At 33.6% G+C, this 72089-nt stretch overlaps 5 protein-coding genes across 10 annotated transcripts; 3 read left to right on the top strand and 2 right to left on the bottom strand.

Moving 5' to 3' along the window:
• The first annotated feature begins 27726 nt into the window (after positions 1 to 27726).
• LOC114195494 (E3 ubiquitin-protein ligase RGLG2-like) lies at positions 27727 to 31493 on the top strand. 4 transcript variants are annotated; one of them, XM_028086010.1, is made up of 12 exons: positions 27727 to 27920; positions 27996 to 28365; positions 28548 to 28632; positions 28723 to 28863; positions 28949 to 29062; positions 29323 to 29420; positions 29554 to 29630; positions 29717 to 29822; positions 29904 to 30031; positions 30120 to 30252; positions 31081 to 31137; positions 31235 to 31493. In XM_028086010.1, the coding sequence occupies exons 2-12, from the start codon at positions 28120 to 28122 to the stop codon at positions 31313 to 31315; spliced, it is 1266 nt and encodes a 421-aa protein (XP_027941811.1). In that variant the 5' UTR covers positions 27727 to 27920; positions 27996 to 28119; the 3' UTR covers positions 31316 to 31493. The 4 variants fall into 4 exon arrangements, with proteins under 4 accessions (XP_027941811.1, XP_027941803.1, XP_027941789.1 ...); XM_028086002.1 differs by having other exon boundaries at positions 30117 to 30252; positions 31235 to 31492; XM_028085988.1 differs by having other exon boundaries at positions 27730 to 27920; positions 30114 to 30252; positions 31235 to 31445.
• Positions 31494 to 37662: 6169 nt separating this feature from the next.
• On the top strand, positions 37663 to 42211 carry LOC114185827. Of its 3 annotated transcripts, none has more exons than XM_028073772.1 (3): positions 37663 to 37781; positions 37861 to 37972; positions 41079 to 42211. In XM_028073772.1, exons 2-3 carry the CDS (start codon positions 37873 to 37875, stop codon positions 41984 to 41986), a joined length of 1008 nt encoding a protein of 335 aa, XP_027929573.1. In that variant the 5' UTR covers positions 37663 to 37781; positions 37861 to 37872; the 3' UTR covers positions 41987 to 42211. The 3 variants fall into 3 exon arrangements, with proteins under 3 accessions (XP_027929573.1, XP_027929580.1, XP_027929564.1); XM_028073779.1 differs by having other exon boundaries at positions 37666 to 37758; XM_028073763.1 differs by having other exon boundaries at positions 37772 to 37972.
• Positions 42212 to 48846: 6635 nt separating this feature from the next.
• On the top strand, positions 48847 to 52119 carry LOC114185820 (pentatricopeptide repeat-containing protein At4g20740). The gene has a single exon (XM_028073752.1). The coding sequence runs from the start codon at positions 48979 to 48981 to the stop codon at positions 51115 to 51117; it is 2139 nt and encodes a 712-aa protein (XP_027929553.1). The 5' UTR covers positions 48847 to 48978; the 3' UTR covers positions 51118 to 52119.
• Positions 52120 to 53237: 1118 nt separating this feature from the next.
• LOC114177659 lies at positions 53238 to 55864 on the bottom strand. Its single transcript, XM_028063099.1, has 2 exons — positions 55543 to 55864; positions 53238 to 53680 (listed from the first exon to the last, which is right to left on the bottom strand). Exons 1-2 carry the CDS (start codon positions 55804 to 55806, stop codon positions 53525 to 53527), a joined length of 420 nt encoding a protein of 139 aa, XP_027918900.1. The 5' UTR covers positions 55807 to 55864; the 3' UTR covers positions 53238 to 53524.
• Positions 55865 to 56714: 850 nt separating this feature from the next.
• LOC114191504 (glycosyltransferase-like KOBITO 1) lies at positions 56715 to 64309 on the bottom strand. Its single transcript, XM_028080703.1, has 11 exons — positions 63816 to 64309; positions 62851 to 63000; positions 62677 to 62729; positions 62190 to 62298; positions 61940 to 62074; positions 61765 to 61809; positions 60929 to 61116; positions 60705 to 60846; positions 59866 to 59912; positions 59672 to 59759; positions 56715 to 57348 (listed from the first exon to the last, which is right to left on the bottom strand). The coding sequence occupies exons 1-11, from the start codon at positions 64179 to 64181 to the stop codon at positions 57067 to 57069; spliced, it is 1605 nt and encodes a 534-aa protein (XP_027936504.1). The 5' UTR covers positions 64182 to 64309; the 3' UTR covers positions 56715 to 57066.
• Positions 64310 to 72089: the final 7780 nt, after the last annotated feature.

Raw genomic sequence — 72089 nt, 5'->3', positions numbered from 1 at the left:
TCTCAGGATTGAATCCTTTGAATGAAAAAGATGTTTGTTTGGTTATTAATAGACTACTCGATCAAGGTTTGGTTAGCTTCTTGAATCAGGGCCTACACTCAATGATGCAATGAACGTTTTAGGAGAAACAAATCTCGGACAAAAATTGGTGACTATTTATTATTGTACCACTCTTTAGCCTATTCAATTCAATTATCCTCAAGAGACAACTATGAGGTTAAACCACCCATCAATACTTATGACAACGTAAGGTTGTCTCTAGTGTTTTTCTCAATTTTTTTATATTGATATTTTAACTATTAAATTTTGACAACTTTTTCTTACAATATGAGGTGTCATCTTCTAAGTGGTTTTTGAATTTTGAGAATGAGAAAAAAGAAAAAATAGAAAAACACTTTAAAAGATGACACCTAAAATTGTAAAAGAAAGTGGTCAAAAATTTAGTAGTTAAAAAATCATTTTTCATTTTTTTTATCCCAACATGGAAACATGATCTTTCAACTCATATTCCTCTTCACATATTACCTACATATTTTACCTTATATATTCTAACAACAATCTATGTAACCAAAACTTTATGTTCCATTTTATTCTCTGCAAAAACTTATTAAATCACAATTATAATATCATAACTTTTAACCCATTAACCCGTAATGGAAAAAGTTAAAGATGGATAAAAAAGGTTTTATCTCTTTGAATGAAAAAACTTTGTTAACAGAAACTGAGAATTGAACTTAAATTTTGTGCTTTTTAATTCATAATATATGTTTAAAAATCAAAATCGTAATTTATCTTGTTTTGAGTAAAACGATATAAATGATAAAACAATTTATGTTTAAGCCAACCATAATGTACGGTTATTTAATTTTCTGAGTTTTACAAGAGCACATATATTTAAATTAAATACTTTATATGCAAATTCATTTTGACATGAAATTTTATAATGTTTGTATATGATTTAATTTTGTGTAAGCATTATCATTAATTGTTGATAATAAGTAAATAAGATTGTTTAAGGTTGTTCAAGTCTCTTGTATGGATCGTCTGTGACAAGACAAGTATATGATAATATTAGTGAATGTTTAGATTCGTAACAATTTAGTAAACTTTAAAGTATGAATAAAAGAGTTTAAAAGACACAAAAACCAATAAAACGTATAACTGTAAAAGTTGAACTGCACGTGAACGCTGATTTCACCTCAACTTTTTTGGAGCAACCACTGCATATGTTAGACACAACCAACTATATTCATAACCATTTTTTTTGGTTGAACTAATAGTCATAATTGTTGTATCCCATTCCATATATTAAAGACAAAGGTACATGAAAACGATCACTAAGTTTATAAAATGTGTATTACTTTTGAATATTTATTCTGCACATTATGTTTTAACAATGATTATTCTACACATTTTATTTTATGTTTTGGATCTTTATTGTCTAAATATTTAGTTGTTACATTTTTAAGCCTTGGTTGTTTAGGAATTTAACTAAATAGACGTTGTTGTATAATCAAAATATTTGTTTCTCACTGACTGTCTATTACATATGAGAATGCTAAACGTCAGTAACATACTTCTTTTGAGATATAAAAATTTCATCATCATGCTAAATGACCTTAATGCCAAGAAAATATGACATTAGGCCCAAATCTGTCATCTCAAAACAATTAACCATGGTCTCCCTAAATTCTGCAGTCATCTTTGGATTATTGCCAGTAAAATTAGATCATCAACATAGAGGCACACAATAAGAATATTGTCAGGGTCAACTAATTTGATATACAAAGTATGTTCAAACGAGCATCTCTGAAAACCATTATGCACAAAGTAAGAATCAATCTTCTTATACCACGCCCTGGGTGCATGCTTCAAGCCATACAATGCCTTCTTCAATCTGTAGACTTTATCTTCTTTTCTTTCAACTTCATATCTTGCAGGCTGCTCAACATATACTTCTTCTTCCAAAGTGCCATTCAGAAAAGCAAATTTAACATCCATTTGATGAATTTTCCAATTATTTTGAGCTGATAGAGAGATAAGCATACAAATTGTATCTAATCTCGCTACAGGAGTAAATACCTCAAAATAATCAATACATGGCTTTTGTTTGTAACCTTTTGCTACCAACCTTGCCTTGAAATGATCAATTTCTCCACTGGACTTGTACTTAGTTTTGTACACCCACTTTACTCCAATTGGCCTTTTGTCTGCTGGTAAGTCTGTCAGCTCCCATGTTTGATTCTTCTTAATGGCATGAATTTCTTCATCCACTGCTTTTCTCCAATGTTGATTATTTGAAGCTTCTTCCAATGTTACAGACTCACAATATGCAAATAAGGCAAAATTGATAATTTCTTCATTAGATAGGTCATTATCATTACCCACAACATAATCCTCCAATCTGACTGGTAGTCTTTGTTCCTCTATGGGCTTTGGAAGACCAATCCCACATTCCTTCTTTATCAAAGGTCACATCTCTGCTAATAATGACCTTCTTTGTCACTGGATTGTAAAGCTTGTACGCCTTTGAGTTAGTGTTGTAACCAATGAAGATGCACTTCTCTCCTTGGTCATCAAGCTTTTTCTGAGTTGATCTGGTACATGGGCATATGCTATACACCCAAAAACTCTAAGATGTCAGATTAAGGTCTTCCTTCCACTCCAAGCTTCTTTTAGTGTTTTATCATAAACACTCTTTGTTGGACACCTATTCAAAATATACATAGTAGTAGAAACTGCTTCTGCTCAGAATTCTCTAGGCATTTGTTTCGCCTTTAGCATGCATCTCACCATATCCATGATTGTTCTATTCTTCCTTTCTGCTACTCCATTTTGTTGAGGAGTGTATCTGGTTGTCATTTGATGCTAAATTCCATGGTGGTCAAAGAAATTTGCACAAGCAAGGTATTCTTGGCCTCTATCTGTCCTCAATGCTTTCATCTTGTAGCCACTTTGTTTCTCCACAAATGCCTTAAATGACTTAAAGGCATCACAAGCTTCTAATTTTTGTTTCAATAAATACACCCAAGCTTTTATGCTAAAGTCATCAATAAAAGTAATGAAATACCTACTACCGCCATGTGTTGGTATCTCAACCATGCATAAATCTGAATGCAGAATCTTCAATGGCTTTCTTGCTCTCCAGGACTTTCCAGTTGGAAAAGATTCTCTGTGTTTCTTTCCAATTTCACAAGTCTCACATATACCTTTAGGAATGTTTATAATAGGCAAACCATATACATACTCTTTTTTAGATAAAAAATTTAATCCAGAAAAGTGATAATGTCCAAAGCGCATGTGCCACAACCAATCATCATTTTGTATAATGGAAATCAAGCAAGGAATTTTATCATGTTGAACTTTCAAAGGGAATAGGCAATTAAGAGTCATTTTTACCTTGGTAGTGAATCTCCTATTTTTGTCAATCAATGTATAGTAGCCATCATGAATCCGCATGTTGTAGCCTTTCTTGATAATTGTCCCATGCTCAACAGGTTATGATGAAGACCAGGAGCATAGAAAACATCAGAGATGAAATTTTGAGAACCGTCCTTCAATCTGATTGCAACTCGGCCTTTTCCCAAAATCAGAATGTTTAAGTTATTTCCGAATTTCACGGTAGATTTTAACGTTTCATCTAGTGAGAAAAATAACTCCTTTTTCCCACACATGTGGTTGCTGCAGCCAATATCTAGGTACCAAATATCTCCATCTCCTAAAAAATTATTTGTTAGGAGAAGTAAGGTTTGTGGATTATCAGAACTCTCACCAATATGCTAATATTGATTTTCTGGTATATTTGCATGTTGTTTGAATCTACAATTTGTAGCTCTGTGCCCGAACTTTCCACAGTGGTAGCAATTGAAATTTGTCCTCTCCTGATAGTTGAAGTTGCCTCTTCCTCTTCCATGGTTGGTAGATCTAACATTGTGTCCACCTCTTCCTTGATTAGGTGGCTTGAAATTGTTGTCTCTCCATTGTTGATTGAAATTACAACGACCTCTTCCTTTGAAGCTACCACAACCTCTACCTCTAAAATTTATATTTCCATCTTCACGACCTCTACCTTTTACTTCGACTGGATTCTACTATGTTGGTAAAATTCACCTGACTTTTCAAGGCTTCTTCATTTGCTTTTTCAGTTTTCTCCAAGATTCTGCTCACATGGCTTTCAATGCTACCTTGCAATTCTGCAACCATCATGATGTTTGTGTCGTGGGACTCAATTATTGTAGTCACCAGATGATCAAATTTCATCGATTTTGTGAGTAGAATTTTCTCTACCACCTTGCTTTCATGGATGTCTTCTCCATACACCCTCATCTTATTGAATGGATTTGTTACCCATGAAAAATATTGTTCCATGGTTTCTGAACTGGACATCTCATATCTTTCATATTCTCGACGCATGGATTGCAATTTGGATTTCTGAGCTTTCTCTACTCCTTTGTATGACAACTTCAAAATGTCCCACGCTTCTTTGGTTGTTTTGGCATTTGCTATTTATCCAAAAATTGAATAATCTACACCTTGGTGAATTTGTGATAGCGCCAACTGGTCCTTCCTTTGAGTTGCATCATCAGCTCCTTGTTGTATGCCCAATTCAATAAAGCTCCAAATATTGTGAGCTTTCAAATGGGTGGACATCAATAATGTCCAAAAATTGTAATCTAGTTTCCCATCTAATTTGGGACTGAACCAGACAATATTGTAGTTTTTTACCATTTTTCTTTATCAAATAAACTCTTAAAATTTTGATAAAGTGAGAACTCTCTTGTTCCTAACACACTTAATATTTTTTTTAAAAAAAATTCACTGACTCTCTCACAAACTCACAAAACCAATGTTGGATCTAACCAGCTTTGATACCAATTTGATATTAGTGGGACATAATTTTATCAAAAGAAAAAACACTCACACACGTACAGCGGAAATGAGAGAGGAAGATAGAGTTTCTACTCAATATATTTCAATCTAAAAATTGATACATTACTCCCGGTACAAGATTAGCCTTTTATAGGCTTTACAAAACATTATAATATTAATTTTTAGACAACCCACTCAAGAAGAAATTGTTAGTAAATAGCCTTTCAACTTGTGGCTCTAATTGAACGGTGCCTACAATTTTGTGTGGTGCCTACAATTAGCTTTACCAGTGTAGCTGCCTTCATGCTTTCCAATAAAGTTACACAACTTTCTCATCAGGTAAGTTTTGGTCCAATCAAACATTTTCTATCTGGTCAAAGTTTTCAACATCTGCAGCTTGATTTAATTACTGAAAATAGCTCTATCTATAGAGCAAATCAATAACAACTAATTCATCCTTCGAAAACGTATATTCTCTTTTCCTTTTTCTTGATCTAATTGCAACAAATTGGTATCTAGAGCTTTTATCTTGAGGGATCTTTGAGTTGAGGGAAATCATAATGGAAGCAGACAACACACCGCACATAATATCAACACCTATTTTTGATGGTGAAGATTATGACCTATGGGCTACAAGGATGGCTATCCATCTGGAAGAACTAGATCTTTGGGAGCCCATAGAAGAAGACTATGCAATTGTTCTACTGCCTGACAATCCTATGGTAGTTCAACTAAAGACTCATAAAGAGAAGAAGATAAAAAAAAAGCCAAGGCCAAAACATGTATGTTCTCTTTAGTTTCAAAAATCATATTTATGAGAATTATGAATTTGAAATCTGCAAAGGACATTTGGGACTACCTTAAATCAGAGTATCAAGGTAGTGATCAAAGCATGTTGTAAATAACTGACAAATCACGAACAAAAGGGTACTTCCTAAGGCATGTAAAATAATTGCCCTTAAGGACTTATTCACGGTGTGTTGCGTAAGTCCCCCAGGATACAACAAGAACTTCTCGGATCTTCCGAGGATCACAAAACTAGCAAGAAAGTACTCTTGAAAGAGTATTTAACCCAGATAATAGAAGATAGAAGGAAGAAATATTAGAGAGAAGAGAGCTTGAAGAATGAAGGAAAAGAGTGAGAGATGATGTGTATTTTGGAGAGCACCAAAGCCACCTATTTATAAGTGTGAAGGAGTGAATGGAATGGGCTGAAATCCCATATTGCTCACCAATGTTCAAAAATAATTTTGCAACGTACATGGGTAGTCATGAATCATAATCATTGAAATAATCATGGAATCAAAGCGGAAGCATAATATCATTGCACCACAAGCGAAACTACAACAGCGAAAAAATAAATACTGGAGCCAATGTTCAAATCTTTTTGCAATAACCACTAGTATTATAACAATCTCCCACATATTGCAAAAGATAAGGAAAAAAGAAAGAAGAAAATCTTGGGTCTCATATAAGATGTAATGCGTCGGAGCTAGTATAGCAAGCTATATGAACCAGTTCTAGACAGATAAACTTAACACACAGTGTAGTTGATATAGCAAGCTATATGAACCAAATACACTTGATGTGTGTTAGTGGTTTATCAATCACAATACACCTCCACAATCCTTGTTGTTAACGTTGTGTTGCGCTTACTAGGTCATGTGTGTGCCCGGTATTCATGAGTGCTCTAGAGATCATGCTAAGATCTCATACAAGTGGCCCCACTTGACACTCATATAAATGATTTCATAAAGTGTATGCTGCAAATCATACATCACTCGTAAGGGATATGAAAATCATTAAAACTTTGTTTAAACTAAAACTCTTACACCACAGAATTTTAATTTACAAAGTTTAACCTCTCAATAATGCAGCCTTAGCACTTTCATACACACCATAGGAATGGACATAATTGATTTAAAATCAATTTAGTGTTATCAAAACTAACAAGTGACTTGTTTTTACCCATATGAACCTTATTCATGGGATCTCCAATCACAAAGGTTGGGTTGTCATCACTTGTTTGTTTGCAAGTGGCTTAAGTCACATTCCCCTCGATGTTTCTAAAATCATATTCCTTCCCAAGGGTTTTGTCAGAGAGTTTGCTAGATTCCGTTCAGACTTCACATAATCAATGGAAATAGTTCCACTCTTTAGCAGCTACTTAACCAGATTATGTCTCAATTGTATATGTCTATTCTTTCCATTATAGTTTTTGTTTTTAGCTATAGCTATTATCGGTTGGCAATCACAATGTATAGATACAGATGGGGTTGGTTTCATTCCTAAAGGAATGTTTGCTAAGAAGTTTTTCAACCACTCAGCCTCACTACCAGCCATTTCGAGAGCAACAAACCCAAATTCCATTGTTGATCTTGCAATAATTGTTTGCCTGGCTGATCTCCACATAATCGCACCACCCCCCAAGTGTGAATACATAACCCCTAGTGGATTTTGTCTCATCTGAATCAGAGATCCAGTTAGCATCATTGTTGTAACATTCCTAAGGAATATTACTTAATTAAATAAATAAGTAAATAGTTGAAATTCAAAACTCACAATATTATTATTCCTAAACGCGGGAAAATTTAAAATAATATCTAAGGTGCCAATATTTAAATGAAATTAAAACATAATGTCATTACATTTTCAAAATTTCAATAAAATAAATTTCAATAAAAATTTCAAAATTTCAATATCTAGTCCAAGCTAGCCTTCACTCCGTCGTCTGTGCATCCACAACATCACCTATATTATCATCTGCTCCCGTGTAATGAATCACACAATCATCGCCAATCACAAACAGAAAGGGTGAGCTTATAAAATAAAAATAACATACAATATATCATAATAGAAGCAATACACCCATTTTATTCATCCTAGTTAGTTCTTGGCCAAGACCTTATCCCCAAGGCTTTTCAACCTTCACAACACACAAATAGTTAGCCTCGGATTCAGGGTTTATGATGCTCACACGAACCTGCCCGCTCGTGGTTCTGCCTCTACGAACCTCCCTGCTCATAGTCATACTCTACGAACCTCCCCACTCGTAGTCCTGCTCTACGGACCTACCCGTCCGTAGTCCAACACATGTGATCCACCAGCTACGTACCTTCTCGCTCATATCATCACATGTTCACCACCATCCATGAACCTACCCGTTCATGACACAACATCTCCCGATCCAAGTATAGCATCATTGCATTAAACAACACACACACAGGCCATTGACAGCAGCATTATCGCCTGGCGCAGCCTAAATGACGCCAAGCGAAATCTGCTCACACTGCTTGGCAGAACACCTTTGTCGCCAGGCGCTAGGTCAATTCAGCCCCCTCTGTTGAACGTCTTCCGCCTGGCGGATCACACCTTGCCGCCAGGCGCTGCACAGTGCAGGGACTCCTCATGTTGATTGTATCGCCTGCTGCTCACCCCTGTGTTGCTAGGCACTGTACCAGTAGCGAAATTCAACTGGTTTTTTAGCACCCCAAATTGATTGGACTTATGATAGAATGTACACCCAAGTGTCTAGATATATCCCCTTCGATCTAGGAGAAATTCATAGCAGTACGCTACTCCTCTATGATTCAAGAACCCATGCTTCAAAATTTCCAATTCCTCTATCCAAGGTCTCTAGTTTACGAAGTGCATTCAGTCAAGTTTGTGACAGTGCCTACCAATCCAGTAAGTTTAAAATTCACACATCCTAATACTACTGGTCTGGAATAATATCAAAACCTGCTCCCAATATACTTAACTCACACTATACAAACCATGAGTGTTGTCCCACCTAATATTGCATAATCACTTATCATCCATCTATTCATATAAGTCACGAATGACACCTAAACCTAATAAATCATGATCACCATATATCCAATAACACATATGTAAAGAACTATGCTTCCAAAACCTGCCTCATACCAATTAGAACCATAATTTCTCCTATTTAATATACCATTCCCACTGCAACACCAAAATTACACATTTAATCAATGTTCCCTCATGTATTCTTCATTACCCGTGCTAAACCATCCAAACTTAGGTATCCTATTTTCATCAGCATAAATTCTTATAATTACCCCATGCACTCACTCACGCATCTCGTCTAGTCGCAAGCTAAAACGGCCGAAATCACGCTACCGCCTAGCAGCATATGATGCACCGCTGGGCAGCGTATCAGGTTTTGGGAATTTCCAAGATTCCTTCCCTATGCGAAACTCCCAATCCTCCACTACATTGTTTCATCATCCGATCACACCGAATTCACAAGCAACCCAGGTTGTATAAAACATAATACATTTCAACAATTTCTCCCAGATATACATTAAATTCAGGGTCCTAATACTTCTCTTCCAAGCCAACTCATAAGTCAATGATCACTCACTTACCATTGCTCTTACAAATTCATCAAACACGAATAAAACAAGCAAGGACAAATCCCCTTACCTGGAATCCTTGCTTCAATTGGGATTTGATGTGTGTCTCTAACCCAAAACTCTCTTAACTTTTGCTTTCCCTCCAACAATGGCTTCTACTCCCTATTCTCTCTGCAGCCAACACGATTTTCTATTGGAAAACCTCTGCCCAATGACTCACACGAATTGCAGTGCCTCTCCCTTTGCAAATTCCTTCTCTCTCTAATTTACTACCACTCTAATTACCCTTTACTCCACCCAAAACGAAAATTAAAATAAAAATGATGATTAAAGGTTATTCAATGAGTATTAACCTAATGTTTTCCAGCCCCCTAGGTTGCCTCTCTTGGCTGCTAGGGTTCCTAAACCGTTTCATATCCATGCCAAAAGAAAATTTGACAAAAAGGAAGTTTAGTTTTGTTCTTAGCAAGGTTTGAACCCACAATCACTCAATTACAAAGCCAATGCACAACCAATTCAACCAATACATGTTTCGTGATAATTCTTATAATTTTAGGATTACATTATGACGACTCACATTCAAATATATCATTAAAAAAATGCACAAATCAAAATAACATACAATTGGCATACATAAGACTTAAACCCAAGTCCTCTCACACAATCAAAGTACTCTCAACCATTTGAGCTAGTATTATTCCACGTTATAGCACTCCGCATTAAATGCCTTAAAGGCTCCTACCACACGCATTTATTAATTAATTATTTCTTTTTCTCGGGTCTTACAATTGTACCCTTCTAGTACAACGAGAAATCCACTATATTAAATGGCATAATCCATTGAACCTCTTAAGTACCTCATAAGCCTTCCCAAGTGCATCCCAATGCTCTTGATTAGGACATTGAGTGTATCTACTCAGTCTACCTACTGCATAAGCAATATCAGGTCTTGAAAATCTCATTAAGTGTAGTAAGCTCCCAATTATCTAGGCATATTGAGGTTGAGAAACAGATTCTCCTATATTTTTCATTAATTTAGAGTTAGCATCGTAAGGGGTACTCACTAGTTTAAAGTCATAATATCCAAACTTCCTAAGAATTTTCTCAATGTATTGTTCCTAGGATAGTAATATACTATCTCCCTTCCTTATGATTTTAACACCTAAAATCACATTGGCTTCACCCATGTCTTTCATTTCAAACTTAGATCCTAGAAACAATTTAGTTCTAGAGACTATATCAATGCATGTACCAAAAATTAACATGTCATCCACATACAAACATATAATGACACATTTACCATTTTAGATTTAGAGTACACACATTTATCAACATCATAAGGTGAAAAAGCATCACAAAGTAAGACACTATCTAACTTTTCATGTCATTGTTTTGGTGCTTGTTTTAACCCATACAAAGATTTTAAAAGTTTGCACATCTTATTTTCTTGACCAAGGACAACACACCCTTCAGGTTGAGTCATATAAATTTCCTCCTCTAATTCATCATTCAGAAACACCGTCTTAACATCCATCTGGTGTATGACTAGCTTATGGGTAGCTACTAGTGCTAACAAAACACGAATAGAGGAAATCCTAGTCGCAAGGGCAAAGGTATCAAAGTAATCTATGTAGGGTTTTTGAGTAAAACCTTTAACTACTAATCTTGCCTTATATTTATCTATGGATCCATCAAGGTGATACTTTTTCTTAAAGATCCACTTACAACCAATGGATTTTCTCCTTTAGGCAAATCTACTGAGGTCCAAGTATTATTTTTCTCAATTGATTCAATTTCAGTCCTAATAGCCTTATCCCACTGTTTTGCATTAGGAGCACTAGTAGCCTCTAAAAAACTTGTTGGATCATTTTCAACTAGATAGGTATAAAAGTCATCTCCAAAAGAAATTTCCTTCCTCTTTCTTTTACTTCTCAAACCCTCACATATGGTATCACTATTATTATCTATAGGTTGTTCAACTGTATCATTAACCTTTAAAGGAAATATATGTTCAAAAAAATTAACATTTTTTTGTCTCCACAATAGTATTATGTTCAATCACTTCACTTTTAAGAACAAGAAACCTATAGGCAACATTATGTTCAGCATAACCCAAGAACATACAATCAGAGGTTTGGGAGCCTATTTTCCTTTTCTTAGGATCGGGTAACATTACTTTAGCTAGGCACCCCCACACTCTCAGATATTTAAGATTAGGTTGATACCCTCTCCATAACTCATAGGGAGTCTTACCCATTTTCTTATAAGGTATCCTATTTTGTAAAAAGCATGAAGTAAGAAGGGCTTCTCCCCAAAGGTTATCAGGTGCACTAGAACTAATAAGCATGACATTCATCATTTCCTTATGAGTTCTATTTCTCCTCTCAGCTACTCCATTAGACTTAGGTGAATATGGTGGGGTTACTTTATGGATAATACCTTCTTTCACACAAAAGTCATTAAACAACACACATTCACCACCTCTATTTGATCTAATCCTCTTAATTTTCTTATTCAATTGATTTTCTACTTCCGCTTTATAAGTTAAAAACACATCAAAAGCTTCATCCTTACGTTTGATTAAGTACACTTTGGTGTATCTAGAATAATCATCTATAAAGGTTACAAAATAATTTTTACCTCTTGACATGGTTTGTTTTAAATCAGCTAAATCAGTATCAATTAAACTTAACAATTCGGTTTAACGTTCTACAGGATAACAGGTTTTCTTAGTTATTTTGGATTCTACACATACATCACATTTACCACTTTGCTTATCATGCATATTAATTAATCATAGTCGTTGCAATTTCATAACATACGAGGAATTAACATGTCCTAATCTAGCATGCCACATATCATATGAGTCAATGATATAAGCAAAAGAACATGATTCATTTATAGTTTCTGAAATATTGAGTACAAAGAGACCTTGATCACAATATCCCTTCCCCATAAAAATATTATTTTTTGTCATTACAATCTTGTCAGATTCAAATGAAACTTTAACCCCCACTTTTCCCAGTAGTGCTACAAAGATTAGATTAACTTTGATAGAGGGCACATGTAGCACATCACTCAAGGCCAGAGTCTTCCCACTCTTCCCAGAGGCCTAGTAGCACCAGAGTCTACCACTCACTTGCTCACATTGGTCATCATATTTACTTGAGAAATGACCGTAATTATAGTATCTTCCCCTTGGGCTATATTTGTCCTAAGAGGATTGTCGTTTCTTGCTTTGCGCCTGATGGCCTGGCTTCCCACATACGAAGCAATTACCCTTTTTCTTAAAGATGAAGTTAGATCCATTGGGACGGGAATTTCGAAAGTAATTTTTCCATTTGTGATCAGGTTTGTTCTCGTACCATTGAAGCAAGTTTGTCTTCTACCACATTTGCCTTTACAGATAGTGCTTTGTCCCTTGTAGTAGCACACTCCTTCCAGTTGGTATCTTCAATTATGATGTGTGTAATGAGTTCTTGAAGCATCATTTGCTTGTGCATGTGTTTCAGTTGTTGTTTATAGTCAGTCCATGACGATGACAATTTCTCGATCAGAAGTTCTGAAACAAACTCATCAGGCAGAAGTATGTTTTCTGCTTTGATATCTTCAAGTAGCTTGTGATATTCCCTATGATGAATCTTTGTCGGACCACATCTTCGGTAGTATATTTCAGAATTAATGAATCCCAAATTTCTTTGACTTCCTTATATGAGTAGTACACATCGAACATATCATTAGACAAGGCACTAAGTAAGGTGTGTCGACATACCTTGTTTGCATGAGTCCAATCTTCAACTTGTTTGCCATTGGATTCATTAGGTTCTGAAGTTGGGAGAGCCATATGTAAGACTCACGAAATTTAATTAATTAAATAAAAATAATTAATTAATAAATGTGGGTAGTGGGAGCCTTTATGACATTAAATTTTGATTATTATGACATGGAAAAGTATTAGCTTAAGTGGTTGAGAGTACTTGATTGTGTGAGAGGACTTGGGTTCAAGTCCTATGTATGCCATTTATGTGTTATTTAACTGAAATGGTTGAATGGTTGTGCATTGATTTGACATGGCATGGTTATGGGTTTGAACCTTAGTAGAGACAAATGAAGCTTTCTTTTTTCCAAAATTTCTTTTGGCATGAATGTGAAACAATCAAGAAACCCTAGCTGCAAGGGGAGCAGATGGAAAGGCTGGAAAACATTTCATAATGGTTTATGAATGGCAATTAAAGTCATTTTAATGCCAATCTCGTTTTTTTTTGCCATAAACCATAATTAAGCCTTAATAAAATGCCAATTATGAATGAGAGAGACTAGTTTTGGGTCTACCATTGTTGAGCATTGTGAGGAGCGAGATTTTAGAGAAAAATAGTGAGTATTGAGTGAAGCAGAGGAACTGAAACAGGGAGGGGCCATTGTTGATCAACAAGAACCTTGGAATTCTCAAATTTTAGCAAGGAAACTAGGTTAGGGGAGCTGGAACCGTACCTTTAATTTCGTATTGTTTAAATTGCATGAAATGTATGATTAATTGGATGCATGTACTCTGCCCAATTGTGTATAATTCATGTTTTTGGATTTTTCCAGAAATCGCCTAGCGAGCGATGAACTACCGCTAGGCGACTCATCCCTTTATGCTTGTTTCTAGGATCCAAAGATGGAACCGCTTGGCGACCCGAGCTTATCAGTCAGGCGACACGTAACTAACCAATCCAATTTCTGGATTTTGTCTGAACTGCTTGGTGGTGATGAACTACCGTTAGGCGATGTAGGTTGTTTTGGCTCGAATCTTGGGTTTTCTACGTTCTGGGCGATTTTTGATCGGTGGAAAGGGTGTTTAGATCATTAACTAACTAAATGGAAGTGAATAATTGTGAAATCATGAGGTGATAAGGGGAAATTGGATGATTGTGGCATATTCTCAGTTTAGGGTTGAACATTTAGGTATTTTGGGTTTCGGAGGGAATTACGTGAGCAAAACTAATATAATTTAGTGTATTAATAGTACTCATAAGCGTACGATAAAAGTGTATTGGGTGGAAAACTTGAGAGTCTGGTATGAAATGGGGAAGTTGGAATTCTCGCAGGTGTAGGGCATAATTCTAGGTTTCCTAAACTTGATGCACCGCCTAGCACAAGCAAGGTGCTGCTAGGCGTCAACGCATAGCCAAGGAATTTTGCGTGGCTCTTGAGTACAATGGTGAGTTTGGGTCTCTGTGGAAGTAGAGTGTAATTAGGACACCAACATTGGGTCATTGGACAAAGACATGGGATAGGTCAATTCCGATTTAGTAGTATGAATCAATTAGGGGTTAATTGGGATTGAAAGAATCATGGAAATAACAACATTGCAGTAAGGGCATAAGTAAATTAAAGTCTTGCTAGATTGAAAGGCATAATACAATTAGGAACTTGAGTGTCAAAGAAGATGCACGAGTTGGGTTTTGAGGTGGGATATCATAAGTGAAAGAAGTGTTATAATACTAAGGTAAGGTATAATTGGTATGTTACATTTTAAGGGAGTAGAGATTGATGTTATGATTGGACACTGTGATAGGTCAGTTAAGTTGTGACTGTGGCCTAAGTTGAATAATATGGTTTGCACTTAATGGGTTCTAAGGAATTGGTATGGTCAAGAGAATGAATCTACCAATGAGTATGTTTATGATAGCAAGGCATAAGAAAGGTGAGTTCATGACCATAGAATGGAAATTATGTGACTGGTAATTATGCGATGCATCATGGAGGGGTTAAGAGGGATTGGAATCACATATGAAAGGCCCAAACCAGTACAACTCCATGTACTGGTGTAGCGTCTCGCGGTGGAGTCTGGACCGCCAGGTGATAGTTACACTTACAAGGGCTACTGGAACTCATGGCACCTGGCAGTGAGGGTGGTCCCGCCAGGCGATGTGTGCAGGACAATGGACTACAAGGCGCTTGGCACCTGACGGCACGTGTCCCCCGTCTAGCGGTCTGGAAGCGTATTTCACCCAGCGGCTCAGGAGCAACGCTAGGCAATATTGTAGAGGCAGAAACTATGTGTTGCTTGCTTTGGATGTGCGTGGTCTACAAGACTTTGGTGATATCTCGAAGGTTGGCTTGCTAGTGTTCCTTGAGTTGTGGCTTGGAACGTTTCTCTTGAGTTGTGGCTCGGGATAGGGGTTAAGCATGTGGCATTCCCCGAGTTGTGGCTCGAAATGGCATATCTTGAGTTGTCGCTCGGGATGACGGATAAACACGAGGAATTCTTGAGTTTTGGCTCGAGTTGGCGAGTGTTGTCGGTGTGAGTGTGCAAGTTGTGGCTCGCACAGCGAGTCCTTGGTATGAGACCATCAAGTTTGGTAGTCTTAAGACATTACAAATGATATTCGTATTGGGAACTCCACCTGGTGTTATGGAGTGTAGTCCGTAGCATGGTTTCCCGCACGTGCTATACCAGTTGTGGCTGGTAGGTGTGGTAACAAGACATCTCGAGGTACTCATCAGAAGACGTAGAACATGAGTAACATGGTGGTGGCCATGTGGTGTGGAATCAAAGGATAGGAATTCCCTTGGTGTACTTGTATGGTTTATATGATATATATATATATATATATATATATATATATATATATATATATATATATATATATATATATATATATATATATATATATATATATATATGTGTGTGTGTGTGTGTGTGTGTGTGTGTGTGTATGTTTATATAATTGTAAGCTCATCCTATTTGCTTGTGGTTGGCGATGATCGTGTATGCGGTACACAGGAGCAGATGTTGTTACAGGTTATTCTGGTAAGGCTTAGCAACAGAGCAGAGAAAACTCATGGGGCACAGTTTTATTTGAGTTTTTATCGTTTATAGTTTTGAAAAAAAAAAGTTGTAGACTATTATGAGACCGATTTAGTAATTTATAGAGCTTTAAGAATTTTGAATTTGGAGTTGACTTTATTATGTAATAAAGATTATAAATTCCCCGTGCTTTGGGAATTGATACATAATAAATGAGGTTAGTTTTTTTTTATCTCTATTTTATTTTATTAAAAATTCGTAATATCCGACTAAGATGTTACACCATAGCTATTTTGTACATGTCTAAAAGAGTAGACACACGTTCTTACCAGCGTTAGAAATTCTACCCAGAGAATACCTCAATTTTTGATACATCCGGAAATGGTTTCGCAAAGATGGTCTGAGTTCCGAAAATATTTTTAATTCTCTAGAGTAGTAGAGTTGTTGTTGTCAACCATAAGTCCTTAAGATTGTTGTAAATAACTGACAAGTCACGAACAAAAGGGTACTTCCTAAGGAGTGTAAAATCACTGCCCTTAAGGACTTATCCGTGGTATGTTGCGCAAGTCCCCCAGGATACAACAGGAACTTCTCGGATCTTCCGAGGATCTCAGAACTAGCAAGAAAGTACTCTTGAAAGAGTATTTAACCTAGATAATAGAAGATAGAAGGAAGAAATATGAGAGAGAAGAGAGCTTGAAGAATGAAGGAAAAGAGTGAGAGATAGTGTGTATTTTGTAGAGCACCAAAGCTACCTATTTATAGGTGTGAAGGAGTGAATGAAATAGGCTATAATCCCATATTTCTCACCAATGTTCAAAAACATATTTGCAACGTACATGGGTAGCCATGAATCATAATCATTGCAATAATCGTGGAATCAAAACGGAAGCATAATATCATTGCACCACAAGTGAAACTGCAGCAACGAAAAAAATAAATATTGGAGGCAACGTTCAAATCTTTTTGCAATAACCGCTAGTATTATAACAAACCAAAGGAACGAAGGCACTCAACTTGGATAGAGAATTTGAGATCCAAAGCATGAAAGAGCAAACGTTTCAAACTAGAATTAAAGTCACTAACTGTCTAATTGCAACACAGTTAATAACCTTTTATGTTTTTAAACCTTTATTATTTAGGAATTTAAATAAATAGATGTTGTTGTATAATCCCAATATTTGTTTCCTACTAACTGTCTATTACAATTAGTAGCCTCTAAATTTTGTATATAAAAACAATTGTATACACCTAATAAAAGCTAATGAGAATACCTTTTACCTACATTTTATTCCCTTTCTCTGCTAGTTTCCTACTTTTATCTTTCTGTAGTCCATTTGTCCCAACATAGTGGTATCAAGAGCAAGGTTCCTTGAAGGGGATTGGACAAGAATTGTGTAGTGCATACCAGGTACTTGTGGTTTAAAATGTTACAATACGATTATGGCTGCAGGAGGCATGATGACAACAACTCTTCCTATCTTTGATGGAAAGGGGTACAGTGACTGGTGCGTGAAGATGGAAGTCAATTTGGGTTTCTAATAAGTAGACGAGATAGTTAAAATTGGGTTCAAAGAACCGTCAAAGAAAGTGGAATGTTGTTAAAAGAAGAAGTTGGACTACAAAGCAAGAATGTTGTTACACCAATGACAGTCAATGTGTTTCAAAAGATCTCAAAGGCTAGCACGACCAAGGAAGCTTATAACATCTTAAGCGCTGGGTATGACAATTCTGGAAGAATTAAGAAGGCCAAGATCCAATCTTTGAAAAGACAATATAAGCTGCTTGCAATGACAGGGTAGGAGATGGTGGTTGAATACTTTAAAGGCTTCAGGTTCTTGTTAATGACATAAGGGCCTATAATGAGAGCGTTGAAGACAGCAGAATAGTGGAGAAAGTGTTGCGAACCTTAACCCCTAAATATGATCTCATACTAGTTGTTGTTGAGGAAAATAAAGATTTGGATAAGATGACGGGGGAAGAACTTTAGAATTGTTTGGAAGCCTATGAACAATGAATTCTCGAAAGAAAGAATGTCGATACAGTGACTAAACAAGCTTTGCAAGCCAGAACAACCAAAATAGATCAAGAGGCAGATGAATAAGAGGGTTTAGAGGAAGATTTAGAGGTGGCAGAGGCTTTGCCAGATCTAGAGATGTCTCAAATCATGACAACACCACTAAGTAGAAAAAATGTAACATCCTATGTAGATATTACTTAAATAAATAATTATAATTTAAATTAAAGTCAATCAATGATAAAGTTCCCAAAAGCACGGGAAATTTAAAAGTTTATTAAACACGCTTAACTACAAAATCCAAAATTTGACTTAACTAATACAAGTTCCAACGTCTAAAACTAGAATTAAAACTAATACATGATAAAAGAAATATTTTTCTTTAAATCCATCCCTTAGCTAACCCTTACTCTGGCCTTATGCGTCGACAACATCACCTGTAATATCATTTGTTCCTGTGTGACAAGTTACATGATCATTGCCAAACACAAATAGAAAGGATGAGCTCAATAAATAAAAAAATATATAAAATAAGGTAAATAACCTTCACCCAAAATAGCTTAACCTTTTTCTTATTTATAAAAACCTTTGTATCATGCCCACCTATCTCATAACCTATATAAGACGCATGTAACATCTTGACCAGATATTACTAATTTAAATAAAATAATAATAAATTTTCAATTAATAAAACTCTTTCCCAAAAACGTGGGATAATTTAAACTTTATTAAATGCATTGAAATTCAAAACTAGAGTTGTCAAAATGGGTAACCCGACCTGACCCGGCTTGACCCACCACGGGTTGATAACTTAGTGAACCAACCCAACCCGGCTCATTTATTAGCGAGCCAAAAAAATTCAAACCTGGTCCGGCCCATCACGACTTAGTGAGTTAAACGGGTTGGCTCACGGGTTCACTTAATTGAAAAAAAATACAATTTTTATTTTATTTTTTTTCAATAAAAACTAAATTATAATTCTAATTAAAATCTAAATAAAGTTTAATACAATCCAAATACAAAACAAAATCACAAAAATACAAATTATCTATGTGTTGGCTAAAAAAACAACCTAACATGACCCAAATGCAAAGCCCAACTTAATAAAAGACACTTATGTGATCCTTTATTTGCACCAACCCGACTCACCATGGGTTCAACCCGGGTGAGCCGGGTTTTAGGTGAGCCAGGTCAAAAATCAACCCGTATTAAAATTTGTAAAAAAATTTCAATCCAACCCGGCCCGAACTTGTGGTGAGCCGAGTTGACTCGTGAGTTTCAACCCATTTTGACAACTTTATTCAAAACCATAAATCCAACTCCATGTTTACAACTAATCAAAACTAATGTTTACAAAAATAGTAAAATATAGTACATAAAAGCTCCCCAAGCTAGCCCCTCTTCGACTCTATGTGACATCAGTTGCTCCTGAAATATCATCTACTCTCATGTAATGAATTCCACGATCATCGCCATATGCAAATAGAAAGGTTGAACTCATGTAATTACGCATAATTAAGCATATCATAAACTACAAATCATGGCCACCACCATGTACATCCAGATTCTACACACTCTAGTAATAACATTAAGATGACACTTGTTGTCGCAAGCCACAACTCGGGGTTTCACCTCTACAAGCCACAACTCGTAGACACACGTGTGGGACTATCTTATTACTAACCACCATCCATAACACCAGGTGGAGTTCCCAATAAGAATCACAACTCGCACACTCACACCGGTTACCAATATCACCAGCCCACAACCCGGGATTGCCACGTGTTTACCCTCCATTCTGAGCCACAACTCAAGGAATGTCATTCTGAACCACAACTCAAGGAATGTCTTCAGCAAGTCTCATACTCAAACTCATCACCACAAGTCGTGTAAAACTCTCAATCTCACTTAACCTGACCTATACAAGATCAGTACACACTCCCCGCTCGTAGTCCAACACGTGTGAAAACATGCTATGAACCTTTCTGCTCGTAGTCCAACACGTGTGAAAACCTGCTATGAACCTCTATGCGCATAATAGCCTCAAGTGCGAGCACAAAACATATGAACCTCTATGCTCGTATCCCCACACAGAAGTACATTGAATATGAACTTTTCCGTTTGTATTAATCACGCGTTTCCAAATCCATTGTGAACCCCTCAAAATCCCCCTGCCCCTACACTAGACCATCACAACAAACTATGTAAAACACGCCACAAAATCCCCTGCGTTTAGCGGTCCAATCCACATTGTCAGGCGCTACACCAATAAAGCGAATTTTACTTGTTTAGGCATTGTAGAACCAATTCTAACACACTAAGTCATTGCAAGCACATATCTAGAACACCAATTACGTATTTTTACAGTTCAACATGCCTCAATTTACATCACCATAAATCATATAAATTTACTCTGAATAATAACTCATACATTCACAATTTTGCACCCTTGAATTTAACCATACATACAATTATCATGCTCGTATTAAGATTCACAAATAACCATGATAAGAACCTCAATGCATATTTAGAAAGCTCAATATGACTCATTGGTGCAACTACAATTACCTACATATCAATTTTTATTTATATTTATATACATGCATTCACCAACAAAGCAATTTTCAATATGTGACTAAAACAAAGGAACATTCAAGTTCATGGAAAGCTCACAACAGAACCTAATCATGCTTCCAACTAATGCCACATTGAACTTACCTCCAAAATAGTACCTTCAACATTTCATTCATCCCAAAACATCAAACTAAATCAAGTTTAACATTGATTCATACTAATGATTCATGCATTAGGCTCACCACTGTATAATTCTACACATTCTATCATCATACTACATTCATGAGTCCAAATGAACCCCAACATAACCCAAATTCGCGCCCCACCTAGTCAACCACAAAATCCCAGACTTTCCTTGCACCTACGAGAACCCTAAAATCCCCAACCCAATCCAATCATGCAATTTCACCAAATTCACATTCAGTCATGCTTTTACAATTCATTTATATTCAATATTCGCACGTAAACATAAAATCATCATCGTTTGCACATTAAATCATATTTCAATTCATTCCCAATTGCCCTCATGGAACCCTTATGAACGTGCAATTGTAAAATCACCACATTAGCATCAACTTCAGCAAATTATCAGTAATTGATCATGAAATCACACAATATTATCGCACATAAGAATTCCAGGACAATAACATTGCCCTAGAATCCATAAAACTTAGAAAGTTGAACCACAAGGCTCATATTGCCTAGCGGCAATGAAGGGCCGCCATGTGATTTCTAGGTAGAACCCAGAAACTAGGTTTAAATGGCATGCGTGGCTTGGCGGTCAATGAATGTCGTTAGACAAGCACCTATGATCCAATTTCAACGAAAATTCAAAAAGAAACAAGCACCTATGATCCAATTACATAAAAAAATTACATTAAGCAGCAATTAACATACATGTGCAGCTCCTCTTACCTAGATTTCCTACTCCAAATACTCTCCTAGAGCCCTTCTTTATCCCAATTTGATTCAAGCCTTGCCTCTCTCACAAAGCACTCTTCCTAGTCCTCTAAGTACTCCTTGGGTCAGGTTTAGTGAACTTAAAACAATCTCCCATGCAGTTGTATCAACTCCCGAATTTCACCCTTCACCTCTATTTTCCAACTCTTAAAAATAATAACAAATTAAAAAACGAAAATAACGCTTAATAGGCATCAAGTGCCATTACTTGGAGGTTTCTCCTCCATAAGACATTGCCTCTACCTCTCTAGCTTCCCAGACAACTACGGCTTAAGAAAAAAAGATGTGAAAAGGAACTATCTCGCATTAAACCAGGTTCGAACTCAAACTAATTACACGGCATATACACAACTAACCAACCAATCCATGTTTCATGATAATTCATGTCCATCTATGAATATATTATCACACTTCACGGTCAAGCGCACATGCAAAACAATTAAATAATTAAATTAACACACTAATGACATACCATGGACTCGAACCCAAGTCCTCTCTACACCATACAATATGCTCAACCACTTGAACTATCACGATTCCTTATTAAGATTGGCCCATTTAAGTCCTTTAAATGTATCTCCAATTCCCAATTATTGATAATTAAATATTTATTTATATTTAAATTTCCTGGGTCTTACAAAGAAGGCCCCAAATATAGGGTTGGAAAACAATATACAGGAGGAAGGGAAAGAAAGAGTGTTGATCGCAAGAAAGTGCAGTGATATGTTTGTGATAAATTCAGACATTTACTCATTCAAATGTTGGTACAATGATTCCAATCAAATCAAGATGGGAAAGAAGAATGAGGAAGCCCATTTGGTCCATGAAGAAGAGAACTCGAATTTGGATTAAGTTTTGTTGATGGTAACCACTATAGAGGAGGTAAAAGGTGATCGAACATTGTTGATGGTAACCACTACAGGACAAGTCTTCCCTAAGTATCCTTTCTTCTTCCCATTGTTGATGTCATTGTTCTTTGATGATCAATTCATAATGGTCTCTTATTTCTTTATCTTTTTCTCTTTTTTCTTCCCCCTCTCTTTTTCTACTCTCTTTTTCTAATCTTTTTTTCCTTCTTTTCTTTTTCTCTTTCTTCTTTATCTTTTCTCTCTCTTTTGTTCTCTTCTCTCTCTTCTTTTTCTCTTTTCTTTCTCGTCTCTTTCTCTCTTTTCTTTTCCTTCTTTTTCTCTCTTTTCTTTCTCGTCTCTTTCTCTTCTTTTTCTCTCTTTGTCTTTACTTCACTTTCTATAAGTGCTTCCTTTTCATGTACTCTTTTTAGCTTCTGCTCTTGCCTTCTTTTCAATACATCTAATTTTTGCATTGTCCTTTCTTCCTCCTCTTTCAAGTATAAAATGTAGTTTTTGAGGTCTTCATTAGTCATGGGACTTCCATCACGATTAGTACATTGATGAGTTCCATGCCCATAGCCTTCACATTTGGAACATTTTAGTGCACTTGTCTTTGGCAATGATTTTCAATCAAGATTGTGCTTCCTTTTAGTACTAGCAATCTTGCCATTCAATTTTATAATTCTAGATTCCAAAGGCATTGACAACCTCCACCAAGGTCTCACAAACATTAGGTGTATCTAGGGATGTCAAAAAAATCCGTACCCGCGGGTATCCGCAGATAAAACCCGCAACGGGTAGAAAACGGATATTAAAAATGGATACCCACTGTAACATCCTTGGCCAGGGATGTTACACCCACTACCCGCGGTACGAGTATTTTTGATACCCACATGTTAACGGGGCGGGTACGGGTATCATAGTATCCGTACCCGTGGATACCCGTACCCGCTAAACTTTAATTCACAAAAGTACCCTTATATATATATATATATATATATATATATATATATTAGTAAAAAACATTCTGGCCTATTTTTCTAAGTTACACATCTTGTCTTCTGTCTTCATTCTTCAAACTTCCAATATTGGTATGTTGTCTTCTTCCAAGTACACCCCTTAACATTCTTCTCTTTCCTTTATTTGAAATTGGACATATACATCAAATCCTATATAGACAATGACGTTTATGGTATGATTGTTGTCAAATGATGAAATCAAAATAAGAATACTTGACACGTGACAATTGAGGTTTATTATTTGGACTTGTATGAACTTAAGTTTTTTGAACTTTATTTAAAAGTTATGACAGTGATGTATTTTATTTTATTTTGTTTTTTAAATAATTTTGTAAATACCCGCGGGTACCCGTGGATACCCGCGAATATGAAAAAAATAGGTGGGTACTCGCATAATGGATACCCAACGGATATGGGTACGACGGGTACGGGACAAATATTTATCCAGTGGGTAGGGTACGGGAGAGCTACTACTCGTACCCTACCTGCCCCGTTGACATCCTTAGGTGTATCTCTACGTGCCACTCTCTTGGTACTTTCAAATCCTCTAATCAAACGATCCTAGTTAGGAGTAGGATAATTTAAACCATATATTAAACCAGTTCCAGAAGGATGCCTCCACTGAAACATGTTACATTAATCTATATTGCTAGTTCCTACAAGAAAAGGTTATTAATAATAAAATATATTTAGGACCTCACCACTCTTCTAAGTGTTTCTCTCAAAATTCTACTTATGTATCACACTTTGTAGGCTTTTCTTGAAAGTACTATCTTACATTTTACCACTCAATTCCCTTTATGGTGTGTTTGGATGAGGTAATTCAAGAGGGTGATTCATTTATTTGGAGAATTTGAAATTCTTTGGAATGAAATGCTTTGTTTGGATAGAGAAATTAAAAAGCATTTAAAATGCATGAATTTTGTTGAAGTATTTCAATTAGACAAATTAGAAGAAATTCAAATACCCTAAAAAAATGTGGAATTTGAGATTCTTCTCACTCAACCTCACACTTTGAACTCAATCCCAAACGGACCCGACAAACTCGACAACCATGACAGGTTTGGCTGGCCAAACGATCAAGACAGATCGGACTGGCCAAACGATCCAAACAGATCAGACTAACCTGACGACACAAACAGGTCGAGCAGGCCCAATGACCAGACAGGTCGAGCAGGCTCGATGACCCAGATGGGTCAAGCGGGCCCGACGACCTATATGGGTCGAGCAGGCCCGACGACCCGGACGGGTCGAGGGAGCTCGATGACCCAGAAGAATTAGCCAGGCCCGACAACCCAAATGGGTCAAGCGGGCCTGACGACTCAAACAAATGGGGGTGGTCAAGCCCGACAACACGCACTGTCCAAGTAGGCTCGATGACCAAGATGTGTTGGGCTGGCCCAACAACCCTAACGGACCAGACTGGTCCTACGACATAAATGGGTCGAGCGGGTCCGATGACCCAAATAGGATTGATGACCCAGACGAGCCGGGTGGGCTCGAAGACAGAGACAGGCTGAATCGACCTGACAACCATTACGGGTTAGTGAATCTGATGGCCCAAGCAGGACGGGCGAGCCCGACAACCCACACGGGTTTGGCAGGCCAGATGACCTAGAAGTGTCAGACGGGCCTAACAATCCAGACGTGTCGGGGAGACCCAACGACCCGACCGACCTGTTGACCTGATAAGTCTGACCGACTCGTTTCCAAATTTATCATGAACTTAAAACATAATTAAACCTAAAATAAATATTGATAAAATGAATTTTTATCTCCCAAGAAATTCAATTATTTTATCCAAACAAGAAGTTGAAATGTAAGGTATTTGAATTTTTTTTATCCAAACAAGTTATTTAGAATATGAAGGGAATTTAATTGCAAGCAATTCAAATACAATACATTTCAATTTCTCAGCATTGTTGAAATGCTTCATCCAAACACAAGGTTAGTGTTCGGCAAAGAACTCCTTGAGCTTAACCAAAGAATGAACAAACAATGTGAAAATTGTTGCGAGATCTAAATCTTGACTCAAAAGATCAAAGAAAATACAAAACTCCAGACAAAACTTAAGAAATTTTAAAGACACAACACAATAAAATTAAAAAATAACAAGACTACCAAAAAGAGTTAAAGGAGACAATGTAGAGACTCTAAGAAAAGACTGATTGAATTCAATAGATAAAAAAAACCACAAATAAAATTGCAACAGAAATTTGTGTTGAACTCTTTTTTTTTTTTGCTTTTGGATCCTTACTTTTCTTTTTCCTTTTCTTTCAATATATACTTATTTCTTTTTTAATTGGATCCATTATTATTTCTTCTTCTTCTTTTTCAATTTTGCAGTTCAACACAAAAACAAATAAAACTAAACAAATTGCCCTTCAAACCCCAAACTCACATAAATCAATGTATTTACACTTGCAAACAATTAATTGTGACTACAATTAATAGAAAAACACAAAAAACAAATAATTTCCACGAATCAAATGTAGAAAAACACACTTTAAATGAAGAACGCGAAGGAAAAAAAACACACGAGAAATTAAAACTCAACAAAATTGGAAATTTAAACGAGAACCTTGCTCTAGATAATAGATGATAAAAATCCTATAGTGGAAAGAGTACGATCGTTTCTGAATTTGAATCTTCTAGAGGGACGACAAAAGTAAACCAAACAAGAACGCGGAATAAGAGAAGGATGGAGGACACCACAATCTAGTAGATTGATAAGTCAAGTGAAGATTCGCCACAAAGATGTTAATCTTTGATAAGAATCATAATTTTAATCCAAGAATCAAGAGAATCTTCTCTCAAATAATGCAAATGCATATAATATAACTCAAAAGTGTCTACATTAGTTTTTGGTACCTCTATATATAGGTACATAAGTTCAAGAAAACCTAGAAACACTAAAAGAAAGCAAAAAGTCCAAAAACATAAAAAAATAAACTAATTTCTCGAAGAAAGCCCAAAGCCCAAAAACATAGAAACATAAATTAATTTTTCTAAAAACTATTTTTCAAATGTGCTCATGATCTTCATGTTCTTTAAGTTTCCTCCTTCATGGAACATTATAAGCTTCAAGGAAACATGTTTTGATCTTTGACCTTGTCATAGATACTTTGAATTGCAAATGTTCTTCCTAAAGTTCTTATATATGTTTAGGAGATAATCCTCTATCATACCCTCCTTCTTAAAGAGAATTTGTCCACAAATTCGTATCACTTGAAATTTAGGAGATAGTCCTCTATCATAACTACTACCAAACCACATTTAATAAAGATACCCAACTACTACCAAAATACTATTAATGAACTTTTAGTCTTAAACGAAATTACACACTACTACTTAAACACAATTAATGTATTTGTCAATTAATTTCCCTAATAGACTGATACTAAACATGCATACCAATTATTAGGATAATGGGAAAAAAGTGGAAACAAGATTGTCTTTTTATTACAGTGAGAGACGCTTCCTTTTCAAATCCAATACTTATTTCTTGATGTTGATATGATTTTGCAAGATACCAAAGTGACTCAAGTTATATGTTACTGCCACCAAGTGTGATACGATACAAACTTCAAAGAAACTCTTGCATGCTTAACTTGGTCAATTTAGTTAAGGAACAGGTTGAAGAAATGAGATATGGTAATGTTTCATTAGTTTTAGCTTTTAAACTTTATTAATGTTTTAAATATTAAAAGTTTTAAATTTTATTCTTTGTTCCTTTAATAATGTTATATTCGGTTATAAATATTAAAATTTTAGAATATTTATTGTTTATCATTTTTCATTGTCTTATATAAAAAAATGAGATATTGTAATGTTTCATTATAAGTTCACTAAACAATAAAAGAAACAAATGAAATTAATGGGGTCTGAAACCCCAAGAAATATATTGAAATATTAATTGCTAAGGTTCAATTGGGCCACTTCCAATACAAGGAAACTGCCTTGCCGTTGCTTCTCCTTTAGTTCCACACAACCTTCGAAAAGGAAGAAAAAAAGGCCTCTCCTTTTGCTCCCTTGCACCACTTTTTTCAAGGTTTTAAATTCGAATCTTGGTTATTACTCATTTGCGTATACACCACTGAAGATTCTCGTCCAGTGTTATTCAACGCTCCGTCATCATATATCACTTTTTATTCACTCTTTATATCTCAATCATCATCCCCTTAAAATATATTTCTTAAAACGATATAATAGTGATTTAAACAAAAATTCTCCTCATCGTTTTTCCTCGGAGAAACCTGAAACGATTCCTTTTATTTGCGTATGCTCGTTAATATGTTGACTCAGGAGCACTTGAGGAATCTACGTTACTATCATCAAAATCGCATGTTCTTTCTTCTAAATAGTTTTATATGATTCCTCACCTTTGTCAAAAGATTTTTGGTTCTTTGCGCTTGAAGCCACCAGCAACTACGTTGTGTTACTTACACTGGTGGGGTAAGTTAGAAACAATCGTTTTCGTTTGTGTGAAGCTTCCCTTTGCTCGTTACTTATTGCATTGTACAAATCCAGAAGTTGCTTCGAAAATGGAAACTGCAACCTCGAGGACGATACACGCGTGCCGTTTTATATACCCTTTGCAACTGCTTTGTGTTCATTGCTTCATTTTTCATCGAGAAGTGTTTGTGAGTGTGAAATGGGTGGTCAAAGTTCTAAGGAGGATGGTTGGAGGCAGAGTTCATCGGTAGGGTCAAGTTTTTCGGCATCCTCTTGGAGTGCTTGCTTGGATCCGTTATCAGGTTATGGTTTTGATGATCCACAACCGTCTTATTCTTCTTTTGGCTGTGAAGCTTATGGTGGTGATAGATTGGTACGTTATGATAGTGCAAAGCTAGAGAGGACAAACTCAACAACTGTTGATTGTTACAATTCCATAGAACAGGTAACTTCATTTTTTTACTGTTTTATTTAGCCCTTAAGTGGTATTTCAGTTTGTTATATTCAATTCACAGAAGAGAAAGGTAAATGTTTAGTTAGTTTCATGAGTTTAGGACTACATGATATTCTCAAACTTCATGTTAATTGATGATGTTTTTGGTTTTTTATCATCTGCAATACTTTTAGGTTAGTGAGGCTCTTGCGCGTGCAGGGCTTGAGTCTTCTAATCTTATTGTTGGTATTGATTTCACCAAGAGTAATGAGTGGACAGGTAAGGCTTTGTTTATAGAATCGTTACTATAGTTGGAATTTATGCATCGTGTTGTAGTGTAATTTGATGATCTTGGTGTTGATATTTTAGGCAAGAAATCGTTCAATGGTCAGAGCTTGCATCACATTGGAAATCTTCTGAATCCTTATGAACAAGCAATATCAATTATTGGGAAAACCTTGGCTGCATTCGATGAGGATAACTTGATCCCCTGTTTTGGATTTGGAGATGGTATCTCTTAATACAACTTCACATTATGTATTCCATTATTTTTGAAGCTAAGATATGGTTAAGATTTTCTATGATATGATGGCAGCATCAACACATGATCAAGATGTCTTCAGTTTCTATCCTGATGAAAGATCTTGCATTGGATTTGAAGAGGTCTTAAATCGGTATAGGGAAATTGTTCCTCATCTTCGACTTGCAGGTATTTTATAACTAATTTTCTTGCTCTTAGGAACAGTTTTCATCATAAAACTATGTTCTTGGGTTTTTACCATCTAACCGTGTCTGTGGTTGGCTTTTTACCATAACTATGACTCTTGTACTATAGTTACAACCTTTTATTTGAATATATTAGGAAGATTTATCATTTCAGAAGTACGAGTTGAGTTGTTCATATAAAAAATACCACATTACTTACAACATAAACCAGTAGGATTCTTGGTAAAATACTGTTCATTTCAGGGCCTACTTCATTTGCACCAATAATTGAAATGGCCATGACAATGGTAGAGGAGAGTGGTGGCCAGTACCATGTTTTGGTGATAATCGCAGATGGCCAGGTAATCTTGACAGTATTTCTTTCACACGAAGCTATTTTTGAGTACAGAACTGAATATTTTATTACTTGCTTGAAGTTATAATGATTTTTCTGCGAAGGGCAAAGAATAAATGATCCACAAATGTTGAATACAGGTAACAAGAAATGTTGGGAGACATGGGAAACTAAGTCCACAGGAGCAGAAGACTGTGGATGCCATTGTTGCAGCAAGGTGATTGTGGTGTAGTTTTTTTCCTTGACAATGTTCCTTGGTTTTGAAACTTCTTGTGAATTACTTATATTTCTGCTTTGTCACAGTAAATTTCCTCTTTCAATTATATTGGTTGGAGTTGGAGATGGACCTTTTCACACGATGAAGGAATTTGATGACAATATCCCAGCTCGTGCCTTTGATAATTTTCAGGTAATTTATGCCAAATAACTTTGATTATACCAGTAGTAGAAGTTGATCCAACGAAGATTTCTTCTTCTTCTTCATCTATAGTTTGTGAATTTCACGGAGATTATGTCAGAGAACATCCCTCCTTCACGAAAAGAGGCTTCGTTTGCGCTTTCTTCATTGTTGGAAATTCCTTCTCAGTATAAGACAGCAATAGAGCTTAATCTACTTGGGTAATTATTTGGTTTCTCACTATTGACTTGAAATTCTGTTCATTTTCTGTGGAATGTTTTGTGACTTTTTACTCTTGAGCAGTAGTAGTATGCAGGCCAGTGCTCCTCAAAGGGTTGCTCTCCCACCTCCCACATACACTTCTCATACTGCAAGATTTGAGCCTCGTATCCACCCAATTGCTACAGCTCCTTCTGCTCCAAGTTTCACCTATGACAATCAGGTACCACTTTTCAAACAGAATAATGATATTTTCTGAGGATATCTCTTGCTATATCCCTATGTTAACTTGAGTTACATATTCCACATTCTAAGGACACTAGAAACAAGGTGAATCTAGAGATGTAAATCTCATCTTATAAATTAATTTTGTACGATGTTATTAGACTTTCAAAATCAGTGTTACCCGGATACGGAAACGGGTACGGATATGAACACGAATATACTACTAAATTGAAAAAATATAGGACACGAGACACGGCGTGTATATACATGTTAAGTTTGGAACTGCCAACTAACACATTGTCAACTAACACAAAAATGAATCTAATCTATCTATCTAATATCCAATATGTAAAAAGTAGTGATAATATAAGATTTGTTCCTTATTTTAATTGTCAAAATCATATGAAAGATAAAAAAAAATATCTTTCAAATTAGACATAGTGTGTCCTACAAATATTGTATGAGTGAGTGTCAGTGTTCGATACGTATCGAATACAGACACTTATGAGACGTGTCGGAGCATCTTCCAACGAGATTTGTTATATTAATTGTATCGACATGCAGTCAAATATACATTATATAAGTGAATGAATGTATGCCTTATTTTATTTTGTAAGATTGAATTAGATTTAGAAATTAACTATGTTTCTTGTTTGATGTTTGCTTTGGCTACCTTGTTATTAACACCTTTAAAATAAAAACTGAGTTAATATAAAAATGTTATTTTGTCATAAACTTGTTTGGAGTGATGTATATTTAATGTATAAATAAATTTTGTGTATTGTTTCATCATCTGTAATTGTGATTAATTTGGCCTTATATGCAGCTTTGTCCCATTTGTCTGAACAATGAGAAAGACATGGCCTTGGGATGTGGGCATCAGGTAAATAAATAGAGATATCTTCTCTGCATTTATTTGTTCAGAAAACATGAAATAAAATGAATTTTATTTGTCATATTTTGCTTTATTTTTTCTGCAGACATGTTGTGAATGTGGAGCAGATCTTCAGTCATGCCCCATGTGCAGGAGCCCCATTAACACCAGAATCAAGCTTTACTAATCATGCGTGGCTTGGGAATTCAGATTATATTTTTTAACAATTCTTTGGTTTTTTCTTCATCGGTTAAAATTCATAGAAGATTAGAACTTGATGTTGCATATGATTCCAGATATCTTAAATCGTTATTGTACATATGTCTATTTGATTAATTCTTTTTCCTTTTCATATCCTAATGCTTTTGACAGTTGGAATCTGGTGCTTTGGATCTAAACGTATGAGAAAGACTATTATAGTGAATTTAAAAACACGTAATCTCTCTCTACTCATTCAACCTTAATTTTACAATGAATACATGTACGTTTAGAATTTAATTTTTTTTTTTTTTGTGTCATTCATAAAAGGTATTTTTTAGGATTTTTTAAATAACAACCACCGCTAAAAAAATCATATTTCCTGTCAATTTTGTTTTTAAATTTTTTTTAAAAATACTTATAAATTTTGTTATGAAAAAAAAAATTGCAAGAAATTACTGCCAATTTTTTGTAAAATATTTTATATAAAACACTTTTCACAACTAATTTTATAAGAAATACTTACGTAATTTTGTAAAAAATAATTACTTATGAAAGAATTAACTGTCAATCAAGATTCTTAGAAAAACTAACAGAAAAAAAATATTTTCTTGCAAATTTGTTTAATAAATTTAGAAGAAAATTTCCATATAATATATGAAAATATTTAGTAGTAAACCTGTACTAAAAAGAGAAAATAGTTTTTTAAAGATAAAATCAAACTTAAAAAATGTTTTTCAACATTTTTAAATGTTTAGATTTTTTATATAAACAATTAAATTGTTCTTTAGATGTTTTTATAACAGAATAATCGATTATTTAGTCAATTAATTAATTAATCTGGAGAGTAGTTTAAATGCTTTCAAACTCTCAATATAATAATTAATTAAGCTATTGTTTAACAGATTAAATTTGTTTTACAAAATTAAAGAGGAATGTGTTTATTTGATTAAAACGTGTAACAGGCAATTATTATAAAGAGATGTTGCAATTGTTTTTAAAACTATGTTAGAATTATTTATTAAGAATTTGATTTAATTGATTAAATACGATAGAAAATATTTTAAATCAATGGTTTGATAACTTGTAAATAAAGATTCACTCTAAATCTTTTAAACAACTTTTACAATAAAAAAAATAATCGCATTGATTTTTCTGAACACAATTTTCACAGTGTTTTCAAAGATCTCAAAGTTATCAAATACTATGCTGATTTTACAAAATCTTAGTGTTGTTTTTATTGTGGTAAATTCTTTTTATTTTCTTAGTTTTTGGGTGTTTCGTGTTTTCTGGATTGTGTTCCATACTTGTTAATTATATTGTTAAGTGTGTATTTATAAATCTAAAAGTTAGTTTTTCTTGCTGTCATCTTTGATTCACCTTTTGATTCAAGTTGCCTTCTATTTGCTAAAGTAGGGACTTTTGTTCACATTTTCCATGATTACTTGATTTCTCGAAGTTTGTATTTTGCCAACCTTAGCCATTCTTTTGATTTGTTTTTTCTGCATGGTTTTTTTTTATCTTTATTGAATTTCACAAGAGTTTTTGCCAGGAATGCAAGAAGAGCAAGTGTGGAGAATTTGATGTTCATATTTTCATTCATTCTTAGGACATTTAATCTTAGCTTTTTTGGGCTATACTTGAAACTAAATCCACTATTTTAACTAAAAAAAAATTCAAATTGAGGTTAATTGAGCATTAACTAAAGTCATTAACAAAAATCAATTAATAGATACTAAATAGTCTAGCTAAACAGGTTTCAGGAGATGTTTTAATCTGCTGATTTTTACTAGACAATCTAATGAATTGTTTATGTGCTGAGTTTTGATGATAAGTGACTTATATATTTGAATGCATACATGCTCTTTGAAAATTCTAATGGAATACAACTCAGGAAAAATTGAAGTTACATAACATCTACAATTGGTACACCAATAGACGATTTAGTGGACCTTTAGACGTGCTAACAATTTACTTGATTTGCTTATTTTAATTGAACGATTTTATTCGGGAAGTGTATCTAATCCGATTATGGGTAGAAACAATTGTGATCAATTGTAATTTGTAATTGTATTTGCAATATTGCTTGATTTGTTTCTTTAAGTAAAAAAAGAGGCAAGAACTTTTTTGAATATTATATAAGAACTTTCTATATAATGCACCTTGTATTTCTTTTTCTTGTTTTATGCATGGAAGGCTAAACCTTTTAGGTTGATTTTTTTGTAAGCTCATAGTGAATTCTAAGGTTTTGTGCAAGCCAAGTTTGTTTTTCCTTTTCAGTAATAAAGTGTGCTTATATTGTCTATTCTTTTTAATTATTATTTATGCTATGGGGATTGTTTTTCGACGCTTGTTGATAACTAAATCTTGTTGTTTGTTTGTAGTTCTTGTTGATTTGCTTAATTCTAACAATCTTTTGTTTGCTTAATTCAAGAGGTAAAAGAATAGAAATTTCAAACTTAGTGTAGATGTGAGATATACTTAACAATTCATTGACGTTTATTTTACTAATTCACTTTTGTTTAGAATTTGAATAAATGATAATCATATAATAACTAATGAAGAATTCAATAATGAATGAAATGAAAAATCTATGTGTTTCTTTAATTATTTTATTGTCATTCTTTTAGCACCATCTATAACACAACCCCATTTTAATTGACTATTCATTCTATTTTAGGTTTTTTGTAAACACTTTCGAAATCTAGTTAATTGAAATTACAATTGAATTCGTTGGAAAACAACTTTAGGTCGACTAACCCTATCTATATTTTAACTATGTCAATTTTTTATGTAGTAGACGATCAAGGCTTTGAGAACGAAAAAGACTAGAAATGCAATGGATTAATATTGTTGGGGTTAGATTTCATCGACTTTACTTTCAGGCATACAAAACACTCAAACTCTTCTCCTTTAAATTACTAATGTAAACCCACAAGTTTACTCAAACCCTAATTCCTTAGTTGAATGAGCCTAGGTTTTTTTTATTGAGAATCAATTCCTTGAATCTTCAAATAAGTGAATCCACTTTACGAACTAGGGTTTAAGATAACTATTGGTCAAGCTCCATTCCTAGATACAAGTTTTATTAGGTATCTTATTTCAAATCTAGGTTTCAAGAGATATTTTCCAATACCTAATGACCCAAGTATCATGTAATGAGTGACCAAATCAAAGCAAGAAGTAAGTAAAGAAACAAAGATACTAGCAATTAGTGGAAGAAGCATGTATATATTCAAAACATTCACAAATACATGAGAGTTTAGTGGCTACATCTACCCCCAACAAAATGGGTTTAGCTCTCCATTGTCATGGAGAGCACAAGATTACAAAATGAAAGTGGAAGAAGATGAAGATACAAGGAGGAATAAGAGATTGCTCCCACAAGTCCTAGAAGATCTCCAAGCTCTCCAAAATGTGTATTTCGAGCTCCAAACGTTTCAAGATGAGTTTTCCTCGAGAAATCAAGAAATAGGGTCAACTTGCCACATCATAACCAAAATACACACAAATCATAATATAACCACTCACTCCAATCTTACATAGTCACAATGTCTCACAACGTCATACAATTACACTGATTATTTCGCACAGCCACACAAAACATGTCATCATCACAAATAATACAAATATTAGTGATCTCAGTGTCATGAGCCGATTTGTAACTCTGGCACGTAGCTTACCAATAAGTGTTTCACTTCCATTACTCTCCTAGCGAGCCCCAATGAAGTATGCAACTTCTCAATGCTCTTCTCAAGAGCCCCAATGAAGTATACAACTTCTCATTACTCTTATCGAGAGCCGTGACGAAGTACACAACTTCTCATTACTCTTCTCAAGAGCTCCGACGAAGTACACCTTCGGTACAACTACACAGAAGTACCTTTCACCACCTTTCGTTGAGTCACCACACACAAGCATACATTTACTTTTCCAAACAAGCACATATTAACATGTCATCACAATCATACTAAATAACATATATTCCACAATTTAGACTTAAAATAATACATCATAAGAAAACAAGAATACAAGAATGTGAGAATGTAAGCTCTCCTACCCCTTACTCTTCACTTCTTCCTTCTTTCCCACAAAAACTCAACCTTTAAAACCTTCTCCATTTTTTCCTATGTTTGAATCTTACTCTTACTTTTCTTCCAAACCTACTTAGTTGCCTTCTTTCTCACTCAAGTATAACACCCACTCACTTGTTTATTATGTATATTTATGGGCTTTACTCTCACTCTTAAAACCTTAGATATTTTTAAGAGTTTAGATGATACTTCTAATAAGCATAAAATATCAAATATATCTTTTCCTATCTTTCTAGTGTTATCTTTTAGAAAATCTTTTAAATAAAAATAATAATAAACCTATATTATATAACAACTATTTAAACAAATCCATTTAAGAAATAACCATGACATATAACTTGCTTATATTATAATAACTACTTTATACATCTTTTAAATACAGGAAAATTATACTTTGACTCTCGTTCTTTACTTTTTAACGTGACTTAGTATGGACCATTGATTCTTTCAAAAGGAAAATATAGTGGTACATTAATCAATAACTCATAATAAGTCACTTCAGGAAGTAAAGGATGCGAGTCAAAAGATGGGAGTTATAGTATCATTCTCCTTAAATAAAGTAAACCTTTTAAATAATTAGTAAACTATAAATCCTTTTTATATAATAGAAAGACAATAAATTATCAACCAAATTATTATAATTTTCCCGAGTCTTACGAACCTTAATTTCAATTTCTTAATTAAAGATAATACATTGTTTTCATTTATCATCTAAAAATTATTAATATTTTTAACTTTGTTGTTTTTATTTGTTGTTGAATAAAAATTTGATGAAAATAAAAAAAGAAAGTAGTTCATAAAAATATTAAAAGAATGGTTAAATATATTTATAGTGCCAAAACTTAGACGAAAATTATAATTCATCTTTATTCCAAATTTTGATACGTTTTGGTTTCAACCTTTAAAAGTAAATGAATATATTCCTCTTAACTCAACATTCTAAGATGACATTTGAGTTGGAACACATCAAAGGATAATAATCCTAAAACGTTGTTTGACAAAATAAAATGTGATTAAGTTAAAATGACTACAAATATTATTTTTAAAATTTAAAAATCAAATACAAAATTCCAATTTTAAATGTAAGCTTAGAAACTTAAAACATATTCAAGAGTACATGTTCTTTGCGAATATGTAGTTTTAGATATAGTTACAATATTGATTTTCCCAATAAAATAATAAAAATATTAAAGTTAAAGAGAAATGTATGTAAAATAACATCTAAATATAAAATCGGTCAATTAAATAATTTAAATTTATGAAACTATATCGAAGAACTTTGCAATATATATTAATTCAACTTTATTATATATATATATGGTTAAATAAGAGTTTTCAAAATTTTCAATAAAAAAACTAGCATAATTTTTCATTTTGCTTAACTTTTTTATTACATTAAATTTAATATTAAGAGAGTAACTTTATAATCACTATAAACCTATAAAATAATTCTTTTAAAAACATATACATAAATTATAGATATTTTTCCAATAAAAATAATTATGCAATATTATGTACAAAATTATTTTCGTTTTATATTAATTGTATTTATAAAAGTAAAATCTGTAAAAATAGTTAAAAGGAATACCATTACTAATTGTTACTGATTATATTAATACAAAATCAAATTATAAACGACGAAAATTTATAATAAATTATAAATTATAAAAAATACAAAAGTTAGGTATAAATATATTTGTATTTAATACCAATAACTTGTTTAATACGACTACTATTTGTAATAAGAAAATTCAATTGTAATTAACAATTTAGTTTAAAACAATAAAGTATTAATTTGTAATTTGACTATTTATATACATTATTTTGTAATAAAATCTTTATAATAATTGTATAAATTAGTCAAAATATGACTATACTGGATAATCGATCACATACAAACTATTAAAAAAAACGTGTATAGGAAAAAAATAGTAATGCGGAAAGTAAAATAATTCATATACATTTAAAATATTAATCAGAATTTTACATATTATATATATATATATATATATATATTATATATATATATATATATATATATATATATATATAAATAAATAAATAAATAAATAAATAAATAAAGAAAGAGAACATAAATTATGAGTTTATAAAATATATGATGTAGAAATAAGAAAATAAGAAAAAATATTAAATATTTAATAGATGTATACAAAACGAAATTTATATAATATTTTAGAAAGAGTACGAAACAAAACTAATTAGATTTTGATGTCAAAATGCTAGGAGTTTGGGAATGTAACAGGGGAGAATATAAATCAACACGCTGACGCAACTTGTGCTATAAATTACCTCAACTCAACCACATGGAGTTTAAATTGTACTTCAACAATCACTGTCTGGGTAACTCGATAGTTGTTCTTTTATTGAGTTTTCTCTTCCTAAATTGTTACAAACAAAATCCATTTTGAACTTTTGATAGGTTTTGTGGGAAATGGGTAGATGGGACAACCGTCAATCGCGAAGGTTCTTCCGCCACCGAAGATCTCCTGTGCCTCCTCCCAGATTCTACGACATCAATGCTTCTCTTCCTGGTATTTTCCAAATTCTTTGTTTATCTTTCAATTGCCCATCTTTGTCGTTTGTTTTGACTTTCCTTTTCTTGAAAACAAAATTGGACTTTGGCATTGCATTGTCTGTGTAGGGGAGGGATGTTTTTGTTGGATTTGAGGAGGAACTACAATCCCTATGTTGTCATGTGCTTAAGACATTGCAATTGAACACTTGAGTTACTGATTAATCTCTGGAATGGAGACATTTCGTACCGATATGAATGCTAACCTTGCTTGGAGGGGAGATGAGTTCTAGTATAACTCATTCTTTCATTCTAAAATCTTGTTAAAAACTACAAATTCATGAATTGGATACTCTGTCTATTGTTGGTTGTTACAATTTATTGAAAACATTCAAAGAAGGAGTGATGTTCGTTATACAAGAACTGATTTTCTTTAATTAGTCAAATTCACAAAATTTTATGATTTTGATAAATGTCCGATAAATGGTAAATAGTCTATTTAGAATATTGTGTTTTTAGCATTTCACATGGAATTTCATTATTATTATTATTATTATTATTATTATTATTATTATTATTATTATTATTATTATTATTATTATTATTATTATTGTTATTATTATTATTATTATTTATGTGTCTGGGAATCCTCATTGGCGAAGTTGTGAGATTAACTGTTGGATGGTAAGTGAGGGATGGGAAATCCCAAAATAGAGTGGCAAACTCGAGGATCCAAACCCTTGATATTAATATTTGCGTAGGTTTTTTGTCCACTTTTATATGACCAGGCACCAAGTGTTGTTAATTAGCTACTATAGTGGTCGGCCAAATTCTGATGGGTCTGAAGATTTATGTTAGAGAAGAAATAGAACGCAGTTATAATTTATGTATGAGGAAGTTAGGTTTTATGTGTGACAGTAAGAAGTTATTGCTTCATGTATGGGATTCAAATTTTTGCATGTTTGATGGAGAAAGACTCTCTGTTAGGGATTAGGTGCAATTATACTGTAATTCTGGTTGTACCTAGTATTGTTGTTATCTATAAGGTTATCTTAATTGTGTATGCAATTTCTTGAGTCTAACAAATCCGACCTACTGGATGCCTTTGATGAAGATGGACTCAAGAGTCAAAGGATTGTAGAAGCATGTGGCAGAGATGAATGATGAGATGTAGGGATCCAATTCTGATAATAAGAAACACAATGAAAAAATGGGGAATGCCACACGGGACATTAACAAAGATTTTGGGGAAATGAGAGAACAACTTGATATGTTGGATCCCATTCTACCACTGTTGCAATATTTGGTTAAGCAAAAAGAGATACACAATGGAGGATACTTTGTAGGAAGTTTTGCTCAAGTTAGAACTACTCATCAAAGTAAACCATCGACATTGTGATGTTCATTATTCAAACTTTGAAGACGAGGTTTCAATGGAGTTTTAAAAGGCTCTTGAGAATGTTGAACGGCTAAGGCTGAGAAGGTTTATGAGATTCAGAGAAGCCTTCATATTTATGGAAGTGGTTCTTGTTCATGAGTGTTGAAACAATTAGTGACAAAACAGGTGACGAAGGATGATACTACTCTACTACCACGCTTAGAAGAGAGAAACGAAGAAGGAATATAAGGAATTTCGTGTGTTTGGTGCACACGAGTATTCTTATTTATAATGAAAAATGAAAAAGATATACAATAATAAGGAACAAACTCAATATCTAATATTGAGAAACATTTGGTAAGATTTTTCCCTTTCAAATCATATCATATCTCCTTATTTATTAATGCAATCAAATCCTATCTCTAACGTTATCAACTCATATATAAGTTGGAGCATATGTATCATATGAGAAAACTTGTTCCAATTGTCATCAACACAAGACCCTTAAGTTGGTTGTCAAAGATGACAAAGTGAATGATGACAAAGCTAGTGGATATTTCTCGAATATGACTATCTCTTTGTCAAAATGACAATGAAATTCAATATGCTTATTCTTTTCAAGTCATGTCTTTATTATCCCTCAAGTTGGACATAAGTATTATATGAGTCAAGCTTTGAGTGCAAGACGATTGTTGGAAAGCAAAAATAGGCAGTTGACACAACAGTTTCTAGAAAGTAAAAAGTGCTTAAAGAGTGCAACAATTGCTAGCAAAAATGATCAGAGGACACAATAACTACTGGAAAGCAAAAATGATAAGATGAAACAATAGCTACTAGAAAGCAAAAACGCATAGAAGACACAATAGGTATTAGAAAGCATAAATGCTTAGAAGACACATTACCTACTAGAAAGCAAAAATGCTTAGAAGACATGATGTCTGCTGGAAAGTAAAAATGATTAGAGAACATGATAGTTGCCAAAAAACACAAATGCTCAAAGGACATGAAATTTCCATTTCCAAGTTAAATCTCACCTAAATGGTACAACAAAATCATGCGGACAGTCAATTTTTTTTTTTTGGTAATTGTCTATTGCATGCTTGTTTACCTTCTTGGGTGAATGGAGATGTGAGAAGAGTCCAGATTCTCTATTAGGTTTTTAGTGTTGTCTTCTGCTAAACATTAAAAATATACTGTTGTTGGTATATTATAATTCTTTTTAATATATTTTAAAACATATAAAACAATGTCAATCAGTATATTTTGAAGGTACAATCACAAAACATCTAGGAGAGAATCCAAATTCGATGCCAAAAGTAGGGGAGGAAGAGAGAGTAAGAGAGAGAGAGAGAGAGAGGAAAATAACTGAATAGGCATATGGGAGGAGAGGTCTAGAAGAAGAGGGACGCGGGAATACAGAGGCAGCAGAGAGAAATTAGTAAATTGAAGCGGGAATAGCGGAAGATGGGTTATAGGGAATTTTGAGGAAATAGTGTGTGCCTGTAAGAAACTTCTTCCTCAGAAAGGGTCTATATGGGTTCATATATTTTATTTTCTGCAACCATCTACCGTTTCCAGCATTTGTAAAGAATGTAGCTCCATTTCACTCTTGTTTCATGCACAGATGTAGGGAATTATGTAGCTTCATTTTGCTCTTGTTTCATATACAGATGCAGGGAATTACAAATTGCTATTACATTTTTTTTTTACATCAACATACTGATTTTTTGTTTTTCAATCTTCTAAGAGTATTGGCAGGACGGAATACCCGTATGGGAGAAGAAGTACTGCACTACAGTTGGATTGGTACCATGGCAGAAAATCGTTGATTCTAAGAGGTTGATATGCTGCCACAGCAATGTGTCTGAATGGAATGATTCAGCTGCTGAAGAAGCATTCCAAAATGCCAAAAAACGTTACTGGGCAAAGATCAACAGCCTTCCTTGTGATATTTCTCTGCCTGATCCAGATACTTACACTGATCAAATAGATTGGAACCCTTCTATTGATCCTGATCTGATTAAGGAAATAGATAGAGCATTGTTTACTGTGGTGGATGAGGAAGAGACAGAAGCTATGAAATGCAAAAGAACAAAAACTTCAGTTAGTGGTGAAAATCCTTGGGAATGTCCTGCTGGTAAAGTGTATGAATCAAAAGAGGTAAACTCTGGAAATGTGGGTAATAGTGACAATCCATGGGAGCGTCACGTTGGTGGTGGAAATGGTGGATTAACTGGGAATGCTTTGGAAGGTGGTGTTCATCTGTCATGGGGTTGGAATAAGGGAAAGGAACATAAAAATCAATGTAAGGATTGGGGTTCTGGAAACTTAGAGGATAAAGGGTGGGGTAAAGTTAGGGACAGCCCTTGGAGTCAGCATCAGCCAACTAATTTGTCTAATAAAATTGGCAAATCTTCTTGGCAATGCAAATCTATCCAACAGAATGTAGCTCCAATGAGGACAGGATGGAAGCAACAGGACAATGGTGATGTTTCAAGTGATTTACAATTTAGAAGGAACTATGGAGGTTGGAGTGCTCAGAATGAGGGCAACCAATGGAGGCAAAGCTCTCACCGACAACATAATGGCCCTCGATTTCAAACAGGTTATTACTGGAGCAAGGAGAAAAGTAAAAAGAGGGATTTCGTCTCTTGATACACATTGTAACTCACTCTTTTTTGTTTTCTTTTTGTGGGCAACAAGTTTCTTTTGTTTATACTGATGATGTTGTTATGGTGGAACTGTTTGCCTGAATTTTGGTGGTAAGCGGGTTTTGCTTTCAATGGTATGTGAGCTCTAAAGGGTTGTTGTCAGAGTAAATGTTACAATACTTCTTAGTCCTATACGTTCATTTCTCTATCCTTGCTGTGTAAACTTTATTTATTTCACTGCTTCAGTCATCATCATCCTTTGTTATTCTTTTACATTTTGTTTGGATGTCGTTCTTTCATATTTTGTTTGAATTAGGAAGTGGAAAATTAGTGAATGGAAAAAGAAATAAGAGTGAAACAGTGGAAAATTTCAGATTGTTTACAATAAGAGGAAAAGATAAAACATGAGAACAAATAAATAACAAGTTTAAGTGATTTCATTCATGTAACAAAATAAAAATAGATTTAAATTTTAAGTTTCTCTTAAATTTATATATTTTTAATTGAATCTTTATTGAATTATATATATATATATATATATATATATATGGTATGATAACAGGTCGGATCGAGCATGGATAGTGCTTACTCGTAACTTAACTCGCAAAAAAAAAAAGATATAATGTATTACCTGTCGAGTACTTGTTTAAACAATACGTGCAGATTTTTTTAAAACTCGTAGGTACCCGTAGATATTCGTAGACTCACGAATATCTAAAATATATATATATATATATATATATATATATATATTATAAATTTTTTAAATAAAATTATTCAAAAAAGTAAATTAAATATAATTTTCATTTTCATTTTCATTAAATTTAACCTAATAAAATATAATTTTGATTTTAATTAAATTAAATTTAATAAAATATAAATTAATTTTTAATTTTAATTTTTTGTGGGTAACGAACACTCTCAAATATGTGTAGTATGATACCCACACTCAACCCGTTTATAAATGGGTATTAAAATACCCGTTACCCTTGAATAAAAGATACTCGCGGACACTAACTATCCACCGCAGATTTTATCTACAGATACTCGCTGGCGCAAGTATTTTTGTCGTTCCTATATATATAAGCATTTGATGTAACTAAAAGCTTAAAATATGGACAATTGATAGTAATCTAAGAAGAACTTCTATTTGTCTCATAGTGACTCCAAAGGATTTGCAATGACTATTTTCTTTTTATCTCTACATAAGAAGGTTTCATTGAAGAGGAAATGTTGACGAGTACAATATCTATGAAGATGTTTTCGTTATCTTCGATTGTCCTTTAAATTTTTAATTTGTGAGAAAAAAAATTGTGTTCAATCTTGTATTCATCATATGTCATTAACTCTCTTTTAGTGAGTGAAACTCGTGATTGTTTAGATCACAAAATTTGTGTAAATAAAGTCGTTTAGCCAAGAGTGATTGAATCCAAACAATACTTTGTGTTTAATAGTGGTCGTGTACTTTGTCTTAGCCAAGAGTGATTACATTCTAAATAATACTTAGTTTTAGTTGGGTGGAACACTTATGTGTAGTAGCATTTTGTTGAGGATATTGATGTCAAGAAAGATTGAAGGAAGAAAAGGAGAGTGTAGGAAATGAAGAAATCAAAAGGAAAAATGACAAAAGGATTATCATACAGGATTGAGGGGATGATCAAGAACCAAAAATACATCAAAAAATGACACTCATGGGACAAATTCGAAAGAGATGTCACACAAAGACCAAAGGGAACATTGAGTAAAATTAATTGTTGTTGGAATGGGCCTAGTGGGTATGATATTGTATTTATATAATTTTATTATTCTCTGTTTTGCTATTATTATGGATTAACATTAATCAATAAATTATATTATTTGTTAGTATCAATTATATTGCAAATTGTTATTAATTTTATGGATAATACATAATTTTGAATTTCTGATGAATGGTCCGTGATGGGTTAGACTGTTCAGTGAACGGTCTCTGATGAACTTGACAGTTCAATAATATGTTCAGAGGTTTTTGTCTCTGCTGGTAAGGATATAAAACTGATACCTCATTAATCAATTTTAAATAAAGAAATAAGACATAGTCATATATGTTCTTTGTTTGAGCATTCAATCTTTTGACATAGCAATATTATCTCATACACACTTCAAGAACAATAGACAGATGGATCCTTCATTTATACATGGTATACAATCCTTTCTAAACACACACTTGAATATATTGTATTTTGTATCTTAGACTAATTTTTCCAACAATTGGTATCAAAGCCACCTAATTAAAATACAAATTATATTTGTTCATTTTTTTTCTTCGAAATGTGTATCCTAAAATTCATAATTGTTCACTATCTATGCATGAAAAATTGAGGATCTTAAATTTCTCGTTTGGATTCAAGAATTGGTAGAAGGGTTTTGTTTCTGAATGTAATAGGGTTGTACTGTCCACTATTTGGTGTGAATTATTTTATATTTCGAACAAATTTCAATCACGTTTTCCCTTTTTTCACTTTTTTTGATCTATTTTCCTCCCCTTTTGTATTGGTCATTGACAAAATTGGTTTGGGGCTTTTGACCACCGCATCATGGTGGTTTTGTGGTCAAAAAATTGGGCCATTCTAATATTTATAGCGTTGGAATCGAACTGGGTCTGGATCGCGATTATTCTAACCCGTATTCATGAAGGAGATGATAAACCTTGCAAGTTGTGCATGCCTATTCGCAGGACTAGGCATGTGGAATGCGTGAGGCAACATTTCTTGGACAATTTAAAAATAAATAAATAAATAATGAAATTTATAGTAATTTGGTTTTTTTTTTTTGTAATTTTTGGATACATGTAGGTATTTAAATTTAATTTTTTCATTGCATAGTATGATTTTGTTAAGCATGAGTAATATAATTTTATATGATTATGATCTCACCTATAGTGGGTACAGTTGTAAGAAATTTAATGTAAATAAGATAATTTAATTATTTCATTAATTAATTTTATATTACATTAATATTAATCATGGACTATCGGTATTTTGTTATTAATGTATTTTATTTTATTTCTTTATACAATGTACTCTGAATTTTATCTTGTGTCAATTATTTGTCTTGTGCCCTATCGCTATAAGATTTCTTTGTAACATGAGTTGTGCATTGTATTTTACTTTTTAGTTATATTTCTTATTTATTTATTTATTATGATTTAGCACCCTTAGGCGAGATCACAATGAATGAAAAATTTGGTACTATAGGCATGTTCAGTTGTGTATTCAAAAACATTCATGTTTTATTGAAAAAATATTGTGCATATTGAATGTTTCTTTGTTGTTTTGATATCGACTTTTTTGCTTATGTCATTAACTTCGATCAAAACTTGAGATGGGACAAATTTTGAGGACGGAAAATAATCTTTCGATTTGTATCTGGTAATTACCAATATGGACTTTTCTTTGATAGCCTTCAACTCTTACTCTTGAATCCATTATTGTCCAAATCAATGCATTTACTTGAAGACTAGCGAGAGTCATTTATCATTCTTGTCTTTTATGTTGATGATATTCTTCTTACTAGAAGCAATGTTAAACTTTAGACTGAGACAAAATTTATGTTAAATAGCCACTTTGATATGATAAACCTTGGTGATGCCTCTATTGTTTTAGGCGTTTAGATTTTGTTGTGACAGGTCATGTGACATTCTTGGATTGTCTTAAAGAGGATATATTGATAAAGTCCTCAAACGGTTTAACATGCATTCTTGCTTCTCATGTGGTACACCAGTTCAAAAAGGTGACAAGCTCTCTAAATATTAATGTTATAAAAAATGGTAATGAAAGATTTGAAATGGAATGAAAAAAGTCTCATATGCTTCTGTTATTGGTAATTTAATGATGCTCAAGACTGTACTTGTTCCGATATTGCTTTTGTTATTAATGCTTTAGGGAGATACTTGAGCGACCTAAGTATGGGTCATTAGAAATTCGTTAAGAAGGTCTTTAGATATTTGTAGGGAACCAAGGATCACATCTTGACCTATAAGAAATGTGATGAATTTTAGGTCATTGGTTATTTTGATTCTGATTTTGCTACTTGCGCTGACGACCGAAAATATTCTTCTAGTTTTGGTTGTATGATGGCGGGAGAAGCTACGTCTTGGAATAGTGTTAACCAAACTCTTACATCTACTTCTACCATGGAGGCAAAGTATGTTGCTTGTTGTGAAACTACTTGTCAAATTGTATGGTTTAAAAAATTTGATTTCTAGCTTTCAAATTGTCAAAAGTATTTCTAGGTCACTTGTAATATATTATGACAATACTATTGTTCTGCATTTCTCTAAAAATAATAGAAGTTTTTATTGCTCAAAGCATTTTGATATAAAATTTTTGTTTGTTAGGGAGAAAGTTTTAGATTTTCAAACTCGGATTGAGCATACTACAAAAAAAAAAAAATATGTTAGCAAATCCACTAACTAAAGACTGGACTATTGGAGTTTTTCAAAATCATGTAATTCATATCGGTGTGGTTAAGTATATTTATGTAATGGGTCAGTGAAAGTCTGAAATTTACACTTTATATTATTAAGGTTTTCATGAGATGTAATTAATTTATTTATTAATTTTATATTTTTTAATTGGTGTTTGTGTTTGTTTTGTGATTGATATAATTAATTAATTTATTATTGTTATCCAAGTGAGAGGATGTTGTATTTATATAATTTTATTATATAAAATTATCATTTTATATTTTGTTATTATTATGATTATTATTAATCAATAAATTTATTTATTTATTAGTATCAATTATATTGCACATTGTTATTAATTTTTTGTTTTTGATGAATGGTTTATGATGAATTTTTGAGAGTAGTCTTGTCTCACAGGTACACAATTATTTCTAAACACACTATGATAACGTCGTAAGGAGGACAATGATGATTGGAGCAATTTGGGTCACCAATTTAGTTGATTTCTTTTACTAGTTCTTTTTATTAAGAGGTGAACTTTAAGTTTAACTCAACCTTGTCAAATCGACTTGCAATTTGAGGTTTGCACTGGGGATGTCAAAAAAATCCGTACCCGTGGCTATCCGCGGATAAAATCCACAATGGGTAGAAAATAGATATTAAAAATTAATACCCGCTACCCGCGGGTACTTTTGATACCCACATGTTAACGGGGCAGGTACGGATATCATAGTATCCGTACCCGCTAAACTTTAATTCACAAAAGTACCCTTATATATATATATACATACACATATATATATATATATATATATGTGTGTGTGTGTGTGTATATATATATGTATGTATATATGTATACATATATATACATACATATATACATATATACATATATACATATTTCATATTTCTCTCAAATTGTATACATGTATATATATATATATATATATATATATATATATATATATATATATATATATATGTATATATGTATATATATTTCTTTCTTTTTTTTCTGTATTCCATATTTCCTTCTACAAATTCAAAATCTTGTTAATAATCGGTATACATATGTGTGTGTATATATATATATATATATATATATATATATATATATATATATATATATATTAAAAAACATTATGGTTTAATTTTTTCTAAGTTGCACATCTTGTCTTTTGTCTTCATTCTTCAAATTTCAAGTATCAAAATAAGAATACTTGGCACGTGGTAATTGATGTTTATTATTTGTTTATTTTGTTTATTTTTTAGGAATCAATTGGAGAAAGAGACTTTTTGATCAAAACACTAATTAAAGAATTTTCATTGTGTTTTGAACGTCATTTTATATTTACTTGTATAATTATTTGGACTTGTATGAACTTTATTTAAAATTTATGATAGTGATGTATTTTATTTTATTTTATGATTAAATATTTGTTTTTTAAATAATTTTGTAAATATCCGCGGGTACCCGCATAACGGATACCCGACGGATATGGGTACGGATACGACACAGATATTTATCCAGCGGGTAGGGTACGGGGAAGCTACTATCCGTACCCTACCCGTCCCATTGACGTTCTTAGTTTGCACCCACTTATGTACCATGAAATTGCTTTATGTCTACTCAATGTGAGACTTCCAACACTTTTATCCTTAATAATTTATTGTCATGCATTTTATATTTCTTGCATTTACCATTTCAAAATTATTCAAAGCTTTATAAAAAAATTAATGAAAAGAAATACATAAATTCCTAATTAATATTCACATAAAAATATTAAGTGAATTAGATATATTTGTAAATTATTTTACAATATAAATGATTTACATCTAAATTTCGCATTAATTATGAAATCCTAAATTAAAACAATATAATTTAAACAAAAACTAATTTATTTGTTAGTCCTATTATAATAATCCGTATCAAATTTATTTGGTTCACTAAAAACACAATCAAAACACATCGAACTAAATTCTTAACAAAAAATGAGTAAAGAAATGATGACAAACACAGCAACTTTAATCAAATTGATAAAGAGAAGAAATAAAAGAAAACAAGTATTCATAATTCAAATTGATACGTTATAACAAAATCAAATAAAAGAGAAAATGTACACACACACAAAAATTGAAGAAAACAAAGTACAAATAATTTCAAATTTTTATTTTTTTAACAACATTTAAAACACTCTAATTTTAAATAATTAAATTACTTTCATAAAAATTTCAATTTTTTAATATTCTCTATTTAAATAATATATTTTATTATAAAATATTTCACATTCTTTATAAAAATAAATAATCTTCTAAAATGTTTCATTTATAAATAAATAACAAAATTAATGAAATTTACTTTAAGTTTATATTAGGAGGACAGAAAAGGACGAAAAATGATAGAAAGGACATAACAAACATAGACGAATCCGTTGCCACTCTAACAAGACTGAACCAAGGAACAGAGATGTGAAAGGCGAGTGCCATGTAACCAGAAACTCGAGAATTGGTTGAAGAAGAAGAAGAAGAATAATAATTTTGAAATCCTGAAAATGCCTCCACAGATTCCTCAACCAAACAAACCCTACTTCTTCTACGGCCACCGGAAACCCTCCCAGAATCGCCCCACCGTCCGCGGCGGCCTCTTCTCCAACCGTCAAACTCTAGCCCCCTCTTCCTCACCTAAACCCAAGCCCAAACCTTTCAGCATCAAAGACTGGGACCCACATTTCCTCTCCCACCCTTCTCCCCCCTCCTCTTCCCCTTCCCCCTCCCTCCGCCTCTCTCCGATCGCGCGTTTCATCGTCGACGCCTTCCGCAAAAACGACAACAAATGGGGCCCCAACGTCGTCGCAGAGCTCAAGAAGCTCCGCAGAGTGCCCCCAAACTTGGTCGCGGAGGTGCTAAAGGTTCAAACAGACCACGCTCTGGCCTCCAAGTTCTTCAACTGGGCGAACAGCCAGAAAGGGTACCATCACAATTTCGCCTCCTTCAATGCCCTCGCCTACTGCTTGAACCGCAGCCACAAGTTCCGCGCGGCGGACCAACTCCCGGAAGTGATGGTCTCGCAGGGGAGGCCTCCCAGCGAGAAGCAGTTCGAGATTTTGATCAGGATGCACTCTGACGCCAACCGAGGGCTTAGGGTCTACCACGTGTATGACAAAATGCGGAACAAGTTTGGGGTGAAGCCGAGGGTGTTTTTGTACAACAGGGTCATGGATGCGTTGTTCAGGACTGGCCATTTGGATTTGGGCTTGTCGGTTTATGATGATTTCAAGGAGGATGGATTGGTTGAGGAGAGTGTGACTTTCATGGTTTTGGTGAAGGGGCTGTGTAAGGGTGGAAGGATTGATGAGATGTTCGAGGTTCTGGGGAGGATGAGGGAGAGGTTGTGTAAGCCCGACGTGTTTGCGTACACGGCGCTGGTTCGGATTCTGGTTCGGGTGGGGGATTTGGACGCCTGTTTGAGGGTTTGGGAGGAGATGAAGAGGGATGGAGTGGTGGTGGATCCCAAGGCTTATGCTACTATGATTGTGGGGCTGGCTAAAGGGGGTAAGGTTCAGGAGGGGTATGAGTTGTTCAAGGAGATGAAGAGTAATGGTATTTTGGTGGATAGGGTGATATATGGAAAGTTGGTTGAGGCTTTTGTAGCTGCGGGTAAGGTTGGATTGGCTTTTGATCTGTTGAAGGATTTGGTGAGCTCAGGGTATACGGCCGATTTGGAGATTTATAATTGCCTTATTGAAGGTTTGTGTAATTTGAAGAAGCTGCAGAAGGCTTACAAGCTTTTCCAGGTGACTGTTCGGGAGGGGCTTGAGCCGGACTTCTTAACTGTGAAACCGCTGTTGGTGGCTTATGCTGAAGTAAATAGGATGGAAGAGTTTTGCAAGTTGCTTGAGCAGATGGAGAAATTGGGTTTTCCGGTTTTTTCTGATCTCTCCAAATTCTTCTCCCTTTTGGTGGAGAAGAACGGGCCGATAATGGCTGTAGACGCATTTGCTCACTTGAAAGAAAAAGGTTATGTGAGTGTTGAAATATACAATATTCTTATGGATTCTCTTTACAAGATTGGTGAGGTGAAGAAAGCATTATCTCTATTTGATGAAATGAAAGGCTTGAGCATGGAACCTGACTCGATCACATATAGTATTGTGATTCTCTGCCTTATTGATCTTGGTGAAATTCAAGAGGCAGGTATATGTCATAATAAGATCATTGAGATGTCTTGCATTCCTTCCGTTGCAGCTTATAGGAGCCTTACCAAAGGGCTTTGCAAAATTGGAGAGATCGAAGAAGCCATGATGCTTGTTCGTGATTGCTTAGGCAGTGTTAGTGATGGACCAATGGAGTTTAAGTATAGTCTTACCGTTATTCATGCATGTAAATCAAATGATGCCGAGAAGGTGATTGATGTACTAAATGAGATGATGGAACAAGGTTGCTCTTTAGACAATGTAATATATTCTGCTGTCATCTCTGGCATGTGTAAGCATGGAACGATTGAAGAGGCTAGGAAGGTTTTCTCAAACTTGAGGGAGCGCAACTACTTGACAGAATCTGATACAATTGTGTATGATGAATTACTAATTGATCATATGAAGAGAATTACAGCAGACTTGGTACTATCAAGCTTGAAGTTCTTTGGTCTCGAATCAAAATTAAAAGCAAAGGGCTGCAAGCTGTTGCCTTGAAAAATAGTAGTGGGGACTGATTGTTCTCATTTTCGTTCAACATGTTGAATTTAGAAAAAGCATTTTGGAGGATCGACAGTTGTTTTTATCTGGATATGGACTATTCTTTTATATATTCAATTTCGTGGCTGGAAACACATTGCTGGACGGAGATTGTTGCATATCCTTTAGCATTGGACAGTTGCATTATAAAGGTCATAAATTGCAGGTTGCAAAGATGTCATCCTTGAAGAAAGCAAAGTCGTTCCAGAAAGGTTAACTGACGTCAAATCAAAGCTTAAGTTCTTACATGCTCCATGAGTTCTGAATATCAACTGTTTGTGTTCTTTCCATAAATCCACCTTGGAATGAAGAATTGTATATAGATATTTAATGATTCAAGAATTTATGCATGCTCAAACTTGGTCTACCTTTCTCCATCATCTCGTCAGGTCCTAGGCCCGTCATTTACATTGAATAAAAGGGCTTTTAGCTGCAACTCAAGTCCATTTTTCAGGTGCATGATTTAGAGAATTATCCTTTACTCTTGATACGACGGCATCAAAGGAAGTGGTCCAGGTCTGGAAGAAATGGGCTTACAGTGAATAGAAAACCCAATCTTACTTGTTTTCTCTTATATTTCTGGAGCCACTCCTACTTGGAAAGAGCCTTCTCTAACATTGAATTAGTTCACGCAGAAGTAGGATAGATATTGATCAATCCTGGGTTGAATTGTTGACCGTAAAAATCTTGACATAATAATTTTACTTTTACCTTAATTGAGTTTAATATTTTACTACATGCAAATAAATGGCATGTTTGTTTAAGTCTGTAGAGCTATGTATTAACCCATTCGGCAGCTTATTCCAAAAGCATCTGGTGGATAGGATTTTACGAAGAGATGAGCAATAACTAGTGGCCATTTCTTTAGCTGCTTCAAAATAATTCGGATAAAGACATGGTTGAGGGGAACACTCCAAGCAATAGATTAAGCAATACACCTTTACTTTTACTTGTTCCAAATCTTTATTTGTGTTGTCTGTATTGATTAAATGTTCTTCACTCTAAATAATTTACTTGAATGCATATCTGCTTCTAAGCCAATTACTTGTTCAACATCAGAAGTATGTTTTATTATAATATTTTTTGTATCATGCTAAGTTCTTACTCCTTTTTTGGTTTCTTTTTTGGATTAGAAAAATTGTTAGTATCATGTCCTGCACAATCAGATGAGCTAAATTATACCAACCTTAATGGGATGAAGTTTGCCTTACAAAATTGCATGTCAAATTTATTAATCATCGAGAAGTTTTTCATTATAATTTTAATTCAGCTCATAACTCATTGGTGTCCAAAGATTATCCCAACAATATGATTTAAGTCCAAACAATATGATTTAAGTCCAAAGGAATGAGTTTTGGGAAATAGCCTGATTATGATTACAATGAGAAATTTTAATTTGGTTTTAGCTTGTCCATCTCCTAGGTTAGGGTTTGTGATCATTTATACTTTGGTACCTTGATTCGACGGTATTGAAATATAAATTATATAAATTATTTGAGTCTCGCTTCTGTTTGAACCGAAAAACTGAGATTGAAGAAAGGTCCGTCAGTAGACAGAGAAATGAAAAAGGGAAAGAACCTTCTAATTCTCATGCTGGTAAAATACATGCTTACACATTTTTTTAAAAAAACATTTAACAATTGAAATTTGTATTTAATTTAACAATGTTAAAATGATATCATGTAAAATAGTTAAATTACAATGACAAATATGTTTTGATAATTAAGGCATAACAAATCTTGTTAAGAAAATAAACATTTGATTTAAGGAAAGAACAGAATGCCAGACAACACTTTCGAACATAACGTGCAGAGATGCAGAAAAACACCTAAACTCGTGTAAAGGTTCCCAAAGATGACAAACAGAGTTTACAAACCAAAATAAGTCATATATATTTATTTATTGCATTACACAATAGGGTTAACCAAATTCATCCATTTATTTCAATTCGTAATTAAATCTAATTTATATAAACCGATCAATATTTTAGGAGTAAAGACAATGAGAAACTCATAGGCATCCACATGTAACAAACAAGAATTGGCACGATGTAGTTAGCAATTCAATACGACTTAAGGTTCGTGACAAAAGAATTGGAGATAATATATTTTTTTTGGGAATAACTACAAAGGGATTTGCGGTTGCTCATATTCTTTGCTAAGATCAAGAATGAAACAGCTATTTTTCTGCGCTTACATGTTCAAGTGTGAAAACTACGTAACGTAAAGTATTAACCTTACCTTTTTATTGTTATTTTCAGAATAAAGGAACCTCCCCTCTCCCTCTACATTTGAAAGTTTGTTGATCTATCTACTGCAGCAAGATCATCCTACATAAAAATATGTATTTATAGACACAATGAAAATTAAGCTTCCCTTTTGGGTCTGTTGCGGGCATGTGGAAGGGTAGGTTCTTCTTGCAGGGCAGGTTCTTCTTGCACAGTTTCCATACTGTCGTCTTCACTTCCATCATCACTGTCGTCATATTCATCAAGTTCTTTTGCAGCTTCCATTTTTGCCATCTGATATTGTGAAAGATGCCAACAAATCAAGTGTAATAATAACCCTTTTTAACCCCTAATATCACTTTCCTATCTCCAGTTCCGCATACGATTTATCAAAGAGACAGAAAAGTAAAAAAATTGTCTTCAATTCCACAAACTAGATAGGTTAGAAACTTAAATTAGTGAGTAAAGTAACAAGCAGCTTTTGTATACTTTATTGGATCGGCAAATAGAATTTCATATCAATGTCCTTCAAGGTGAAAGCAAAGATTTGGTGCTAAACTAAGAGCATATCACGTTGAGATGAGCAAGGTTGCATAGGTCAATCACCTGAAGAATTATCCATGCATATGAAGAATTGTTCATTTTGGAGCTAGGAAGGTATAAAGTTTTAGTTTGGTTGTTTGGTTAGTTACTTTTCTTGTTTAGTTTTATAGGCAGTTTGGCTTTATCTTCTTTTATATATTCCTGCTCCTCGACTTGTAAACACAGAGTGTACAGGTACTAATTTTATGATAATCAATAAAGTTATTTTTCTTCTTCTCTGCCTAGCGGTGTTATGCTGATAGAGGGTTAAAAGAGGAAGATATATTTAAATTGGTCATGATCTCAACTCTGTGATGTAAATCTAATAAAATCGAATAAAACTCAGTCTTACAAAAGGTCGGAAAGCTTCAACCTCAAACGATGGTTGTGAAAATACAACTTTGGAATCAATTTCTCAAATTGAAACTCATTTATCCACCAAATCAGTTTACTTGCACCTCATTCGTGACTTTTGAGCTTGGATGATCTATGTAACTACCTAAACTAAAGATATTAAGATAATGTAACAAACTTCAAGTACTCACTAACAAATCCATGAACACAAAACCCTATAAATACATATTAACCATACAAATTCTCTTATTCACTTCTATACCCGTACATTTTATAATTTCTCTAAACTCTTCCTAACTTGAGCATCGGAAAATTTTTAAGAAGTGAATCTCTCATCGATTTTCATCAACACAGCGACCAATCCTTGGAGGTACGAACTCAATTTGTCAAGAGAACCACACTCTAAGAACAGAAAAACAACATTACTGACTTTTTTTTTTTGGCCCGCATGAATCTCTCAGTTAAAGTCGTCTCAGTAGGTAAAGAATGAAAAAGTTTATAAACAACTTTACCTCAATTTCTAAGAAATGGTCATCTTTGCAGGTGAAGAATGAAAAGATTTTATAAATTACTTTACCTTCCTAAGCAATGCAAGATTTCTTTTGGCTTCCTGGAATTATTTCATTTGCTTTTACTATTATATCAAGAAAGCTTCTAAAATTTGGGGAATCTCGTCTTGCTAAAAGAAATAGCACTGCTAACTCCATGCCCCTTAAACTAGATGCTACGCTGTCGCAGTGAGTAAGTGACCAGAATTGCATAAAACCAAGATGGGGAATTTCGTCAAACACGTGGACGACATTGGACAACATTCTACTAACAACATATAGCAATTACCAAGAAACCAATTCCAGCTTAATGTTTCACTTACAACAATTACACAATTCATACTTTTAACTCCTTTACCTAAAAATCATGTTTATATATATATATATATATATATATATATATAGAGAGAGAGAGAGAGAGAGAGAGATATTCTTTGGAAGTCGTTTGTGTAGAAAGAAGTAATTGAAAGTTCTAACTTCACAAATATTTTTCTATTTCAATCCATGAATAAGTTTAAGCTTAAATTAACGATACTTCTACAATTTTGATTTCTACACAAACTTAATTGCACATTTAATTCTTTAGTCCATTAATAATATTATAATATAATATAAATTTTGATTTTAATATTTTCGGGAAGTCTTATCCAAATGCAAGTTAAGAAAGGTTACCTCCTCGCGCCAATCTTGGTCGAGCTTATCGCCCATTCGAAGTGCAGAGAAAATGGTGACGGCGAGGAGAGAGGAAGGGAGCGCGATTGCGAAGAGGATGCTCTTGGTGCTGGGGCCGGCACGCGCGACCACCGCCGTGCCTCTCCGTTTCCGGCCGCCGGTGTGGATGCGAAGCGGCGGAGAGTTGAAGAAGGGCGCGGCCCTGAAAGAAGCGAATGCGGAGGGTTGAGAGATTGGATGGGAGACGCTGAAGAAAGTCGCCATGGATATGATGATGCTTCTGTTCCTCGGTATTATATTATCTTCACGTTCAAATTTTTTTTTTTTCCTTTTATCTTGATTGAAAAAGAACCTTTTATATGTGAAAATAGGTTAATTAATTTTAAATTTTACAAATATTGTTTCAGTTTTTGAAGTTATTATTATTCAATGATGATGTGCATTTACTATACTAACATTGGGTTTATTGAATATAGAACTCGATTCAAAATAAATTCATATTTTTTAACACTAACATATTAATGCTCTTCACAAAGAGTTTTTTAATTTTTGTATTATTAACACTTTATTATCTATGTGAGTAGAGTCCATAAGTATTAACTATTGACTGTGAATTAAATTAATGGAAGATCAAATTGAATTAAATTTGGAACATAAATAAATAACTAAATTACTAATTTTTTAAAATAAAGACTTAATTAAATTTAAACAAGAAGGAATAATGAAAAGCATAATTACTTTTTTTTTATTCATTCTTTATCAATATTAATAATGATGATAATATTTGAAATAAAGAGATCACCAAAATAAATTTCTCTCCAAAGTATTTTTCATATACATAACCAATAAATCCAACTTACTCAAAATAACATTTTACCACTAACTGTGTTGCATGATAATCCAACCAATACTGTATGATTTTAAAATATTGTAATTAATTTATTAACTTCATCATTATTTAAATTTTATATTTTTATTCTAATTTAAAACAAATTTGGTTTTTCTTCCTCAATACCGTTTATAGAGAATTAATTTGATAAACTCATAATCTTTTCTTTTTAAAATCGATTTGATTTAAGTTATTAATTGTACTAGACAAAATGAAATAGTTGCGAATAAACTAACTGAAATAAGATATTCTTTTTGAAATGGTTGGCAGAGAAGTTCACATGTAACAAAGAATAGTTAACACAAGTGAAATGCCATTCGAATATCCTAGTCACAATGTTAGTACCTGGACTTAAAAAAGGGCATAAAAAATCAATTCATATTAATGGCATTCAGGTTTCTATACAAAAAATTGACTGAATAAGATATCTAACTGTTTTCATCAAGGGCCATCCACTACACTGACAACACTCAACACATGGCATTTGGACATCAGAAACAAACACCACAAATATTCAAAGCTCGCAGCAACAAAATCCAACCAAGTTGTTCTTCCTTCCCCAGCAGATTCTTTCAGTATGGCGTTGAAAGGAAGGATAGTAATGATACTTGAATGGAAGGGTGCTCAAAGAGAGATCAATTGTGTGCAATTAGATCATTGTCGTCTACAACAGGGGGAGACAGTGGTGGCACAGCCACTTCGTGAAATGCAGCAGATTCAATAGACAAAACTTTCCTTGTAGCTGCTTCAGATTCTTTGGTTCTTCCACCCTTTCTAGAGGAGAGGGTTACAGAGCCAGCGGCTCTTGATGAATTACTGCTATCAATTGACAGCAGAAAGTTTTCTTTGGAAAGGGATGGAGCTGATGCTATCACAGAACTGAACACTCCAGATTCCCTTAAACTTTGGATTATGACCTGAAGAGCAGTGCACAAGGAAATGAGTTGGGAGCGTAAAAAGAAGTTTAATTACTTTGTAAGTCCTTTAACAGTTTGAAGATTTTTAAATAGGTTCCTATGTTTAGAATCTGTAACGAAGTCCATCAACTTATAAATCTTTTTTAATCTAGTGCTCACATTTTCGTTAGGAGTTCTGATCAGTACAGGGTCATGATAAAAGCAATTATTTATACCATCAAGTAAAAGTTCTCGTTAGATATTAACTCTTACCAAGTTATATCTCCATCCTAAGTGACACATTTTAATGTGTTTGGCAATGGAGGAAAAAACAGGTAGCAGAAAAAAATAACTAGCCAAATGTTTTCCCACGACCAACTAGGGAAACTGCCCAGCTTTCTCTTCGTAGTGAGTATCTTTTTCCTGGCGCTCTTCCGTTTTTTTTTTTTTTTACTTTCCAAATCTATGATTCACTTATTCAATGAAAAAGGAAATAAGCTTGTAGTTGAGAATTAGGGTCTATTAGCAGGCCTGGATTTAGTAATAGCAGTAGTATGTTAACCTTAAGATAGCGTTTTGGGTAGGGGTGGGCATGGATTGGATTTTTAATGATCCAATCCACATCCATTTTAGATCTAAATAATTGGATTAAATTTTTGACCAAAATCCATTTTTTTAGCAAAAGTAGTTTGGATTTTTTTAAAATCCATATCCAAATATTTGGATCAAAATTTAAATCCAATCCAAATATTTGGATAGAGTTCAAAATCCAGAATCCATTTTTTATAAAAGAAATTTAAATTGAATTTTTTAAAACTTGTATCATTAAGGCCTGGATGCCCCGGATGGGCCTGACGACCCGGACGGGCCCAACGACTCGAACGGGCCCAACGACCCGAACGGACCCGATGACCAGGACGACCCAAACGGGCCCGACAACCCGAACGGGCTCGACGACCTGGACGGGCCGGACAACCCGAACGAGCCCGACAACACGAATAGGCTTGACAACGCGAACAGGCTGGATGACTCGAATGGGCCCGATGACCCGAACGGACCAAACGACCCGGACGAACCCGTCCAAATAGTCCGGCCCAATCGGGTAGTCGGGCACGTTTGAGTCGTCAGGCTCGTCCGGGTCGTCGAGCCCATCCGAGTCGTCGGGCATGTCCGGGTCGTAGGGCTCGTCCAGGACGTTGAGCCCGTCTGGGTCGTAGAGCACGTTCGAGTCGACTCGTCCGTTCATGTAATCGTGCCATCTGGGTCGTAAGGCCCGTGTAGGTCGTCAGGCTCGTCTGGGTCGTCGGGCCTGTCTGAGTCGTCTGAGTCGTCAGGTCTGCCTGGATCATCGGGCCCATCCGGGTCGTCTGGCTCGTTCGTGTCGTCGTGCCCATCCGGGTCGTAAGGTCCGTGTAGGTCGTCAGACCCGTCCGGGTCGCCGGGCCTGTCTAGGTCATCCGCCCCATCCGGGTCTTCGGGCCCGTTCAGGTTGTTGGGCCCGTCCAGGTCCTTGGGCTTGCCTGACTCGTTCGAGTCTTTGGGCTGCCTGACCTTTTTTCGTCATTGGTCCTGCCTGGTCCGTTCGGGTCTTCGGGTCCGCGTGACCCTGCCGGGTCTTCGAGTCCGCCTAACCCGTTCGGGTCTTCGGGCCCGCCTTACCTGTTCGATTCTTCGAGTCCGCCTGACTCGTTCGGGTCATCGGGCCCGCCTGACCTGTTTGGGTCTTTGGGGCTGCCTGATCCGTTCGGTTCTTCGAGCCCACTTGACCCATTCGGGTCATCGGGCCCGCTTGGCCCGTTCGGGTCTTCGGGCCCACCTGGCTCATCAAGTCATTGGGCCCGCCTGCCCCGTTCGGATCATCGGGCTCACTTGAATTTTTCGGATGGTTGGGCTCGATTGACTCGTTCAATTTGTCAGGCCCGCCTAGCCCGTTCATATCTTTAGGCCTACCTAATGTCTTATGGTCGTCGGGCCTGGCCGATCCGTATAGGTCGTCGAGCAAGGCTTGTCCATGTCTGAATTTAACATACTCCATCTCAACCTTTAGTCTAACCCAACTAAAATTTTAAATTGAAAATTTGGATTGAATTTTTTGGATTATCCATATTTAAAAATCTTGATTTATAAAATGGATATCCAATCCATAAAATATATAAAATGTAGATTAGATTGAAATCCATATCTATTAAATGGATTGGATTTTTAATAAAATGGATTATAAATGGATTGGATTGGAGCAAAAGTGGATTGGATCAATAAAATTAGATTTTTTGCCCACCCCTAGTTTTTGGTCAATGTATTGCAATAATATTTAATGTTCACTACCATTAATAATATCACTTACCATGGGAGAGTATATGCGAGTCAATACTCCCTTCCTCAAAAGTCTTAGCTTTAGGTCTTTATCACCCCACACAACATGCTCATTATACCTGGATCAACAAGCAAAGACCCAAATGTTTTTGGAAGATCAATAGCAGTGGTTAAAACATGGGATAGATAAGCACATATAAATAGGAAGAGCTGAAGCCAGCATACCACTTCTGCATTTCATCTTCAGTTGCAGTTGAAGCAATGATAAATGCCTGAAATTGATAAGGTGCATTAGGATGAATCAGTGTACACATACAAGTTAACATTATAACACCAGAAAGTATAAAAGGGTAGTTCAATGCAATAGGCTCCTCCGTTGTTTAATCTAATGAGGGTCAGCCCTAGGAAGCATTATCCCATATGTAGGGAGGCTATTTGTGAGGCTTTAACCTGTGACCACTAGGTCACAATGCATCGACCTTTCAATTAAACAAGTGTCAACCTTCCACACTAGAAAACAGATATTCTACCAAAATTCACTAATAATAACAGAACTTAAGTCCAAGCTTTACTAAATACCATTAGGAGTATAAATGAGTAACTATTTGTGGATTATTAAACTCCGGCTTGTTAAGTGCTCAACCGTCTTGTTTAATTAGCTAAACTAACCAAGTTCAAACTGCTCAATTATTCATGAGTCAAGCTCAAGCACTATAGAATGGATATTAATAGCTAGTAAATAGCTTATACATATACCTAGGTGATGATTATAAGTTTTGCTTATTAAGTTACTACAAAAATATAATTTTATTTCTTATCCTACAAATCTCATCTATCTATTTGAATCATCAAGATTAGCATTTTAAATATACAACCATAAACTTTCAACAAAAGATTTACCATTTCTATCATAAAATATATATATATTTCGAATATCAAGTCATAATTATTTTAGCTCGACACACCCTTCTACATACTGGCATGAGAAATCCTGTTTTCTGACAAAATAGAAACCTGAACAGGACAGGAGAAAGAATAACAAATAATAAACTCTGGAAACTTACAGATCTGTCAAATTCTAACATGAAGCATCTTTTGACATCTTCTTTTGTAGGTTTGCAACCACAGCGATCACGTCTAGAAGTTAAGTCAGAGAACTTAGCATACGTGTAATGTAAAACAGCAGCTTCTTCCAATTTGATTTCACTGGCATAATTGAGAAGAACTATCAGGGAAATAACAGAAATGTCAAGGGATACAAACATGTCTTATGATTCAAAGATCCTACTTTGGGGTTTTCATATAATTATGCCATCTATGGGCACCATTAGGCCGAAGGTGATCTTGTATCCGAGCAGCTGATTTTCCATTTCCATAAGTCAGGAAGTAGTTTGGATTGCCACGTACAGAATCTTTATACATTCCAAAGTATGTATCCTTTGGAAGATGATCATAATTCTTCTTAAACATCGATACCTGCTTTGACAGATCAGGAGAAGAAGTTACAAATTTATAATTTAGGTTTACTTTTGCAGTGTACTACTGATCATTTTTCCAATATTTACATCAAAGTTGAGTTTGAAATTTTCATTTAGCTAATTTTGTCTAATATGTCTTGAACTTGGTACCTGGTATCTTTTTTGTTAACAATTTCAATGACTAATAAGCTTCTGAAGTTTTCACAACCATATCCTAAGCTGAAAAAAAGTCCAACATGATTCCCAATCTAGCAATAGATGTTTGTCATCACAACATCTCAAACTTCTTAGGATTTTAATCCCCTCTAAAGTACAGTGACCCGATGCACCAGTTTTAGTAATAACCTCAAATCTTGAACTCAAAGGAATTTAAGTAAAATCAGCTTTCTCAGTACAATGTGTTTGTCAACTATGTATAGATATACAGGATCCATTACTTTTTCTTAATGAACTAGTGTGTTCAATTTTGGAAATTCAAAAGCGATCAGCATGGATAATTGAACAAAGAAACAGCATTGCAAACAGATTTACCATACATTATTGATGAGCTTAGTATAATCATATCCATGAAATACTACTTATTTCAGATTCGTTGCATTAAGTTAGACACTTTTCAGAATGACTGTGTACAGCTTTCACAACTTACCTCACTAAAAGGTTCTTTGATATCATCTCGCTCAATACTGCTCTCCTAAAAAGGATAATCACGGCAGCACTAGTTACAAAATTGAATCAAACAAATATAGCAAAATATTTTCCAATACAATGAAATATATACATCAATACCAAGCAATTAAAAAGAATCTGCAGATTCTACTCACATAGTTAGGAAATATGACCATGTCAACATGTCCTGGAACATCAAGGAGCAACTGCCTTAAAGAATATTCCCGAGCACCAGCAGGATGTATTAATTCATCTGTATCAAGATGAAGAATCCAGTCCATGCCAGAATCCTGATATTTCAATTTCAACAAGCAGAACAGTGTTAATGAACCGAATTACAAACCAAACCATAATTTTAAAAATAGAGAAAAGTAAGGATTAGTGCAACAAAACAGGTTGCCATACCCTTGCCATCACAATAGCCATCTCCATGTTGAGAGATTGCTTCACAAAAAGTTCATAATTGCATGGTTTATAAAAGAAACCTGCCAGCCAAGTCTCATTCCAAATACGGCTGATGCAACCAACAAAATAAATAATTAACATAACAAAACCATCTCTTAAAAAATTACAGTTTAGAATAACAAGTATCCTGAAGACAAGAGAGAAATTAAATATCGACAAGACGAGTAACAGTATAAAATGAGCTAGGAAAAGAAATAAAATTTTATAGTAATGAGTATGACCAAAAATAATTAGAAAACAGAAAACTAGAATAATTACAGGCCACTACAGACATACTGAAATCAAACTACTATGCTTAAAAGCATCTTCCATATATCACCATTTACAAATCAAGAAACTCCAAAGAACACTATTCTATTACAACCGTAAAATGAAAAATTCAAATGAACACATAAGAGTCTGTAAGAAAATGATAAAATTGATCAACCTCTTAGCTTGTTGCTCTTCCAGCTGTTTTGTTCTATATATAACCTTTACACCCTGGTTTAAACAACATAAACAAAATTAGAATAGTATCATTATGTAAGAGAAAGGATGAAGGCGAAACCTTAAAAAAAAAAATCAAATCCAGAGATGGATAGTATACTGTTTGTCTACTTACAGGAATTGATTCAAGGACATTTGATACTTCAGGGGAAGCAGCCTTCCCCTCCACAAAAAGGAAAAAATTTGTCACACCAATGACTTTATGATAAAACATCCAAGGTAGAATCTGCTCAAGCCCCGCAGATGTACTAGTCGTAACACAGATCTGCACATCAAGAAAAACATGTGGATCAAATAATAGCAACACAGTTACTTCTCAAGACATATGCAAGCACAGATAAAGTAAATCAAGTTCTCGTACTAAAAATGAACAATGAGAAAAAAATTCTTTCAATAAAATAACTTAAGGATAAGAACACTTTTTTATCAGCCATATTTTCACATAAAAATTTGCTACAAACAGAAAATCTCTCAATTCACAAACAACGCATCCAGCACAGCAGATCACATAAAAGCAAAACAACACAGATCTCATTCGCAGCATTTGCTCAAACGCAATCAAACCCATCAGCGGAATCAACTCAAATCATCATTCCAACGAGCACTGTAAAGATATAAATAACTACTACCAATAAAATCGTTTGAAAATAAGAGCAATAACACAAAAACATCCTCAGAGTCAACCTTCACATTATCATTTACCAATAAAATTCCCAAATAAACCCCCACACTAATCACCACACCTCACACTCCAAAACTAGCACAAATTACTCTAAACAAACCCATATCAACCCGGATCTAACTCACCAAACCCAAAATTCAAAAATCCCCATCATGAAGCAAACCCTTTTGCTTCAAATTGCTGCCATAGTAAAGAGCAATGACAAAAAAAATGCAACCCCGACAGACATTTCCAGTAATAATAAAGAAAGCCAAAATTGAAATCCCTACTATTTGGTTCAAACTACAGGCAGAATGAAACAAACAAAAAAATTAAGAAAACAGTAACACCCTCTAATTCTAACGAAATTAGAAAAAACGAATGAAGGGGAAAGTGAAAAACTGAAGCAAAGAAGGAACCTTGGGGGTGAGAGAGGCTCCAAAGTCGAGCTTCCAGTTGTGGTAGTAAGGGAAGGAAGGGGAATTGGTGCGGCCAAGATTGACACAGTCAGAGTTGGACTGGGAGTGAGAGAGATGAGAGAGGGCAGAGGGCTCCATGCCGGGGAAGTATTGGTGGGACCCACCGGGGGAGGATAGGGTGGTCGGATCGGTTACGCCGCCGCGCCATTGGAGGATGAACGCGATGGCGGCTAAGGACACCGGCAGGAGAGTGAGGAGGAGGAGGATCTTGGAGACGAAAGAATGGGAAGATGAGGAGGAGGAAGAAGAAGAAGAAGGATTCGAACGGAGAGAAGCGTAGTGGTGGTGGTTGTTGGGGAGGGGCATGGTGGTGGTACCGGTGGATGCGGTGGTTGGCACGCACCCAACACCGGTGGTCACAAAGCAGCAAACGTGACCGTGACTGTAAGGAAGGTGTCAACTGTCTGAAGTGTGTGTGCACAGCTTTCCTTTTAAAAATATGAAAAACTAAACAAAAAGCATGAAGTGGGGTCAAAACATCTTCCACTATCACTTCAATTAAAATGGATTAGAAGTTTAGTTTTTTTTTTTTTTTTTAGATTTTGTTTAAAATTTAAAATACGTAAGGAATATAAGTATTAATCTATTTTATTTTTAGTATAATAAAGAAATTGTAATGGAAAAAAATAAATTTATTTCAACTTTATTAATAATTAAAATGATTAAACATATTTTAGTTTTTAGTGACGTTAATATGTAACAATTAAATTAAATTAATTTTTTTATACTAAAAATATAATTTTACTTATTATTTTAAAAATAAAAAATATGTTTATTTTTATGATACCGAATTAATTATTATAAATTCAACTATCAATTTATATCCGTCGTATTTGCTTATTTTAAATAAATTTATCTTTACTCATTTAAGGTGCTACTTATTATAATCAATGTAAAACTAAAGAAATAAATATATACAGTTTCAATGATCAAATAAAAAATAACATATTATCTAAAATTGGCGTCATAATTATGGGGAAGAAATAGAAAAAAAAATTAAAAAAAATTACAATTTGACCTAAAATATACCTTACAAATTTAGAGAACTCTGTGAAATTCACTTAGCGAAAAGAGAAAAAAAAAAGTATTGGATTGGTATGCTGTTTAAAGATTTTAAATTTTGGTGAAATAAAAAAATAAAGAAAAAAATTATACGGGTATTAAAATAAAAACTTGTATTTTATAAAGGAACAAAGAAATGTAATTTGTAATTTTAGAAAATTTGGAATTTTTTTATTTTACAAAAAAAAAATCATTTAACATTCATTTGTCCATACTAAAAACTTGTTTAAGTTATTATTATATAATGCATATCTACCATAAATATCAATTAATATCTACATTACATTAAGTATCTACAAGAATCATTAGATTTTTTTTTTTAATAATTAGATGTTATAAATAAATTACGAGACTATTTAACAGTTAGTGCCAAAAGCGTATATTAATAATTATATATAATAACACTTATTTACAATTAATTACTTCTAATAAAAGTAATTATGTTTAGACATATAGCAAACTAAAAAATATAAGAATATATTTATAAACCAGCATATTCACAAGATTTGCATATTGATTATGAGTTTGTTTATCCTCTTTTATGGGTAACTTAGGTTGTAAATTGTTTCTTAGTACCTTTTAAATTAAGTGTATGATTTTGGGGCTTTGCCCCTTCTATTTCAGAAAAAGAAGAAGAATATTTACTCTTTCCTTTTTTTTAAGAGTTTACATTTGCAATTATTTCCCAATTTTCTAAATTTTTAATTTAATTAAATTAACAAAAGTTAAACCTTTACCCTTTGCTTACAAAAGTTATAGTATGATCTAATAATGAATGGTGAGCTTCATAAAGTATAAAGTTACTTTTTTTGCTAATTAATTGTTTTTATTTAAAATATCTTATTTTTATTGACTTTGTACTTAAAATATTTGAAAAAGTGTGAAATTTAATTCGTCAATACTAAGGAAAAACAGTTTATGAAAATTTTGCATAACAAATGAGAGTTTGAGGATTTTAATCCAAAAAGAAAATGTAAAAAGTTCAATTAAGTTAAACACTATATTTTCAATTCTTGCTTAGTACAAGTTTATTCTTTTTTAATGCTTACTTAGCATTAAAAATAACTTTATTATTATTTGAGTAACAAAAATTGAAGCAAAGTCAAACTTTTTTTTTTACAAATTAAATAATTTTGAATATTTTGATAACAATTTCATATTTTTCTAGAAAGAGTAGTTTTTTAAACAGTATTAAGTATATTGAAAATTTTAATAAAAAAAAAATTGTCAATTTTGGTTAGATGTATATAGACACAAATAATATTTACATTTATTTAGTTATGTGTTACATATAAAATCATTTTGTCGTATGATGAAAAGTGTTAGAAAGAGTCACACATCTTGAAGACTTATTTCGGCTATTCCCAATACTAAACCTAAAAAATTAAATTAAGGTCATTTTAGACTTACTATTTTTTATTAGAGGCAAGGATAATAGGTTCTAAATAATTAAGACCAGTTTAAGATTAAAACAAGGAAATTATAGAGTTTGTGTTTCATTTTCCATAATAAAAAATAACTTAGCATATGGTAGATATGGTGTTTTATGATTTATGAGTAATTTGAATTATAAAAAAATAAGAAAATTTAAGAAAACAATATTTTCACAAATAACGTTTTGAGTTCTCAGTTTTGTGAAAAAATAATAAAAAGTTAAATTAGAATCATCAAGAGATTAAATTTGAACCAATATAAATATATGGTTGCACGTATCAATCATCTCCATCAAATTCCTAATCATCATCACAAATATCCTAATTATTGACACACGTCCATAAAATGGAGTCCTTTAAGGTACTCAAAATGCATTTTACTACAAATCAACCAGAGTCGAATAGTTGGACCATAAACTCAAAGCTAATTTCGAGTTTAGTGAGAATGGATATTGTAGTGCATAAACTATATAACTATAGAGAGTTAAGATCTTAGAAAATGTCATATTTAGTCAATTTGTAACTGGATACCATAAGAGAGGAAATGAAATGATTTACAACATGTGGATCTTGTGAAGTGAGTCACAAATATATTTACTTTGAATCATGGCCATAAAGTGACTAGGTTATTGCAAGACCGGTAAAAACACATAGGGAACATTTGATTTTCAGATCGAAAAAGATATTGACGTTCAAGAGAGATGAAAAGGTAGGGGTGACAATATGGACTTGGTCCAATGACCCAGTTCGTAGGTCTGCTAAAAAATGCAGGACGGATCAGGATATTAAGCCTGTTGCCCCGCAGAAGTCCAGCCGGCAAAAGCTTGCAGCCCGCATAAAAAAAAACAAAACAAAAACAAAAACGTGCACTTTTGTATATCGGTTACTTTTCTTTTGGACTTTTGTATGACCATTTCAAATTCTTGTATGACTGAAAAAGACAAATATTATGTATTTTTGAATGTGCTAAAATGTAAAGAATGCATCGTATATATCAAGTACGAATATGAATATGATAAATGTTGAATTATCAATTTATCATCTAACTTCCCAAAGTCTTTGCTTAATTGCCTGAACTTGTTAAAATTTTTCAATTTGTTGAACATAGAAAGCTTTATGATTTTCTTTTTAAAGGTGGGATGGCCTCCAAACCAACACTTATGTGAGACGGGTCAGACTTTTCAGCTCGTGTTGAAAATACGGGACGAGCCAAGTGCGGGTCAGGCCTAAACAAGTCGGACCGACCCGTATTGTCACCCCTATGAAAAGGTAAGTTTAAGTTATAAAGCTTATCGTCACATATTACCATTAGGGATGACAACGAGGCGGCGTGGGAACGGGTTTTGCTATCCCATACTCATCCCCATAAAAAAATCCATCCACATCCCCATACCAAAATCCAACGGATATCAAACTTTTGTCACATCCCCATCCCCACCGGGTAACGGGTATAATCTCGTACCCATACCCATACCCGTTTTTTTACTACTTCAATATTAATTTTAATTAATTTTTATAAAATAATAAAAAAATACGGTTAAGGAATCATAATATTATCAAATATTTAATATTAGGAGGATGATTGTTTCTTCGATATCAAATATTTTGAAATAAATTATAATTGTTTATATTTTAGATTAGAATACCAAATGAAATTTTATTGAGAACCAAAATATTTATTAAATTTGCAAAAAAACTTATTTAATAAAATTTAAAAATATTTTAAAAAATATATAAAAGAAAAACAAATATTCAAATTGAAATATATTTTAAATGTTTGTTTATTTTAATTTTTTAAATTCTAATGAATCTCTTTTTTATACACTAATAAAAGTTATAATACATCACTTGATTAAACTGATGCAAAGAACAAATAATAAACTTAATAATAAATGTTTGACATAGATTTTGTATCTTTTGAACTTTAATATATGTTGGATGGTGATAAAAAAATGTTTGACATAAAATTTTTATATTGTAGTAAATAAAAGTTATTTATACAATTATTGTGAAAAAATTACAGTATGGTTGATAATGAGTTAGAAAATAAAAAATAATTAGATAAAATATATTGAAATAATATTCTACATGATGAAAATAAACAACAAATAAAAATATTAAAAAATTAACAAATGTATGTCTTAGAAACAATTCGAGAGTCTATTGAAATAAATCGCACAAAAAAAAATAAATGTATAATTAATGGTATGATAAGATGAAAAATACCTTAGAAATCTAAGAAATTTTGTAAAATATCAACATATATACTCAGTGGTTGAGAAATAACGAAAATTGTTTTAGCAAAACAAAAAATTCTTCAAATGAAACAAAAATAAATAATAATAAGTAAATAATATTTTTTATATTACCTAGTAAATGAAAGGTTTATGTTATTACACACTTAAATTTAAAGTACTAAACATTCTAATGTGAAAGAAAAATGTATAATAAATAAAAATATTAAAAAATAATAGAAATATTCAAATGTGAGACATAAAAATTTTTAATTGACATACATCATTTTAACATAATTACATAAATATTATGATAATATGAAAAATATATTGGAGATGTAAATTGTAAGGTTCTCTTATTTTCAGCCCCAATATTTAAGGGTTGGCCCAAAAATCTAATGAGCCTAAGGGATGACCCATAAGGTGTACAAGGCCCCTAAGACAGCCAAACCTCTCTCACAATTATCATTCTTGCAAAACAGTGCTTGCCTACTCCTCTTTTTCTCTCCATAGAGGTTTTGCTAGGGTTTAGTCCTTAGTCCAGTTCAAGCTAGCTCAACCCCTACTCTACTTCACGTAAGTTAACTCTCAGCTCATACTAGTTCCTTTCTAAGTCTCCTTTTCGTATTTCCACTAGAGGTCTACTGTAGTAACCTCGTTCCTTTCTTTGCCGCTGTTCCAGTTCTTAAATCTACTCCCGGAGCTACTGGGTTCGTTGGCTTAAGGGTCAAAGTCTGATATTAGCCCCTTTCCAGGTAAGGGAAGTTAGGGTTTCACGTTTTAAATCATATTTAGTTGTTCTTGTTTGTTTTTAGTGTCTTGGCATGCTTGGGTGAAGTTATGATGGTATGAATATGAATTGTGCGATTGATATGATTGAATGACTGAACTGAGCACACGCGAACAGTGGAAGGTTCTGGTTTTCTCGCCCAAGCGAGCGTGTCTCACCTAGGCGAGATTAGCAGTAACTCTCCCAGGATGCCTGTGCGAGCTGTAACTCAGGCGAGTAGCTCCTGTTTTGAGTGAGAGTCCATTTTGCTCAAGCGAGGAGGTCTCGCCTAAGCGAGAGAACGCGAAGGCTACTGTTCCCACTTTTCGAGCCCTCACCTAGACGAAGTGAGCTCGCCTGAGCGAGACCTCTCGACCTGAGCAAGAGTTGGGCGAGATAGTGCTTGGGTCCTGTTTCTTTCTTTATTTTTGGGTGTTTTCTACATGTTTGGTTGGATTGCCATGTTAAAGCATGAGATGAATGAATATGCATGAGTAAAAAGGTTTATGGGTGGTTGATGATGGGTTTGGCATGACCTTGACATGAAATGAGTATCGCTTGATTGGTTATAAAGGTGACATGGAATTGGTATGAACGTTGATGTTATATTGATGAAAGAAACATGTTGTTGGTATGTTTAGGGCGTAATTCCACGATAGTTTCGTGGTGGTGCCTCATTTTCCATGCCCCTAGGTGAGATCTCATGGTGGTGCCTCAGTTGGTCGGGACGTAATTCCATGAACCCTGTTAGTGGGAGTTTCATGGTGGTGCCCCATCTATATAATTTAGTAAGGATTCAAGATAAGGTTGCATACTTACACTCTAAAGAGTCAGTTAGTTTCACATAAAGCGTATTGACTCTAGTGGTGAGAATAGCAGGAAGCTTGGAACTCACTAAGGGCTAACCTTATGTGTAGGGAATGAGACATTGTAACAATTAGCTCGGTAGAGCAGGGAAGTCCACCACAAGTGCAAGCATCCGCCGAATCTGACTAATTATATGTATCTGAATGAGTCGTGTCTGAGTCTTAGTGTATTGTTTGAAAAGTCATAACATGTTTGGTTGACATATACATCTTGGACTGTGAAATAGTATGTAACTATATGATAAGTTATTTTCTACTCTAGCTTACCATTTTGTTTGTTTGTTGTATGTTCTGTATGGGTTGGATTCTACTGTTTTAGGCTTTCTTATAGGGTGTCTAAGTACCCTGGGATAATCATATGGAGTGACGTTAATACTCTGAAACCTCATTTCTTATACACATTTCATTTAAAATACGATTATTATTTAAATGGAGTGTTACACGAATGAGTTTCATGACAAATCAAATAATTAGAAGAAATAAAGAATTGAAAGTATATATATATATATATATATATATATATATATATATGTGTGTGTGTGTGTGTGTGTATGAGTTATTTAATTAATTATGAATATTTTAATAATTTAAAAGAGGATGGAGATATTATAAGGATGGATATTATGACGGAATATATATATTCTCATACCCAATTGAAAAAATCAAAATTTTTCATATCCATACCCATACCCTTTCCCTGTCAAAATCAAGACGGGTTCGGACAATACCCATTAAAACGAGTTTATTTGTCATCTCTAATTATCATCAAAGATGAATAAAATATGAAATTGAACCTCGTATGTTACCATATAATAAGATCAAAATTAAAGCTTTTATAATTCAATTGGATAAACTCTTTCGAAAAACAACTCAATTTTCTAAGAACATCTATATATCCCATATAATATATAGTGTATCTTTTATAGGATGAATTAGAAAAATCATTTAAATTTTACATTAATGCTCATTAGTTACTCTTCAATACCCATTAATATTACATTTAGTTACTATTAAATATTTTCTATATTTAATCAAAAATAAAAATTACTAAAATCAAAAGTTTCTTGAGAACATATCATGCTCTCTTTCTTCAACCTCTATGAATACATTTATTCGAAAAATAATAATAACAAAAGACCAAAAATTATCCTTTTATAAGTTTCCTAATTCAAAATTAAAATATATGCTACACTATTAATTGATTGTGACCAATATAATTGAAACATCTCATTAAAAGTTCTTCTTTAAAATTATTAAATGAACAAATAAAAAACATTTGAATTAAAAACACCATATTATCATTATATTTTTCTCCTTTCTCTTCTATTTCTTTTTTTTTCTCAACCTTATTCTTCAGTTTCTTTCTTTTTCAATTTTCTTTTCTCTAATTTTTTTCTCCCGATTCCTTCTCTTTAATTTCTTTCTTCACTAATTTTTTTCTATATTTTTTCTTTTTTCTTATCTCTTTTATCATAATTTGAGAATATCCTTTTCAATAATTATTAAATATTTTATTTTTATCTCTATGTCTTTACTCTTTCTTTTCTTTCCTTCTTCTCTCATCAATATTCTCTTAATTTTATATTTATTTAAGAAACAAACTCATAAAAAACAATTTAAAAATTTGTGATAAAAATTGAGTTGATAAATACTTTTAGTACCTGTCATTTAAAAATACAAATAAAAATTGAAAAAAATATATAAAAATTAGATATTAAAAAGAAAAGCTCTCATATCATCTCCGGAGAAACCAAAAACATTATGATGTTTAGTTTGAAAAACAAATATTAATGCCACACTAAAAGAATATGAAAGTAAGTAATAAATGTCATAAATTACACCATGATAAA

The sequence above is a fragment of the Vigna unguiculata genome, chromosome 1 (assembly GCF_004118075.2).
Source record: "Vigna unguiculata cultivar IT97K-499-35 chromosome 1, ASM411807v1, whole genome shotgun sequence".
In the NCBI taxonomy this organism is placed as follows: Eukaryota; Viridiplantae; Streptophyta; class Magnoliopsida; order Fabales; family Fabaceae; genus Vigna; species Vigna unguiculata.
The sequence above is the reverse complement of the archived record's forward strand: the minus strand, read 5'-3'. Positions and strand labels throughout refer to the sequence as shown.

Excerpts from the sequence above, each read along its gene's own strand:
- LOC114195494 (XM_028085988.1), top strand. The coding sequence starts at position 28,120 with ATGGGTGGTCAAAGTTCTAAGGAGGATGGTTGGAGGCAGAGTTCATCG. Across the intron at positions 29,823-29,903 it reads GTGCCTTTGATAATTTTCAG|TTTGTGAATTTCACGGAGAT; the intron begins GTAATTTATGCC and ends CTTCATCTATAG. Across the intron at positions 30,032-30,113 it reads ATAGAGCTTAATCTACTTGG|TAGTAGTATGCAGGCCAGTG; the intron begins GTAATTATTTGG and ends ACTCTTGAGCAG.
- LOC114185827 (XM_028073772.1), top strand. The coding sequence starts at position 37,873 with ATGGGTAGATGGGACAACCGTCAATCGCGAAGGTTCTTCCGCCACCGA. Across the intron at positions 37,973-41,078 it reads CATCAATGCTTCTCTTCCTG|AGTATTGGCAGGACGGAATA; the intron begins GTATTTTCCAAA and ends CAATCTTCTAAG.
- LOC114185820 (XM_028073752.1), top strand. The coding sequence starts at position 48,979 with ATGCCTCCACAGATTCCTCAACCAAACAAACCCTACTTCTTCTACGGC.
- LOC114177659 (XM_028063099.1), bottom strand. The coding sequence starts at position 55,806 with ATGGCGACTTTCTTCAGCGTCTCCCATCCAATCTCTCAACCCTCCGCA. Across the intron at positions 53,681-55,542 it reads ACCAAGATTGGCGCGAGGAG|ATGGCAAAAATGGAAGCTGC; the intron begins GTAACCTTTCTT and ends TCACAATATCAG.
- LOC114191504 (XM_028080703.1), bottom strand. The coding sequence starts at position 64,181 with ATGCCCCTCCCCAACAACCACCACCACTACGCTTCTCTCCGTTCGAAT. Across the intron at positions 62,730-62,850 it reads ATGTCCTTGAATCAATTCCT|GGTGTAAAGGTTATATATAG; the intron begins GTAAGTAGACAA and ends TGTTTAAACCAG. Across the intron at positions 57,349-59,671 it reads CTCGCATATACTCTCCCATG|GTCATAATCCAAAGTTTAAG; the intron begins GTAAGTGATATT and ends ACTGCTCTTCAG.